Source organism: Phyllostomus discolor, chromosome 8 (assembly GCF_004126475.2).
Source record: "Phyllostomus discolor isolate MPI-MPIP mPhyDis1 chromosome 8, mPhyDis1.pri.v3, whole genome shotgun sequence".
Taxonomy (NCBI): domain Eukaryota; kingdom Metazoa; phylum Chordata; class Mammalia; order Chiroptera; family Phyllostomidae; genus Phyllostomus; species Phyllostomus discolor.
The window spans coordinates 60594410-60666338 of record NC_040910.2 but is presented as its reverse complement, the minus strand read 5'-3'; the positions used below and the strand labels follow the sequence as shown (position 1 = coordinate 60666338).

General features: G+C 45.9%; 1 protein-coding gene across 2 annotated transcripts; it reads right to left on the bottom strand.

Moving 5' to 3' along the window:
* Window positions 1–21250: 21250 nt before the first annotated feature.
* NT5M (5',3'-nucleotidase, mitochondrial) lies at window positions 21251–67218 on the bottom strand. Of its 2 annotated transcripts, none has more exons than XM_036032849.1 (5): window positions 66911–67218; window positions 62527–62627; window positions 52065–52125; window positions 23297–23428; window positions 21251–21981 (listed from the first exon to the last, which is right to left on the bottom strand). In XM_036032849.1, exons 1-5 carry the CDS (start codon window positions 67178–67180, stop codon window positions 21790–21792), a joined length of 756 nt encoding a protein of 251 aa, XP_035888742.1. In that variant the 5' UTR covers window positions 67181–67218; the 3' UTR covers window positions 21251–21789. The 2 variants fall into 2 exon arrangements, with proteins under 2 accessions (XP_035888742.1, XP_028390353.1); XM_028534552.2 differs by having other exon boundaries at window positions 23314–23428.
* Between the last annotated feature and the right edge of the window lie 4711 nt (window positions 67219–71929).

Genomic DNA, 71929 nt, shown 5'->3' with positions numbered 1-71929 from the left:
AAATGGAGACAAAAGCAATCTACTAGCTGCAGAGATGAAAACACTAGTTATAAGGATGCTTGATGAACTTAGTGAGACATCGACAGCATAAAAAAAAGGACCAGTCAGAAATGAAGGATACACTAACTGATGAAGAATAATTTACAGGGAAACAGCAGTAGAGAGGATGAAGCCAAGAATCAAATCAATGATTTGGAACATAAGGAAGTAAAAGACAACCAATGAGAATAATAAGAAGAAAAAAGAATCCAGAAAAACTGAGGATAGTGTAAACAGCCTGTGGGACAACTGCAAGTGTTCCAACATTTGTATCATAGTTGTGCCAGAAGGAAAATTAGAAATCTATTTGACACAATAATGAAAGAAAGCTTCCCTAATTTGGTGAAGGAAATAGACATACATATCCAAGAAACACAGAGAACCCTAAACAAGATGGGCGCAAAGAGAAACACACCAAGACACATCATAATTGCAATGCCAAGAGTATCTTACATTAAAGACAAAGTGAGAATCTTAAAAGCAGCAAAAGAGCCCTGGCTGGAGTGGCTCAGTGGATTGAGTGCCAGCCTGTGAACCAAAGGGTCACCGGTTTGATTCCCAGTCAGGGCACATGCCTGGGTTGCAGGTCAGGTCCCCAGTAGGGGGTGTGCGATAGGCAACTGCACATTGATGTTTCTCTCCCTCACTTTCTCCTTCCCTTCTCCTAAAAAATAAATAAAATCTTTTTTTTTTTTAAAGCAGCAAGAGAAAAGAAATTACTTACTCACAGGGGAATTCCCATAAGACTGTCAGCTGATTTCTCAAATGAAACTTTGCAGACTAGAAGGGATTGTCAAGAAATATTCAAAGTATGAAAAACAGGGACCTACATCCAAGATTGCTCTATCTAACAAAGCTTTCATTTAGAATGGAAGGTCAAATAAAGAGCTTCCCAGACAAGGTAAGGATAAAGGAGTTCATCATCACCAAACTCTTATATGAAATGTTAAAGGAGCTTATTTAAGAAAAATATAAAAACTATTATTAAAATGGCAATAAATACATATCTATTAATGACTGAATCTAAAAAAATAAACTAATCAAGCAAGTAGAACAGAGGCAAAATCATGGATACAGAGAGCATTTTGATGGTTGTCATATGGGAGGGAGTGTGGGGGAATGGGTGAAGAGGTGAGGGGATTGAGAAGTATGAATAGGTAGTTACAGAATAGCCATGGGGATATAAAGTACAGCATAGGAAATGCAGTAGCCAAAGAACTTATACTCGTGACCCAGGGACATGAACAATGGTGGGGGGATTGCCTGAGGGAGTGGGGGATGCTAGGTGCAGGGTGAAAAGGGGGGAGTTGGGACAGATGTAATAGCATAATCAATAAAATATAATTAAATGCAAATGGCTCTCAAAGGAAGTAACTCTTTAAATGAGGGGAAGAAGTGAGGAGAAGGCAGGGCTCCTTCACCTCCTGGGCTGTGGGCTTACTGTTAGCTTCTGGTAGAAGGGTTGACAGTTCACTCTACACTTACTCCTGGTGAAGGAGAAGAGGGATGGAGCTGGAGGTGAAGTGGACTGTGCAGAGGTGTGGGAGACAGTTCAGAGCTCCCAATGTTATCTGTGGTGTTGGCCATGAAACATTGTTACCAGTGAAGTTCTTGAGTTTTGCAAAGAAAGAATTCAGAGCCAAGAACTCAAATTATGAGAGAAAGTTTATTTACAAAATTACAGAGGTACTAAAACTGAGCTGTGGAAGAAATGGGCTCAGGGAATAAGTTACAGAAGGGCCCTCAGAGCTTAGGATAAAGAAAGATGAAGGTAACACACCTTGGGAGAAGGAGAGGGGGAAAGAGAAATGTGCAGGCATGCTCCCAAGAGGAAGAGAGCTCTGGGTCCTTTTTCTTGAGGGTCTTTTTTTAAAAGTATATTTTATTGATTATGCTATTACAGTTGTGCCAATTTTTTCTCCCCTTTCTCCCTCTCTGCCCCGCATGACCCCCGTCTTCCAGCAATTCCCCTGTTAGTTCATGTCCATGGGTTGTACATATAAGTTCTTTGGCTTCTCCATTTCCTATTCTATTCCTAACCTCCCCTAGTCTATTTTGTACCCACCAGTCATGCTTCTTATTCCCTGTACCTTTCTCACCATTCTCTTCCTCTCCCTCTCAGCTAATAACCCTCCATGTGATACTCATTTCTGTGATTCTGTTCCTGTTCTAGTTGTTCACTTTGTTTTTATTTTTTAGGTTCAGTTGTTGATAGTTGTGAGTTTGTTGTTATTTTACTGTTCATAGTTTTGATCATCTTTTTCTTACCTAGTCCCTTTAATATTTCATGTAATAAGGGCTTAGTGATGATGAACTAACTCCTTTAACTTGACCTTTTCTGGGAAGCATTTTATCTGCCCTTCTATTCTAAATGATAGATGATAGCTTTGCTGGATAGAGTCCTCTTGGATGTAGGTCCTTGCCTTTCATGACTTTGAATACTTCTTTCCAGCCCCTTCTTGCCTGCAAGATTTCTTTTGAGAAATCAGCTGACAGCCTTATGGGAACTCCTCTGTAAGTAACTCTCTCCTTTCCTCTTGCTGCTTTTAAGATTCTCCCCTTATCTTTAATGTTGAATAATTTAATTATGATGTGTCTTGGTGTCTTTCTTCTTGGGTCCAATTTCTTTGGGACTCTCTGAGCTTCCTGGACTTGCATGTCTAGTTCCTTTGCAAGATTAGGGAAATATCCCTTTGTTATGTTTTCAAACAGGTTTTCAATTTCTTGGTCTTCTTCTTTTTCTGGCATCCCTATGATTTGGATGTTGGAACATTTAAAGTGTCCCAGAGATTCCTAAGCTTCTCCTCATATTTTTTAATTCTTGTTTCTTCATTCTGTTCTGGTTGAATGTTTATTCCTTCCTTTTGTTCCAAGTCATTGATTTGAGTCCAAGTTTCCTTCCCTTCACTGTTGGTTCTCTGTATATTTTCCCTTATTTCACAATGTATAGCCTTCAATTCTTCCTTTATTTTGCATCTGTACTTAATCACTTCTGTGAGCATCCTGATTACCAGTGTTGCCAGTGTTTTGAACTCTGCATCTAATAGGTTGGCTATCTCCTCATTGCTTAGTTCTTTTTCTGGATTTTTTATCTGTTCTTTCATTTGGGCCATATTTCTTTGCCTGGGTGCACCTGTTACATTATAAGGGTTGGAGCCTTAGGTATTCACCAGGGTGGGGCATCCCACTTCACTGCAGTTGTGGTGCTTTATGTGGGGAGGGGGTCAGAGAGGGAACAACGCCACTTGCTTGCTTACTCAGCTCTTGCCCCACTTTCCATCACTTCCCACAAGCAAATTGGGCCCTTCAGGTGCTGATTCCCAGTAGGCTTGGCTTGTGTATGTTTTAGGACCCTGTGGGTCTCTCCAGTGGATTCTCCTGTGAGACTGGGAGTTTCTCCCACTACTGCAACTCCCACAGGTTTTTACAGCCAGAGCTTTTGAGGTTTTATTTCCCTGCACTGGAACCCTGGGTTGTGCAGTTTGTCTTGATCCCCAGTCGTTCCCCCTGGCTTGTCTGAATGTGGGAAATCCCATCTGCCAGCCGCAGCTTTGCCACATGTTCTCTCTGCCCCAGCTGCCTGTCTCCCCGCCTCCTACCAGTCTGGATGAATGTTTCTTCTTTAAATCCTTGGTTGTCAGACTTCCATGCAGTTCAATTTTCTGGCAGTTCTGGTTGTTTTTGTTTTTATCCTTCTTTCGGTTGTGTGAGGAAGCAAAGTGTTTCTACCTATGCCTCCATCTTGGCCAAAACCTCTGTCTTTAGGGTCTTAAATACTGGGCGTATAGAGGAGGTCTTAGGGGAGGATCAATAGAATATTCATCAGCTTTATGCAGTTGTACCAAAATGAGATTTATTCCCTTAACTTCATCTGTGCTTGGGTGTGGCTAGCAACAAGGGCACAAATGCACTGACCAGATTTCAGTGATCTATCTCCCTGAGTAGGTGATTTAAGCTATTTACTCTCTGGCTGGGGAGAAGTGTAAGCTATTTACTCTTAAGTGTCCTCAGCTTAGAAAAAATAGGATTTTGTGATTTACTAGGTGGCTGTAAACTGTTGGCCATCTAACTATCTGCCTCAGTTTCCCTATTCCACTTGTCCTGGCTGGCTGTCCTGTCTCAATACAAGATGTGCAAAGCAGGCAATTCCATGGGCACAGAGAGCAGATAGGTGGTTTGCAGGGGATGAGGAGGTTAATGGAGAGACTGGGATGTGGGTGAAATACCACCACTCTTATCGATTTTCACCAACCCAGTGAGCAGGGTAGTGAGGGTGAGACCTAAGGGGCTCTCACTTCTTGCACCAGGCACCCAGCCAGCACAAACCAGCTGGGTGCAACCCACTTTGGGGACAGTGCCAGGTGGGGAGTTTGACTGGGGCATTACACCTGTCAAACAGTAAGGCAGGTGTCCTAAGGTGAGCTCAGAGAGGATAGAAACCCCCTGTGGAGCAGAAAGGCAAAACCTTGCTTGACCTTGACTTTCAGTACAAATACAGACTGTGAAAGTGGGGCCTCATGATCCTTCTGACCTTTTGCCAATGTGTATGGGGTTTTCTTTTGAGGCAGCAAAAACATTTTGAAAGTAAATAGAGGTGCTGGTTGCACAACACTGTCAAAGTACTAGATGCCACTGAAATGTTCACTTTTAAATGTTTAAAAGGATACATCTCTGTGTATTTTACCTCAATTAAGAGGCATATCCAGTCAGAAACAGAACAGCGTGGCCCCAAGGAATCCATCTCTGTAGGCTTAGAATAGGGGTGTCAAACTCATTTTCACTGGGGGCCACATCAGCCTTGTGGTTGCCCCATTAGCCTTGTGGGCCAAAATAATTTTGGAACTGTACAAAAGTAACTACTCCTTCACTGTTAAGGAGTTGAAATTACATTCAGCCCTTTGAGGGCAACCAAGAGGCTGATGTGGCCCCTGGTAAAGTGAGCTTGATACCCCTGGTTTAGAAGATGCTTACTGGTCAGAGTCAGTCCTCACAGCTATTTCTCAGCCCTTGTGTAGTAAGCTATGGGTGGCTGTCAGAGCCCTGGTGACCTGGGCATCGTCATCTGTGCCTGAGGCCTAGGAGTCAGCTTCATGATAGAAGACCTCAAGAGGTAAAAATGTTACCTTTATAGTTGATAGGCTTAAGTGACTAATGCACATGGAAAGCGGCTGTTCCAGGAACTGGAATACATGACCACATGACTACAAGAGGTCCACAAGCAATTCGACCTCGTGCTCCAAGGGGTCTGCCAGCTGTGGAGCTAGTATCTGAGCCTTTGTGTTCCAGGGAAGGAGTGTCCGGGATGCAGATAAATAATTGTTGATCAACAGATAAAGAAGTACTGGGAAAATCATTATGGGACTGCAACATTTGCCTGATTAATCTTTTTCCAAATCCCTTACCTACCCTTTTCTTCTCTTTCTAAAAAGTTCATCTTGAAAATGAGATGTTGAGATGCTTTTTAGGGTATATAATCCATCATCTTCTCAGATAGCTAGCATCTGATTAAAGCACAGATAAAAAAATCAATCCCCATCTCTACTTATTGGTTCTGGTAGTGACAGGCAGAATGACACTAAGTTTTCCAGTTTGATTTTCTGGTCACTCTGGTGGGACACCTTTGGGACTCTCTGGTAAGCCTGAGTATTTGCTAGGAAGTCTCTTTGGCTTCCTGGACTGGGGGACCCCAGGATATTAATTTGGAGATGCCCTAGCAGTTTCCAATTATTTCCTCATGGGAACTCTCCTTCTTTAATTCTTGGCACTCCCTGTTGCCTTCACTTTTGATTGAATTACTGCACTTTCTGGTTCAGGGTTATAGTCCTGGGTTATGGCTTATTACAGTCATCAGGAATTAAGATGCCTTCTGGTTTGTGTGATAGAATGGGGTGGAGAGAACCTCCATGCTGGAAAGACAGCCTTTTGGCTAATTGATCAACCTATGCTTATGACCTATGACTAAAAATATGATTTTTTTATTGTAATACTGCTTGGCTTATGTATAATCTGGAGTCAAGAGCATGCTGGCCATTTAAAAGGTCTTTAAATTATTATACTATACTGCAGTTAGAGTTGTTTTGTCAAAGACTGGGAAATGGGATGAAATGCCTTATGTACAGGCCTTTATGACTTTGCATAATAAAGATGCAGGATTAAAAGCAAAAAGATTAATAGTCTAGAGAAAAGAGACTTTGCCTGTGGCAGACAGCAGAAGCTCAGGAGAGGGACCAGGGAGATCAGAACGTTTGGCTGCTGTGAGCATGGTCAGGGGCCCCACTGTCCTTCCAGCGCTGGGGGGGATCATCCTCCTTACTCAGCTGACAGAGCCAGAGGAGGTGAGCTGGAACTGATCTCTCTGTCCCAAACCTGCCAGGGAACCAAATTCAGTGGAGGACAAGCCCCCGTCAGACAGGGTAATCATTTTGGAAGGGAAAAGGGCACTGAAAAAATGAGAGCCCCAATGGGGAAAAGGAGGTCAGAGTCTGAGAACCTGAGAGTTATGATGGGAAGAAGAAATAGCTCTAGTGATGAATGATGGGGCCCAGAAGTTCAATTATTGCAACAACTTATTAAAGTCATCCCATCCCCTCAGGAACCTTGAGTAAAACTACAGTATGGGAACAAATTGTAGGCCTTTTAGATTGATACCAAAGCAACATATTCCACAGTCAACAGACCTCTAGCTGAATGTAACTGGAATTTCTAGAAGCCCCAAAAGCCAGTTTTTCTTAAAGTCATTTGAATGTGCTATGGGAGATATGCATTTTTTCTTCTGGGAAGGGATTTGTTGTCAAAACTCCATGCTCAAATCACTTTCTTTCCAGAAGAACAAGAGCTTGACCTACAGGTCCCTCCAGAGCATGCCCAGCAGTTCCTTATGTAACCACAGGAAGGAGGAGGAAAGCAACTCTGGCTAGAAGAAATTGAGAATCAGGTAAACCCCATTGTGTGGACTGCTGGAAGGCCGGGAAGGGCTAAGCAAGCCTCCCCTGTAAAAGCTGACCTCAAACCAAGGGCAGGGACCTCTGGAAGGAATGTGCCCAATAATTCAGAAATTTTAGGAATACAGACTCTTTTGGCCCTGCCGCTCCCTGTACAATACAAGATTTAAGGGCCATAAATGGCATCATACAGAGCAGTATACCTGGGCATAGCCTCTGGTATTCAGTATTGGACTGGACAGATGCTTTCTTTTGTATTCCGGTTGACCAAGACTCTCAGCTGTTGCTTGCTTTTAAATGGCAGGACCCGGAGTCTCGGGTCAAGACTCAGCACTGCTGGACAGTCTTGCCACAAGGTTTCAAGAACTCCCCAGTGATTTTGGGGAGACCCTGAGCTAGGGCTTAGAAGACTTAAAACTAGAAGGAGGAACTCTGTTACAATATGAACATGCATCATTTAACTAATACAACTACCTTGAACCATTTGGCGTCTTGTGGCTATAAAGTATCCATACAGAAGGCCAAGATTTGCCAACGAGCAGTAAGGTTTCTTGAGTTCCTACTCGAACCTGGTAGAATGACTCTTTGTCAATGAAACTAGACCACACTGTCCAGGGGACCTAACCTGTGTTGCTCAGCACTGTACAGGTACCCTTGACACCTGTATTGTTGCTCAGCCTCAATACAGTACTTGTTGTGTGGTTGCTGGGTGAACAACTGAACCACAGGCTTCTGGCACGAGGCACCTCCCCAGCCTTCTCCCTGCAGCTCTGCTGCTCACAGCTGCCTTCATCTGTGTGCCCAGGCCTGGGAGTGAAAGGGAAAAGGGGGTAGGGTGAGGAACTCTCAGGGGACCCCTGATGTATTGATGTGGAAGTCTGGGGACCCAGAAGTCCCAACACTTTGTCCTATCTGTTTGCACTCAATTAGAAGGGGTGCTGAAACCTTCACCCCACCCCTGTAGGGGACCCTGCAGGGTCAAACGCTATAGGTCAGCCCTGCCAGGAGGAAGATATCCCCTGGGTCTCAAGGGTGGTAGGGGAGGGAGGCTTGGAAAGGGGCTGAATGGCTCCAACAAGACAGCATGGCAAGGGACCAGGCAAGGCAGAGAGATGATTGCAAAAGTTCAGTGATGTTGCTGTGCTATGTTCCCATTTGGCAAGAGGCCCACGGCATTGCAAAACCACCACTTCAACTACAACCCCAAGAGTGTTCATAAACAGCTCAAGTCTGCCTGTTCAAGACATAAAACAGAGTCACCACATGACCCAGAAATTCACTCCCAGCTGTGTACCCCAAAGACTTCAAAACAGGTGTTCAAACAAAAGCTGGTGCACAGGTGTTCATAGAAGCACTAATCCAATGGCCCAAAGTGGAAGCAATCCACATGTCCATCGACAGATGAATGGATAAACAAATATAAACAGAATACAATGGAGTGTATGCAGCCACAGGAAGGAAAGACGTACATACACTTGCTGCAACATGGATGGAGCTTGAAGATACTATGCTGAGTGAAAGGAGCCAGATGCAGAAGGCTACATAGTATGAGCTTTCATTTATATGGAAATATCCAGACTGGACAAATCCACAGAGATCTGCCATGCTGCGTGGGTTCAAATTCTGACTTTACCACTTACTTGCTGTGTGACTTTGGGCAAATCAGTGAATCTCTCTATGCCTATGATGATAAATGAGCTGCTTTACGGCATTAATGGAAGAACTCAATGACTACTATTGCAAAGCACTAAGAGTAAGTACCATGGTTTCTGGTACTCTAGGAGTGTTTGAACTTTTTTCACTCTTATCTAGATTTTTGGAAAATCTCCACTGAGAAGCCACTAGACCTTGAAAGAAAAATAGGGTTCACTAGATGGGGAAGGGGAGGGGCTAATGTTAGCCATCACCCACGAGGGCCAGGTCCTAGGCCGGGGATTTTATAGCCCTTCTCTTAGGGAACATAGGTTCCCCAACATGCCAATGGTGACTGTTAACCAACACTCCCAGGTTATAGAGGAGGAACTAAGGGTCAGAATGGTTAAAACCTTGCCACAAGTTACAAGTGGCAGAGCTAGGATTTGAGCCAGGTCTGTCTAAATACCAAGCCATTCTCCACGGCCTCCAGAGGATTGTCCTGGGGGCAGCTCCTTTGCCAGGGGGATGGTGATTGTGCAAAGTTTCTGCAATAGGATGACTGGTTATGCTTTTCCTTTGGTTTTCTTTCTTTGTTCAAAAATCTGATCATATAAAAGAAGGGAGACCAGCCATTCTACTCTGGGGACGGTAGGGTCTCCTCCACCCCTGGGCCTTGAGTAGCACCAGCTACAAGCTGGAAGCAAACAGCTGGTTTCAGAAAAGCCTGCCTTTCGCATCGCTCCCTGTGCCCCTCCTGCCCCCATCCTCAGGACAGAGGCAGAGACTATGAGGCTGCCCCACCAAGGTCTCTTCTTCCTACCAAACTCCCTGTGCTGCAGATGTGGGAACTGGGGCCCAGGACACCCTGTTTGGACTTTAGTTTTCTTTTCTGATCAATGGATAACAGAAGTGTCTGTGGAAGGCAAAACATTCTTTTGGCTGGTCTAATAATCAAGTGACATGAGACAGGTTAGCAAGAGAAAATACCAAATTAAATACATACATATGTATGGGACCCCACACATGTGAGGGAGGCAGAAAGCCTACAGGCAGAGAGGCTCAGAGACAGAACGGAGCATGGCTGTGTGGCATTCTGAGCCAGGATGAGGGAAGGTGCCTTGGGGGCCTCACAGGGTCAGTGCAGGATGGCAAGAAGAGCAGGTGGTTAGTGAATGGAAGTCTGCTCACCCTACAGATACGTCAGAGGGAGGTTTTCTCTGATCATCATTATATGGGTAAGGCCCGTAATTCAAGTTCACCTAGGTAGTCAAGGGGTTGGGGGCAGAAGTTTTTCCTGAACCTGTGGTGAAAGTTGCCTTTAGTTCAAAACAATCTGCCTACCATAGAGGCACATCTTGGGGTGAGTCATTCAAAGCCCCACAGAATGATGGGAGCCAATAGGCAAACCCTCATCTTCCCAACCCTCTGGGTTTGGGCAACCCGAAGTAGGTTGAACACAGTCACCCAAGAGGTCCCCAAGTCCCCAGCAGGACTGAACCTCAGCTGCCCACAGAAGTAACCTGCTGCAATGACCAGGTGCCTCAGTTAGTTGGAGCAGCATTCTGTACACCAAAAGGTTGTGGGCCCGACTCCTGGTCAGGGCACATGCCTAGGTTGTGGGTTCAGTCCCTGATAGGGGCATGTATAAGAGGCAACCAACATCTCTCTCTCTGTCTGCCCTCCTTCCTTTTCCTCTAGAGTCAATAAATTTGTATTCAGGTGAAGATTAAAAAAAAAGAAGGGACCTACTCACCCCTATACCTGGTGATTGGACCACTACTCCTAAGACACAGGACCTGGCGTTACATTAAGAGCTAGCATTCAATTGTATGCCCACAATGACCCAGGCTCTCAATAATAAAACAAGAAGTCTTTAGTTTTCATGATTTGTTTTCATCATCGAATCAGTCAATATAGTTATTTTTTTTTGCTGTAGTAATGACAACAAAAACAAACAAAAAAACAACTCAAATCACAATGGGTCTTTCTTGGCAGATTTTCAGGGACACAGACTAAGTGATGCTCTACTATCCTATGATACCACCATCTCAAAACGAGACCTTTGGCTTTGCCCAGGCAGAAATGAGGACATGGAGAACCACACACTGGCTCTCCAGGAGGCAGCATCAATCATGTCTGCTCTTATTTCATTGCCTAAGAAGTCTCATGGCCACACCTGCCTTTGGAGAATGGAGGGTGGAGTGTGCTTCCTGTGTGCCCAGGAAGTGAGAACTGGAGCTAGTGAGCACCAGTCAAGCTGGTTACAACATCGTCCTTCTCTCACTGCGTTGAAAGGAGAGGCACTAAGGCCCACAGAGGCAGCTTAGCAAAGGGTCCGTGGCTCTGCCATCACTCCAGCTCTAGGCCATGGTCCTTCTGAAGATTCGTGAAGGTGGCTCTGCTCTCCACCCTGCACTCCCCATCTCTGAGCCAATTACTATTGTTACATAATGGTGCAACCCAAAACTTAAGGGCTAAGACAACACTATTGTTTCTCACAGTATCTGTGGGCCAGGAATTCTGGGAGGGCTCAACTGGGTGGTCTTTCATGCAGTTCATCCTGAGCCACTGGGTGCAGATTCACCTCTCCTTCTCTTGGTGTGACCTCCAAGCTTATCCATGTAGACTAATTGGGCTTCCCCACAGCATGGTGACTTCAGACAACTGTACCACTTCCATGACGTTCTGGCAAAGAAGCAGAAACCACAGTGCCTTTTCTGTCTTGGCCTCAGGTTGCTTTGCACACGTTTGATTGCTCCAAAGTGAGTTATTCATCCACCCAGATTTGAAGTGAGAGGTAAGGTCATGTTTCAAAGAATGCTCCACGAAGGTATTAGTATGGCCACCACAACCTGCATCAGAAGAGGTAATGGGGCGAAGCTTTGCCACGTCCTGGGAGACCCCCTGACACTGAGAACAGAAGGTACCAAAGCGCCCAAGCAGGACTTACTCAGATGCCTCACCCAGGTAGCCGGCCCCACCCCATGAGTCAGCACTGTGTTTTCGGGTTCACGGAGTGCTCAGTTAATACCTGGACTGAGGACATGAAACATGGTGGCACTGAGGGACCCTGAAGGGACTCCAAGTGCTATCAAGACTGTGTGAGGCCAGCAGGGTGGCCATCATTCCCCGATGGATGTGTGTGGCCTGTGTCACACTGCAGGCACATGGGTTGCAGAAGAGTCCAGACTAGGGCTCAGAACTGCTGACTCCTGTCCCCACAGCCTCAAAACCCATGGCATGGGGCCACCGGGACCCTTCCTCAGGAGCAAATGGTAGAGCTTCTTCAGAGAAATCGGTCAAAGTGACAGGAGGAGGGGGTGGTGAAAGGAGGAAGCTGCCTCCCTACTATCTCCTGCAAAGAAAAAGTTCTTAATCACTCACAGTGAAATGAGAATCAACTTGTCCACACTTCTCTTATGTCACATCATGGAAACTAAGGCATAATTGGGGGAGGGGCTTGGCCAAGGTCATCCAGGTGGTTGGCAATGAAGCTGAGCCTGAACCATGTTCCTGAGCCCCTGGCCAAGGTGAGGGGTCAGGAATAGGACTCAGCTCAGCGAAGCAGAAGGCAGATGTAATCCTGCTTTCCAAACACCACAGTGGGTACCCAGCTGTTCAATTTTTAAATTTTTGTCTTTTTGTGTTAACTTTTTATTAGTTGATTTTAGAGAGAGGAAGAGAGGGGTGGGGTGGGGCAGACAGATAGACATTGGATTGATGTTCCACTCATTGACACATTCATTGGTTGATTCCTGTGTGTGTCGACCAGAAATAAAACCCGCAACCTTGGTGTATTGGGACAGTGCTCTGAGCAACTGAGCCACAGGGCTGGGGCTGTCATGTCCTTTTAGATGTTTTCACTGGCCATCCGTCCCAGGGCTGTGAAAACAGATTTGCACAAAGACCCACTAGGCTAGGGAGGGGCTGACCTGAGTATGCAGCAGGAGGAGGCAGAGCTTGGGAGTGTGGCAAAGCCTGATGAGTGTCCCTGAGCAGAGCTGGCCGCCTTGCCTTGTTTCCTGTGTCTTGCTCCTGGGCTTAAGAACCAGGGTGGAGGACCCCTGCTGGAAGAGGCATAGGCTGTGTCTCTGGGTTCCAGGAGGAGTGGATCAGAAGACTCCAGTGGGGCAGGACACATCAGCTACCTTGGGTTTGACTCTTCCAGGAAGCCCCTCAACCTTTCCAGGGGGTACTTTACCTCCCAGGAGGGTGACAGACAACTACTTTGTCTCTCTTCCTGTCTGGTCCCTTTAAATACACTTGGCCTTCTGGAAGCCCCACCCAGGAGGCTGCCCTACTGCCCAGAGGGCTCAGGGCTAAAGGAGGGACACAGGGCTCTGGATATCACTTCACCTGTTTCTGTCACTGTGATTTGCACATGATTTATATATTGCAGATGCTCACCGGTCCCTGTGCCAGGTGCAGATGGAGCTCAGAAAGGCAGGCTGTGACCTTGGAGACACTCAGTCACCCGGGGAACAGCATGCACATGGGTCATGGTGAGAGCAGGCTGACAGCAGAAGGCGTCATACCAAGCGGAGGCCGTTTTGCCTGTCTCCTCCCCCATGCCCCGACAAGAACAGAGCTTCAGGCACTCCTACTCTCCTCTGCCCCACAAGCCCCTTGACTCCTTGGTAGATTATATCTGAGATTTTGATTCCAGATGGTTACTGAGTTTTAAGCAATCAACATTTATTTAGATTTGATGTTTCACTAGTTCTTTGCTCACCACTGTTTCTTGTATTCCATTTATTGGATTGAATTTTCTTGCTAGGGCACATCAATTAATATTTTCACAATGAAATTTTCTTTTCAATGCTGAACATTTGAGACATCACATGTCTTCAAGGTGTGTTTTATTCTTACATTTGGCTGGGTATAGGATTCTGAGTTTGAAATTATTTTCCCTGAGAATTTGAAGATAATTGCTTCATTTTCTTTCTGCTTCTGGTATTACATTCTTTTGCAGGAAGTAGGATTTGTGTCTAGAACTACTTTGAACTTTCCATCCCAGTGCTCTAGAATTTCAACACTCTGTTCAGCAGGGACCCCTCTCTGCCCATCCTGCCTGGCACCATGGATCTTCGATTAATCAGAGTCCTGGGACAATTTCAGTCTTAGCTCTGGGAAATCCCTGCTCTGAGTTCCTGTCTCCTTTTGCACTAGGAAACAAAATTTTGTCTTCCACGTCTCTTTTTATTTTGTACTTTCTATCTTTTTGTTCTTTTGTGTTATATTTGATGAATCATCAGCTTGATCCATCAATTCATTTATTGAATGTTTCTGCTCTTCGGCCCATTTAGTGTTTATTCCCCAATGACCAGACTTTAATTTGCTAAATTCTGTACTCATTCTTTCTGAGTATCCAATATTCTAGCACATCCTTCTGAGGATATTGACCACATTTTTTCTGAATTCTCATCCTGATCACATTGACTCCCTTTCCTTGGGTGTCAATCCTCTCATTTGGGAGTTTGATGCCCCCTGTTCATGGGGCTCATCGTGTTATCTGAGGTCATTGAGCTGCAAGCATCCCAATGGTTGCCCCCAGCCTCCTCCGCTCATTGTGGGGGAGCAGCCTACACTACCCGACGAGCCCTAATGTTCTGTGCTAGGGGCTCCCATCCTCCCTGGGTGTCACCAGTCTGCCAGGACACTCTCTCCTCCATCCTAGCACTCACACTCACCCCTCCCTATTCCCCTAAAACACAGATGCTGGTGTTCTCTGTGTGGCCCAAGCATGTGCGCATGTGCATGCATATGTACATGCATGTGAGGGCCTGTATGCGTTCTTTACGCACATGTGCTATGGAGAAGGGTTCACTCACCTGGTGGCTCCTACTGAGGCACCACAAACAATCATTCTTCCAGGGACTCAGGGCGCTCTCAAGAGCCCAGGGCCTCTGTCCCCTTGTGCCCTTTGCAGGAGCTACCCTTCCCACTACTCTCTCCCTCCATTGGGCCCAGTTGCCTTCCATGCTGAAGGTACCTATCACTGTTCCTGCCCATTTGGTTGGGACTGGGGAATATGGGGAAGGCTGCAGTGACAGCCAGCCCCCCACTCGACTCCCACTTCTGCAGCCTTAGGCAGCTCTGAATGGCAAAAAGGCCTGTGGAGTCAAACAGAACCTGGGCTCCACTTTCTCAGCACTATTTCCATAATATTAAAATGAGCTGTTATTTTTACCACACTTTATAGTAACGTAGGAAGATTGGTGGTGTGATCAAGTATCTGGCACATGCTCAGTAAATGCGAGTCCTCCCCCCGCCCCCATTCTCCCACCGTCTCCCCATTCACTGACACAGGAAACACCTGTCCTGAGTCTGAGTCTGGAGTCAGTGGTTTGGGCAGGCAGTGCTGAGGGGTGGGGAGAGGCAGGCGTCCCCATGTTGGGGACTGGATGTCTGTGAGGTCTCTCTGGGGGAAGACAGAGGCAAGCAGGAGTGAGAGCTGTGTGGAGAGGGAAGGGAAACTGTTGGCTAGGAGTGAGGTAGGTGGGAGAACAGGGCAAGGTTGAGTGTGAGGGATGGTGGAGCCAATGATATTGATAGTAAGATAGTATGCCTTGTTCAGGGTCAGAGGTCAGGGACTAAAATGCCACGAGGGGTCAGGAGATAATATGAGTGCTAGGGTGAGGACAAGTCTTCCAGCATGCTTGCAGGAGGGACAGGACATTTATTTAAACGCTCTGCTCAGCACTGCTCAACCACAACAGCCACTAGGTGTCCCCAGGCCAGACTGACTCCTGGGCTGCTCCAGGCAGGGGGCATAAGAGTTCCCTGAAAAAATGCTGTCGTTTGCCCCTCTGGTTGGTATGGAGTGCCTTGTGAAGGAGAGGAGGTAGGAAGTGTGCCTGGGGCCCCACAGTCCTGCCTTCTCCTCGACGGCCAGTGCAGGACCACCTCTGCTTCTGTTCCTGTGGCCTCAAGTGTCCCCACACGTTGTCCTTTTAGGTGGGAGTCAGGGATGATGGGGTTCATCCATTAACGCAGCCATCATTAGCTGAGATGCCTTCTGCACACAACCCGAGCCTCACCCCCAGGAGTTTCCAGAATGTACAGGAGGTCCAAAAGAGATGCTAGCGGTTGGGAATTCCAGGATGAGACCTGAACACCAGGCAGGTGGGGCCCAAGGGGGCTATCATCCAGAACTGGTCGTCTGTCGCCACTCTGTGGCCGTATCTGGGAACTGCAGCTACCGCAGAGGGCCTGCATCACCTGCTGTCTTTTCATGTCAGAACGAGGCTGGGAGGGAGCCGCAGAATGTGGGTAGAAACACTCTGCATCCCAGGCTGCATCCCTGAAGCCCCACTTCTGTCACGGCTTCTAAATTTTAAATGCCCTGCTCATTTCTGGCCTCCTCCAGGCTCCAGCCTGTGGGTCCCAGCCAGTTTTTGCTGAATCCAATCAAGGATTAAAAAAATAAATAATTTATCCCAATTGCCAACCAACCAAAGTGTTCGCTGGGCAGGTGATTTGGTTTCTGTTATATGCATTTCTGTCCTTCAGAGTCACTTCATAACAGCCCCAGCTGAGCCTTTTGAGGACTGCAGCCTTGTGACAAAGGCCGGCCTCTCCCTCTGTGAGGCCCAGCGCCTGGACTGGGCAGCTGTGGACAAAAACCTGCAAATGCAGCTGCTGACACACACCGAAACAGGGCTTGGGGGGATGGCAGCCTGAGTCCCCACCAGAAGGCCAGAGGCTGGGTTTTTTACAGAAAGCCTTCCAGAACTGGAAGCAAATGGCATGTGCCAAGGCACAGGCAAGGTACCTCCAAAGGACTGCAAGGACTTTAGGGTGCCTGAGGGAGGAGCACAGCGGCAGTGCAGGGGGTCTTCCTTGAGTGCTAAGGAGCCTCCGCTCCAGCAGGGAGAGCTGGTGGTTTAGGTATAGGCCTAGGCCAGCTGGGACCTGCACAAACTCCCAGCTCAGAGGCAGGATGACTTTTGTCCTTGGGCAGTCTGAAAGTCTGAGGGCGGTGGGTGTTTGAGGTTTATGGCTGGAGTCAAGGTTTTCTGCTGGCAAGGTAGGCTGGGTACTGGCCCTCAGCCTGGCTGACACCCACAGCCAGGGCTGACCTGGCCCATTAGCTTAGGGGGCCTGAGGGGAGCTCAGGTCATTTAGCTTTCATTCCCTTCCTGCCATGGCCTGTGCCCTCCTGGACCCCCACCACCACCCTCCACCCCACCCCTGGCTGCCATGCAGTATTTCAGGTGAGCCTGGCTACTCACTGGCGGCCAGATCTGAACAGATGTCCCTGGTTCTCCTTTGGTGACCGCTGAGCTTCCACCTTGTTTCATGGAGTAGGTCGGTTGCCCCTTACCCCTAGGAGCAAGGTTCTGGAATAAATAACTAAATGACTGTCCCTATTTCCTGCAGCCCTTTCTCGAGGAAGCTGACCAACTCTGGAAACCAGGGAAGTGGCCTTGCTAAGGTCATGCCCCGAGGGGTTGACACAACCCACCCCTCTCCAGCTACTCGTCAGGGCCCCTCCCACTGTCCAGCTGCCTTCTGGGTCTATAGGCTCTGCTCACTGGATGGCCTGGGGCTTGTCAGTGAACCTCTCTGAGCCCTGGCTTTCTGGGCAGGTTATAGGAAGGGCCAAACTCACATGCTGAAACTCCAATGTGCACGTGTGAGTTTGTCATTAACTATGACTGGTCACTAATAATGTATCACTGCAGGGTTCTTCTTCACTGCCAACTAACACTTAGTCTCTTTCCACCTAAAACGGTCTTCTTTGGTCTCTAAGTCAGAGTCTTTACAGGAGCACTTAGTTCTGCTAAGGGGACACCTGGATCTAAGAGTGGCCATCTGCTGGATGTGCTGGTCACACTGCCCTTCCTGCTTTCAGGACTGAGCCCCAGCTGCCAAGGTCACACACAGGCCACGAGTGAGGTCTGCTCTCACAGCCCAGGCAGCGCCAGGGTCACCTCACCCATCTTTGGTGGCCACCCTCTGAACTGCTGACCAGCATCCTCATCCATCTCCGCAGGCTGAGGGCACTCTGAATCCTTTCCTTGCGGTGCCAAGGGGGAGGTGGGGTCCTGGGGCATGCTTCAGACCATCTGCTCACGGTGCCACAGCTGCATGGGGTGGCTGCCTCACCCAGCGAGGGTTTCTGCTCGAATTTCAATCCCTTCTCATGCCCAGGCACAGGGGCTTCAGTGCGGGCTGGGTCGGGGGAGGGTCTCCCAGGGACCTCGCTCCAGCTGAGGCATCCCAAACTGGAAGGCCACTTTCTCTCCAGAGAGGCTTACCCAGGCCATTCCCTCCTCCTCCCTCAGCCCATAGGCTTTCTGTTCCAGACCAGACCTTTCTGCGCTACCTGTCCAGAGCCAGTGGGCAACAGAGCTTTGCTTGAATGGCAGGAATACAGGGGAGGACATGGGCAAATCCGGACAACAGGGGTTGTTTACAAAGTGTCCTTGTCTCTGTGACATACACCCTCCCTTCTGCCTGCCCTGTGGAAGCAGTGAGCTTCCCTCCTTCCTCTCTCCTGCCCTCGGCTTGTCACCAAGGGCCAGGTCAGCCAGACCTCTGGTCCTAGGAACCACCTGCTCTGGCCTGACCGGCTCCCACCTACCTGCCAGTTTCTGCTGCAGGCTGGGCCCTGGATGCCCACCTTTAGATGGAGGCCCAGCTCAAGAGAGACTGGGCTTTACCCATGGACCCTGGATCCTTCTGGGAATCTAGGTCGGCCGTCAGGACTGGACGTCACAGCACAAGCCAGAGTGAGGTGCCTGGCTGGATGTCTGGCACCAGAGGCCTGGCCCACCCTCCGTCAGGAGTCCTGACCCTGCCAGGCCCACAGTCCCATTGGTTACTGGGAGTGACCACAATAGGGTGGTCATGAGGTCACATAAAGAGCTTGGCTGTGTCCAGAGCACAGTAAGCGCTAGAAAACGGCTCTCATTGCTGCTGCAATACCAGAAAGGGTCCCACATGGGATCCAGGAAAGTGAAGAAGTTACACTGAGCCTTTCTGCCCAAAACCCCTGGCTGACCCAGAGTTCCCTCACTCCTTCCAAGGCTTCCAGCCCTGCAGCTTGGGGTCTTCCCAACCTTTCCACCTGGGGTGGGGGCCGAGGTGTTTCAAGGCCAGCAGTGGAGAAGGCAAGAGACCATACTGGCACAGCACCGAGTCTTGGGGTTGGCAAACATGTACTTCCTTTTCTGCAGTGCATTTCATGGTTCTGAAGCAAAACAGGCTTCTCACGCTGTGAAGAAAGTCACTTTTATTTCCACCAGGTGTATCCTGTGTGACAAAAAGAAAATCAAAGAGTTTTGTGGACCTGGCCCCTGCCATCGGCTGTTTCCCAGGCTCTGCCTTCCCAGCACCATCACTGCCAGCGCCCTTGCAGGCCAGGCCCCAACCCTTTCCTCTTTGCTCTGGGCTCCAGTCCTGCTGCCTCCTTCCTGCAGGCTCTGCTACACACCCTGCAGCAAACATTGCCCCAGGGTCTCTGCATGCTCCTCCGCCAGCCGGACGTGCTCTTTGCTCTCCCACCCAGGTCTCACCAATGCGATCTGCTGGGAGCACCCTCCGACCTTGGGCTGGCCAGGGTCCTACTCCACCTGCTTCCCCAGCACCTGAACTTGTGGTCCTCATCATAATCGCAGTGATTTGTTTATTACTGCTTGTCTGGGATGATTTGCCCCTGAAATTATCTTTCTCCTTTAACCTGAAGGCTGCTAAAGTGGCTGCTACCTCTAGCTTAGCAGAGAACAAAGGTGGCGACCCACAGCTTCAGAGTTTCTAGCCCTGCCATTAACGTTCATGGCAGAGATCCATTTAAAAGAAAAGATTTTGGAAGGGTCAACCTCTGGAGGATCTGAAGCAGAGTACCCTAGTTACAGCTCGGTCAGGAGCAGGCCCAGAGTCAGGGCTGGGCATGAGCAGCAGAGTCGGCAGAGGCCAGCGCAGGGAGGAAAGGGCTGTGGGTGGTAAGTAGGCAGGGGTGTCTTACTGCCTCAGAAGGAGCAACTGTCTCTCATGGGTGAGGGGCATCCAGCAGAAGTGGAGTCTCACAACTGAGCTCAGGAGAACTGGCCATCCCATCAGTGCCAGGACCCACTGGCCTGGTGACGCCAGCATGAGGGGACCGTGGAGTCCAGATACCCTCACCACTGCCATCCCTGCACGGAGCAATTCTGGCCCCCAGTGCAAACCACTCCCTGGGCAGGAGGAGGAGAAAGAGACTAAGACAGGACCTGGTGGGATTAAATTTGTCATCAGCAGAGTGAGGACCCAGCACAGAAACGAATGAAGTAGCTTCTCTGCTCCCCGGTATTAAAGTCTGAAGGTCAATGATGTTAGACGGAGGGCGGAGCCAGGTGCACCTGGTTTGCTGCTGTGCCCTGGGGCCGGCACACACCCTGCACAGAGGGGCACTGGCAGATCTCCTTCTCCTCTGGAAGGCCAAGTGCAAGGGAAGATGCTGCTCCTGTTGGGCCAGGGTCTGCAATTCTCCAGACAGTCAGCACTGGGGGTCTCAGAGGGCCCCAGTAAGTCTAGACCTGACAACGCTAAGCAAGAAGGAAAGAGGGCATGGAAGGCCGGAGGGGCATGAACTGCTATTGACGGGGAGGAGGGCAGAGCGAGCCAGCTGGGAGAGGGTGGCACTGTGCTGCTTACCGGACACTGTCTCCCAGCCCTCGGATGGGGCGGCGTCCTCCTGTGCACAGGGCGAGGATCTCGGAGCAGCCGAGGAGCCAGTACCGCCAGGTCCTGCTTCCTTCCAGGGCCTCATGCCAGGGCTCTGGACACAGCCCTGTTTGGGCCAGGTGGCCTCGGGGCCACCTGGTGCCATAGCACATACTCTTCATCTAGACTCACCTGCAAAGCCCCCTACTCTGTCCCCCAAGAGATGAAGCTAGACAAGGAGGGGCCCTGCTTTTGGCCTAGCCAAGAGTCCTCCCTCTCTAATTTGGGGTGACAAGCTCAGGCTCCTGATGGCCTGAGAGCAGAAAGGCAAGGCGCTCTGCCAACCCTGAGCCTCAAGGCCCCTCATCTCTCGTCTCACCTGCCCTGCCCCTGGGGAACTCAAGAGTGCCTGTCACTGAGGGCCGAAGGCCTGCCAGGATCCCAGAGATGGGACAACTAGGGGTTCCCTGCAGAGGGAGTGAAGGAGGGGGCAGTGGCGGGGCAGGAAGTGGACGAGTGAAGGCCCCCGAGACCACATGAGAAAGTGTGGAGAGCTGGTTGACCAGCCTTCCGCTTTCCAGTAGGTCAAAGGAACAAGAACTGAGACTCTAACATCAGCCTGCTCCCCCCTCACACAGCCCGTGGGACCCCACAGGAACATGGCTGTGGGAGCACAGCAGAGGTGCGGGGCGCTGCTCTGGACCGGGGTAGGGGGTAGGGTGGGCATTGGAAGGGGTGGCACTTGCTAAATTTGACCATTAGTGTGGGGTGTGGAGTTGGGGTGGCCAAGCCCCACTATTACCAAGGTCCTACCCCCTCAGCCCCCATACAGAACCCAGTGCTCAGGGTAGGGAAAGCTGCATCCTCTTCAGCTTCGCATCGGTGTGGTGGGATGGCTCAGGTACTCACAGGGTGTGTGGCTAGTGCCCGGGGCCTGGTGCTGAAGGATCTTGGGGGTGGCGGCTAAAGGAGGCCACAACTTCAGGTGACACACGAAAAGCATTTATTTTTCAACAAATGTTCAAGCCTGATGACTCTGCTGGGTCCTGAGTGGGACCAGGGATGAGGAATGAGGACCCTCTGGCTGGTCAAAGGTACAGCCACATGCATGGCCCTGGAGCTCAGTGAGGGCGCTGGAGGCCCCAGACTGGGCAGGCAAGGGGTCAGGGGCCATGGCTCAGGGTGTGAGGGGTCATACCACCTGACGCTGCTCATCACCCTCATCGATGAAGAGGTGGCTGGCATCCTCACTGCCAGGCTGGGCCACCAGTCTGGGGAAGCAGGGACACCCTGAGAGAGGGAAGGAGGACTGCTGGTCCTCTGAGCGATGCCCTTGTCCCCCCTTATCTGGAGCAGCCTGGCCACGGCCTGAGGGCCACCTGCATCTCCGGGCCGCATGAGTCTTATCCAGTGCCCATGGGCCAGTCCTGCCCCGAGATCAATTTAAGGCCTGGTGGGGCTAGGATGAGGGAGGAGATATGCAGTGGGCCTGGGGTGTCTGAGAAGGAGCCCCTGGACCAGAGCACTAGCCCCTAGACCCTGAGCGCCATGGGGGAGCCCAGAGCACAGTCCCCTCAGCAGGGCCGCTTGCTGTCCAGAAGGGCCTTCCAGTCGTCCGCCCAGGAGAGCAGCCTGCGGCTGGGGGGCTGCAGCGGCAGGTGCCGATTGTGGCAGGCTGTGAAGAGTATGTGCTCCCAGCTGGGGTTGGGCTCGGCCCCTGCGAGTGGGAAAGCAGCACTTAGTCTAACACAGGAGCCTGGAGAGGCTGCCTGGGGCCCATCACGCAGTTCATCTCTGACCCCCTGGGGTCGTCCCCCCCCCCCCACCATCAGGTCCATGGTGACTGCACTGGCACCCATCTCATGGGGCTCGAGGGGTTAAATGAGGTGTCCCCAACAAGCAGCGGCACAGTGCACAGTGGGGCTGGGCAGTGACTGTGCTTCTGTCACCACAGTCACTGTCCAAGGCCAAGCCTTGCTGACGCCTGGCCTTCCTCTCTCCACGCCCAGTCACCTCGACACTGGCCAGCGCTAGCTGTTGGCCATGGGCCCCGTGGGGCCCCTCCCCCAAGCTTTAGTCCGCATGTGCACACTGGCACTGCCCCTTGGGTTACGGCCTGGCCCCCCGCTCCTTCTGCACAGGCCTCTTCCCTGCTTCCCATGGCTGGAGATGGAAGTCACAGGGGTCTCTGGGACCCTTGGAGTCACAGTCCCAGCTGGCACTGCACCCTGACTCTCCCGGAGAAACTGTGTGGTTTGGGAGGTCAGGTGTAGGTGCACTGTGATTCTGTCCTCTGGAAACAGGGACTAGTATAGAGGTGGGCATGCTTCCCAAACCAGCTCAAAAAGCCATTAGGGGAGAAATATGCTGTTATTTCCCCACTGAGGGGTCCTTATTCTCTTATAAGATTTAACTCTGACACTGTGAATGACTACCAGCAGGAAAGATCCTGCCTGCGTGTGTGGCACACCAGACCAGAGATAGGAGATAAAGATGCTGAATGTGACTGAGGTTGTCTGGATGCCTAGATTCAGCCATGCCTGAAGGCCTCCTGCCCCACCTTCTCAGGAAAATAAATTTCCCTCTCCTTTTAAAGACAGTTTAAGGTTGGTTTGTTGTTTTTTTGGGAGGGGACATCCATAAACAAAAGGGACAAATAAAGCTCCCAAACCACCTTCACTTTTCTGTATTATATATTAGGTTCCATTCAAACTGCTTTTAGGAAAAAAAGGAGGTTCTTCTGATGAAAATAAACATTTGGAAGCCAGAGTTGCATCTTCATTTAACATGAGAAGGCAAAACTCCCTGGTGTAAGAGGCTCAAGGCAACCCAGTGAGTTATGCTCAGAGCTGGAACCTGGCTTCCAGACCACACGCTGGGAAGAACCTTGTCTTCCCAACAAGAGGCTCAGTGCCAGGCTCAAGGCTGGGCACCTGACACAGCTGGCGACTAAGTGGGGGCCGCTTGGGACAGGCCCAGCCCCATGCACTGTTTGTCTGAGTGGCTCCCAGCCATCTACACTGGCTCCTTACCTGCCCAGGCCACTTGCCTGTGATGTCCGGCCGGTCGTCTATGAGAAGGTCAGCAGAGACCACGGTCTTGTCTCTGGTCAGCACCACCTGCTCCAGAAAGTCAGGGCCAAGGTGCTTCTCAACCCAGGCATACTGCAAAGTGAACAGGCAGAGGGGAGAAGAGAGTGCCGTCAGGACTGCGCACAGGTTGAGAGCTGTGGCAATGGCCAGGCTTTCTCCAGGACCAAGGGCCAAGCAAGGGAGACACGCTTATCCCATTGGCAGCAGAGGAAATGGACAGTCAGTATGCAGGAGGGTGCAGCCAGAGGGTCCCCAAAAGAAGGATTTGTAATGGGGTCCAGAACTCAAGGTGTCCAGGAAATATTAGAAAGATATATAGGATGTCCTCACCCTCTACCACAGGTGTGAGTTGGGGGAAGGGACACATGGAGCAGGACCATTGAGAGCTGTTTTGCATAGCAACTAACCTTTGCAGCTAACCTCTGGAGTGGTCATTTAACACATCTATAACCTTTAACTGGTTGTGTAGATATGTTAAATAGCTGTGGCCATGCTCTGAGCCAGGGAGATGGAAGGAACTTCCCCCCAAGATGTAACTGGGAGGCAACTCCCCCTAGTTACAGCACCTGCATGAGAGCTTGGAGATGATTGGCTCCACGACATGGGGCCACCCCTACTCAGACTCATGATGGAGCCCAGTAAAGCTGGAAGGATATTTAAACCCAGACTCAGCAGCCATTGAAGAGAAGCATGCGCTGAAGCCATGTAGGGAGGATCATGCACTTTTGGCACAGGGGGACCCTCCTCCCCAACCCTGCAGCCATGAGAAGAATTACCACGCAGCTTTAGCAGAGAACCACTATGTAGCTTTAGCTGGAGATCCCGGCAACACAGCTGATGGTGCTGGAAACTGAGGGAGGCCTCCCAGCTGACATGGATTACTGGGAAGAACTAGGGACTGCCTGAGCCATGGAGTTCTATTTCTTTCCCTGAGATACAGTATCACAGACTGGGCAAAGGGGGGGGGGGGGGAAGGAAGGACTGTGTGTGTTTGTGGGTGTTTTAAGGAACTTTGGGATTTTGACGAAGACATTAAGTCATTACTTTTAGTCTGTATAACTTGAACAAATAACTCCTTTCTTTTTCACCAATCTCTAGCATGGAGAGCTGTAATTCTCTGGCTTAGCAAAAGGTGAACCTAGTACAGGGGGACCCCAGGAGAAACGGGGATCAATTCAGTAGCACTGTGGGACCCTCCTCCCTGGTGGCCAACCAGGGAAAATCATGGGAGACCACATGCACAATAGCTTTAAAGTAATACAATTACTTGTACATGCTCAGTAAAAGTCCACCAAAACTAGCCAGGAAGGATCCACCTTATAAGAATAAAGTCCCTCCAGCCCATGAGGTCAATCTCTGCTTGGAGTTGGCCTGCTCCCATGTTCTCTGCTATAAACTCTGGGTGTTGGGTTCAATTCTTTGTCCCAATCACTAAGAACCTGGTTACCTGTGCCCACCTGTGACAAGTACAAAGGTGTGATTTGTCCATATCACAGTCCCAGATCCAACCCAGACTGCCCCCCCACCCCAGCTCTAATGCTACTCATGCCTGGTGGCTGCCTCCTTCCCACCGGCTCAACCTGAAAATGCCTCACACCTGTGCACACACAGGCTCCAGGAACACAGGAAACGGGGATGGAGATCAAAGATGCATTGAAACAAGCTGTTACTTGATACTTGGGAAAGTGCTACTGATAGGGGACTCAAGACTTGGAAAATTTTAGCTTAAGGTAAAAAGCTGTAAGTCTAGCAAGTAATGTGTATGTTAAGCTTTTGTTTCAGAAACTACAGATAAGGCCCATCCTGGCTTCTGGGAAAAGCAGCCAACCTCCTGGGGCACTGGCTAGAGATTACCTTCTGGGGACATGTTGGAGGCATCCGCCCCTTGGGAACAGCTAACTGCGGAGAACAGGAAGGCTGCAGCTTCACTCACCTAATCCTCCTTGAATTTCAAAGCCCTCACTGCACCTTGTTTGTCCTCCCCCACCCCCTTATAAAAGATCTGGCCAGGAAAAGAAGGCAAGATGGTTTGTTAGGGTATGAACCCCCCATCTTCTCGGATCACCGGCCATCTGAATAAAGTGCCCATAAAAGATTCAATCGCTGTCGTTGCTGATTGGATTTGGTAGTGACAGGCAGCCCGAACGCTGGTGTCTTTTCTGGTTACATTGCAAGATGCTGTCCTGCTACGCCTGGATTTTACCTGGGCACTCGGGACTTGTGCCTTTTCTGGACTATTATATGGAGGTAGATGACCACATACCCCAGATACTGAAGAAGAGCTGCTGTGTGAGGATGGTGACTTCAGTACCTTCCAGAGGGACTGGAAAACTCTGCACAGCAGGATTAAGACCAGATAAGAACATGGGACTTTTGGAGCTTTTGGCTTAGAGCCTGGTGGGGAGCAGGGAAGTGCTGGGTCTCCTAGGAAAGGAGAGCTTTGAGCTGAGGTGCTCTAAGCTCTCCCAAGGTTGGAATGTTGTAAATAAAGACCTGCTTCTTCCAGCTTTAATTGTTGGGTCTTACAACAAGGCACCACGGGAATGAGTCTGGTCTGCTTGGTAACAAGAAAGCTTGGGCTGTTGCCCTCTGGCTGTCCTGCATCCTCCCCCTTTCCCTGTAGTGTGTGGTCTTGGTGAGGGGTGCACTCCCACCACAGGCTAAAATGGGTCCTGCCTGCTCCCTCCAGAGCCTCCTCCCTACCACCACCTCACTGCAGGATGCCTGGGCCACCTACTGGACTCTGTGGGGCAGCCAGCATCATGAGGGAGCCTCAAGAGCAAAGACAGGAGCCCCTCCCTGCCAGAGTGCCATGGTCCCAGCATTCCCCTGTCCTTCCAAGGTCTTTCTTAATTTCTGCCTTCAGCCATTTGCCAACAAGCACCTTCAGCAACAGACCCTGTTAGGTGTATGAATTTTAACCAGCGTCAGGTTTGAAGTAGTTGAGGGACCAGATGTACTTTTTTTGAAAGCACACCCTTGTTCTGGCGCAGAGAACTCCAGAAGCCACAGCACAGGTGGGCGTGGCCCAGGCCTCAGGGAGCTAAGGGGCCCCACACAAGGCTTCCCGGGGAGCCCATCTCCCCGTGTGTGAAAGGGGTACAAGACCACAGCTGCTAGGGATTGCCTGTTTCAGGTTGAATGGGCACCATGCAAAGTGCCACAACAGCTGTAGAAAGTCTCCTTAATCTGAAGAGTGGGAGGGTTGAGCTGGTGAAGGCAAAGTGCAGACACCAGGAGGCAGGCAGAGCCCCTGCCATGACCTGCCAGTGCAGCGGAGCTCAGGGTGGCCCTGCCTGCTGGCCCAGCTCCAACCCGCCCTGTCATCCCCTCCCTTTCTGTGTCCCCTTCTTTTGATTTCTTGTCTGTGTTATGCTCTTCCCCACTTCATTAGCTTCACACAGAACATTCCCTCTGCCTGGAACACTTCCTGCCACTGTTTTTTCCCCATGCGCACACACACCCACATGCACCCCCTCTCTCCCAGCCCAGCAAGCTCCTGATCTTTCTAAAGCTGCATGTCCTCAGCCTTCCCTAATTCACCACACTCTGTCCTTCCTAGCAGTGGCTACAGGTGTAGTCATGTGCCTGGGTACTTATTTGTTTCACATCTTTCTGCCCCACTTGACTGTAAATTCCCTGAGGTCAGGGACCATGTCTCAATGAATAGTTGTTGAGTGACCACACAAACCAAAAACAAACATATGATAGTAAGAAATGTGTCAGTGTGGGCCAGCCCTGCCCAAGGGAGAAGACGCTGATTCTGAAGCCTCATGGCCTGGATCACAGGGTGGTCCCACAACGATCTGGAGGCCATTGGGCGCTCTCCTGCCTCTCAACGGCCCAGTTCTGGCTTCCCCTAATATCACTGTAAGTCCACGAGTCTGGCAGAGCCAGGTTTCACAAACTACTTGTGGAGAAGGACCAGTCGTTTTCTGTTTTCAATTTCCAATTGACCCTGGACCAGTAATTCTGCAAGATCTGAAATGCAGTCACATGTTTGGATGCTGCATCCATGTCAAACAGCCAGCACAGTTCTGAGCTGCACACACCAGTCCCTGCCTTTCTTTCCTCTGGGCCAGTGCGGTCTGTAGACCACAAGTGGGGTAGCTCTAAACAATGGGTTTTACTTAGGAAAGTGACACTAGGTTCACACCTTCCAAGGCTCATGGTGGTGAACAGATTCTCTACAGATAAAGAAGCTCAGAGGCTCAGCCTCCAGGCCCTCGCCCCATACCCTGCCTCACAGCTCCTGAACCCCAGAGCTCCCAACCCATGCCCAGGCCTCATGTCCTGCCCCCTGCCACCACCACTCCCCAGGTGCAGGCAGAAACCTAGTGTGGACACTTGGCCTAAACAGGCAGCACGGGCTTTTCATCACTGAGTCTCCCCAGCAAGTGGCCCAGACCTCGATACAATAAAATGGTTTATACCAGTGCCCCTTCAAGGAACTGCTTTGGGGGTTAAATGTGAAGATGTACATGCAAGTCTTGGCATGGCACCTGGTGCCTAGGAAGTACTCAGTCAAGGTGGCAGGACAAAGAAATCTGGCTTTGGTCTCCCCGTTGCCTATGGTTCGGGTGCATCTGCCCTGCAGAGCCTTGGGCAAATCTTCAAGACTCCAAGACTCAGGATTCTCACAATGTTGTTGGGGGGTTAAGTTACATAAAATCTATGTAGGATGCGCAGAGTAACACCTGGCATATAGTAAGTACTTAGTAAGTGTTTTTGTTACAACTAAATTTTAATAACCCCAAATAGTACATAAAAGCTACTCATACTAGTCAACTTGGCAAAGTCACAGGATATAAGGTCAAAATACAAAAATTGCTTGTATTTCTACACAGCTGGATATTGAAATGACACAATACCATTTACAATAGTGCCAAAAATACAAAACAGGCTGGCCATACACTTAGAAATGGTTAAGATGGTAAATATTATGTTATATGTATTTTGCCACAACCTTTAAATGTTAAAAAAATAAAGAATTAAAAAAATGCCCTGGCTGGTGTAGCTCAGTGGATTGAATGTGGGCCAGTGAACCAGAGGGTCACCGGTTCAAGTCCTGGTTGGGGCACATGCCTGGGTTGCTGGCCAGGTCCCCAGTGTGGGGCACGTGAGACACACCCACACACTGATGTTTCTCTCCCTCTCTTCCTCCTTCTCCCCCCCACTCTAAAAATAAACTAATAAAATCTTTAAAAAATTAACTGTGCAAAAAATATGAAATGAGGATTAAATTGAACAAAATATGTGAAAGACTGTATAAAAACTACATATCACTGCTGAGAGAAATTTTATAAGATGTAAATAAGTGAAAATGTATAAGTGTTCATGGGTCAGAAGATTCAGCATTGTCAGCTCCACAGTTATGACGCAATCCTAACTAAATTCCAGCCAGGCTTTTTGCAGAGACTGACAGGTTGATTCTACAATTTATATAGAAATACCAAAGACCTAGAATAGCCAAAACAATTTTTAAGTGAAGAATAAAGCTGGGAGAACTCAAAGTAATTACTATAAAAACAGCCCTGGCTGTTGCAGGCCTGGTCCCCAGTAGGGGGCGCGCGAGAGGCAACCACACATTGATGTTTCTCTCTTTTAAAAAAAAAATAGAAAAAAAGAAAAAAAGGGGGGAAAATACCAGCCATGGCTAGTGTGGCTCAGTGGATTGAGTGCTGACCTACAGACCAAAGCATTGCCGGTTTGATTCCCAGTCAGGGCACATGTCTGGGTTGGGGGCCAGGCCCCCAGTAGGAGGTATGTGAAAGGCAACCACACGTTGATGTTTCTCTGCTCTTTCTCCCTCCCTTCCCCTCTCTATAAATAAAAACATTAATATAAAAAAGAATTCCTATAAACTATTTTTTTAAAAACTTACTATAAAATTACAGTAACCAAGAGAGTGTGGTATTCACACAAGGATGGCTGTTAAGAAACAGACACACAGCTGCCAAGGTAATTCAACAGCAGAAGGTAACTTCCAACAAAGGAACAACTGGACATCCATAACACTCCATAAAAACATCTGCCACATATGAAGATTGACTCAAAAAGGGTAATTACCTAAATATAAAACCTAAAACTATAAATTCTGCTCTTCAAAAAATACTGGTAAGAAAATGAAAAGACAAGCCACAGACTAGGATAAAGTATTTGCAAAAAACATTATCTGATAAAGACCTTCTATCTAGAATATATAAAGACCTCTCTCACTATTAAGAAAATAAACAAGCCAATGAAGAATTAGTCCAAAAACGTGAACATTTCATCAAAGGAGGTATACAGAGGGCAAATAAGCAAACACATGATGTTCATTCAACATCATCAGCCAGCAGGGAAATGCAAATGAAAACCATGATCCCATACGCTTGGCCCCTAGTGGAACAGCAGACATGGAAATGACTGACAACACCGAGCGACAACAGGAACGTGGAGCCACGAGAGTTTGCACCTTGCTGGTGGAAAGGCAAGATGGGATCGCCATTCATAAAACCAGTTTGATAGTTGCTCCTCGCCATGTAAGTTAAATACACATCTGCCACACAGCCCAGCCACTCCACTCTGAAATTTACCCTGTTAGATAAACGCCCATGTCTACCCAAAGATGTGGACATAGTCTTTCTGAGAACTTCATTCACAAACTCCCCAAGCCGGCAACATCCCAAATGCCCATAAACTGGCCAATGGATAAACTGTGGTAGAGACATAAAGGAGAATGCTGATCAGCAATTAAAAGGAATAGACTACCGATCATGCAGCGAGCGGGATGAACCTTGAAAGGATCGTGCTCTGTGAATGTCAAAGGCGAGGCTGTGTACTGTGTGGCTCCACCTACCTGGCATTCTGGGAGCGGGAGTCACCCAAATCAACACCACCCAGCAAGGGGGTGGGGGAGGGGAGGTGCTGGCCGCAAAGGGAGTACTTTTTCTAAAGATAGACTTTATCTTAATTGTATTAACATGTACTGGGGTGACATTAGTTATAACATTATGTAAGGTGCAAGGGTCGTAGGTGAAGAGTATGTTCATTTTTAGGAGGAACTGCTAAACTGTCTTCCAAAGTGTCTGTACCACCTGCAACGCCACCAGCAACGGCGAGAGGTCCTGCTGCTCCACCTCCTTGCCAGCACTGGGTGTCTGCAGTGTCCTGGGCTCGGGCCATTCCAGTCACTGCGAGTGGCATCTGGTTGTTGTTTTAGTCTGCATTTCCCTGATGACACATGCTGTTGAACATCCTTTCACTTGCCATCTGTACATCTTCTAGGGTCAGGTGTCTGTTCATGTCTTCAGTCCATTTTTTAAAATCAGGCTGTCCATTTTCTTACTGTTGTGTTTCAAGAACTCTTTCTATATCTTGGATAATAGTACTCTTATCAGCTACATCTTTTGCAAATATGTTCTCCTGATCCATGGCTTGTCTTCTCATTCTCCTGAGAATGAGGTTGTCTTCTGACAATGTCGTTTGCAGAACAAAACTTTTTAATTTTAAAGAAGTACATCTTATAAATTATTTTTTATTTTTCAAATACAGTTGATATTTTATTTTACAGTTGAATGTTATTTTATACTAGTTTTAGATGTACAACATAGAGGTAAGACATAATTTACAAAGTGACCTCCCAATAAGTCTAGTACCCACCTGGCACCATATATAGTTATTACAATATTATTGATTATATTCCCTATGCTGTACTTTATGCCCCTATGATACATTATTTCTTTCTTGAATTGTGCCTTTGGTATTATATCTAAGAAGTTATTCCCATACCCAAGGTCATCTAAGTTTTCTCCTATGTTATCTTCTAGGAGTTTTAGAATTTTTTTTTAAGATTTTACTTACTTATTTTTAGAGAGAGAGGAAGGGAGGGAGAAAGAGAGGGAGAGAAACATCAGTGTGTGGTTGCCTCTTGCACACCCCCTACTGGGGACCTGGCCTGCAACCCAAACATGTGCCCTGACTGGGAATTGAACTTGAGACCCTTTGGTCTGCAGGTCAGCATGCAATCCACTGAGCCACACCACACAGGGCAAGTTTTATAGTTTGATTTTTGCATTTAGGTCTATGATCAATTTTGAGTTGATTTTTGTGAAAGGTGTAAGATGTATACGGTTTTTGTATAGATTTTTTTTATGTGGATATATAGTTGTCCCAGCAGCATTTGTTAAAAAGACTATGTTTGCTTCATTGTATTACCTTTGATCCTTGTCACTGATCAGCTGACTATATTTATGTGCGTCTTCATGTGGGCTCTCTGTTCTGTTCCACTGACCTATTTGTTCTGTCACCAATGCCACATAGTCTTAATTTATTAAGACTACTATGTTTCATAGTAGGTCTTGAAGTCAGTTTGCATTAGTCTTCCAACTTTTTTCTCATTCAACATTGTATTGACTATTTGGGGTTTTCTGCCTTTTCACATAAACTTTAAAATACCAATTTGTTGATATCTGCAAAATAACTCACTGGGTTTCTGACTGCATTGAATTGAATCTATAGATCAGGTTGGGAAGAACTGACATCTTCACAATATTGGCTTCCTATCCATGAACATGAAATGTCTCTCCATTTATTTATTATTTGAATTCCTTCATCAGGGTCTTGTAGTTTTCCTCATATAGATCTTGTATGTATTTTGTTAGATTTACATATGAGTATTATGTTTTGGAGGTGCTAATATAAATAGTATTGTTTTTAATCTCAAATCCACTTGTTCATTGCTGGTATATAGGAAAGCAATTGATGTTTATACATTAACCTTGTATCTTGAAGCCTTGCTATAATCACCTATTAATTCCAACATATTTTTCTTACAATTCTCTCAGATTTCTACATAGATGGTCATGTCATGTGCAAATAAAGGTAGTTTTATTTCTTCTTTCACAATCTGTATATTTCTTATTTACTTTTCTTGTCTTATTTTGTTAGCCAGGACTCCCAGTACAGTGTTGAAAAGGAGTGGGGAGAGGGGACATCCTTGCCTTGTTGCTGATCTCAGCAGGAAAACTTCTAGTTTCTCACCATTAAGTATGAAGTTAGCTGTACGTTGTTCGTAGATATTCTTTATTAGACTGAAAGTTTTTTTTATCATCATGGGCATTGGATTTTATCAAATGCCTTTCTGCATATATTGATATGACCACGTGATTTTCTACCTTTGACCTGTTGATGTAGTAGATTACATTAATTGGTTTTCAAATGTTTGATTTGCTAATATTTTGTTGAGGATTTCTACGTCTATGTTCATGACAGATAAGTTGAGAAGTATTCCTTCTATGTCTGTCTTCTGGAAGATATTGTAAAGAATTGTTATCATTTCATTCTTAAATATTTGGTAGAATTCACAAGTAAATCCATCTGTTGCTTTCTGTTTTGGAAAGTTATTTATTATTGGTTTAATTTCTTTAATAGATACAAATGCTCTTTGAGTTACCAAGGGGTTATATCCAGATAAACTAATTATAAGTTGAAAATATTGTAAGTCAAAAATGCATTTTAGCCCTGGCCAGTGTAGCTCAGCTGGTTGGAGCAATGTCCCATAGACCAAAAAGTCATGGGTTCGATTCCCAGTCACAGTATAAGTTGTGGGTTCAGCCCCCAGTCAGGGTGCATATGAAAAGCAACCAACCAATGTTTCTCCCACATAGATGTTTCTTTCCCTCTCTCTTTCCCTCCCTACCCTCTCTCTCTCTAAAAAAAAAAAAAAAAAGCACTTTAATATTACACCGTAGAATAGTGGATCTATCACTCTTGTGATTGTGTGGCTAACTGGGAGCTGTGGCTCACTGCCACAACCCAGCATTACTAGAGAGCATCATGCCACATATTGACCAAAATTTGAAGTATAGTACTCACTAAACATGCATTGCTTTTCTATAGTACAGTAAAAAAATAGGTAAGTCAAACCATTGTAAGTCAGGGACCCTATGTATAGGCCTATTCATATTGTCTATTTATTCTCGTGTGAGTTTAGCTGATTGTGTCTTTCAAGGAATTGGTTCATTTTTATCCAGGATATCAAATCTGTGGGCATAGAGTTGTTCATAGTATTCCTTTATTATTATTGATATTTTAATCTCCACAGGATACAGTGATGTTCCTTCTTTTTTCTCTATTGATTTCTTGTTCCAATTCCATTGATTTTTGCTCTAATTTGTATTATTCTTTTCTTCTACTTACATTGGGTTTAATTTGTTCTTTTTCTAGTTTCCTGAGGTGGACACTTAGATCATTGATTTTAGATCTTTCTCCTTTTTTAACATACACATTCAATGCTACAAACTGCCCTCTAAACACTACTTTTGCTGCATCCCATACATGTTGATAAATTGCATTTTCATTTTTCTTTACTTCTATTTTAAATTTCAGTTACAATCCGTCTTTGACCTGTGTGTTATTTAGAAGTGTGGTGTTTAATCACCAAGTGTTTTTGGATTTTCCTTAATTTGTTAAGGTGTGTATTATGGCCCAGGATGTGATCAGTCTTGGTGAATGTCCCATGCGAGCTTGTGAGGAATGTGTATTCCACTGTTTTCAAACACAGCAGTCTTCATATGCTGGCTATGTCCAGGCGGTGTCATAGAGCTCTGCTATGTCCTTATTTTTCAAGTCTGGCCATTTCTGACAGAGGGGCACTGAAGTCTCCAACTGTAATAGTGGGTTCATCTATTTCTCCTTGCAGTTCTAAAAGTTTCTGCCTCACATATTTTTATGTTCTGTTGTTAGGCACATACATATTAAAGATTGTGCCCTGGTTGATGTGGCTCACTGGACTGAGTGCCTACCTGAAAACCTCAGAGTTACTGGTTCTGTTCCCAGTCAAGGCACATGCCTGGGTTGCAGGCCAGGTCCCCATTTGGGGGGTACATGAGAGGCAACCACACACTGATGTTTCTCTCTCTCTCTTTCTCCCTCCCTTCCCCTCTCTCTAAAAGTAAATATATAAAATCATTTTAAAACTTAAAGATTAAAAAAATATGTTGTTGACTTCTTGGATAATTGACCCATCTATCACTATATAACGTCCTTTCTTATCTCTGGTCATTTTTCTTGGTCTGAAGTCTGTCTTGTCTGAAATTAATGTGGCCACTCTCACTTTCTTTTGACTAGTGTTACCATGGAATACCTTTCTACATCCCGTTCTTCACTTTCAATATGCATGTGTCTCTACATTTAATATGTGTTTATTGTAGACAACATGTATTTGGACCTTGTTATTTTTTTATCCACACCAACAATCTTTACCTTTTAGTTGGTATGTCTAGACCGTTGACATGTAAAGTGGTTATTGACAGAGTTGGGTTACTATCTACTATCTTTGTTACATATCTATTTCTATACGTTGTCCTTGTTATCTGTTCCTATTTCTATCTTCCATTCTTTTTCTACCTTTTGTGGTTTTCACTGAGCATTTTATACAATTCTACTTTCTAGCCTTTCTCAGTTATCAAGAAGCATCTTTCTGGTGGTTGCCCTAGAGTTTGCAATATACATTTACGATTAATTCAAGTCCACTTTCAAATAACAGAATACTGCTTTGCAAGTAATACAAATACCTTACAATAACAAAGTACCCCTGGTTCCTCCCTCCCATCCCTTGTATCATTGAGATTACTAATTTCACTTATACAGAAGTCATAGTTGTTACTAATATTATCTTGACAATATTAAAAATAAAAAAGGTTTTATTTTACTTTCATTTATTTCTTCTATAATGTGCTTCCATTCTTAAGGTAGATTTGATTTTCTAGCCTGTATCATTTTCCTTCTCTCTGAAGAACTTCTTTTAACATTTCTTTCAAGATAGGTCTACTGGCAATAAATTCCCTCAATTTCTGTTTGTCTGGGAAAGTCTTTCTCTCCCCTTCTCTTTTAAACATAATTTCACGGGGTACAGAATTGTAGGTAGTGGGTTTTTACTCTCAACATTTTAAATATTTTACTCTACTTTCTTTTTTTAAGATTTTATTTATTTTTAGAGAGATGGGAAGGGAAGGAGAAAGAGAGGAAGAGAAACATCAATATGTGGTTGTCTCTCACGTGCCCCCATTTGGGGACCTGGACCACAACCCAGGCATGTGCCCTGACTGGGAATTGAACCGGTGGCCCTTTGTTTGCAGGCCCTTGCTGAATCCAGTGAGCTACACCAGCCAGGGCTATTCTACTTTCTTCTTGCTTGCACGGTTTCTCAGAAGTCATATGTAATTCTTATGTTTGTTATAGGTAAGGTGGTTTCCCCCCCCTCTGGCTCGTTTCAAGATTTTTTTCTTTACCTTTGATATTCTACAGTTTGAATATGATATGCTGAGGTGGAGGGTTTTGGTGAGGGCGGGGGTTGCATTCATCCTACTGGTGTTCTCTGCACTTCCTCGATCTGTGGTTTGGTGTCTCACAAAAATTTGGGGGAAATCCTCAGTCATTACTGTGTCAGGAATTTTCTCTGTTTCTTTTTCCCCTTTCTCCTTCTGGTATTCATATTACATACATGTGATACCTTTTTGTAGCTGTCCCGTATTCTTTGATATTTGGTCCCATTTTTTTGTTTTGCAGTGATCTTTCCTTTTGGCTTTTCAGTTTTGGAAGTTTTTACTGAGATATCCTCAAGTTCAGAGATTCTTTCCTCAGCTGTATCAATCAACTTATAAGCTCATCAAAGGCATTTTTCATTTCTGTTAATAGTGTTTTGGGGCTCTAGCATTTCTTTTTTATTCTTTCTCAGAATTTCTATCTCTCTGCCTGCATTATTCATCTGTTCTTATAAGTTGTCTATTTTTTCCATTAGAGTTCTTAACATGTTAAACATAGTTGTTTTAAACTCCTGGTCTGATCATTATAACTTTGCCACGTCTGTTTCTGATGCTTGATTTATCTCCTTAAACTGTGTTTTTTGCCATTTGGTTTGCCTTGTGTGTGTGTGTGTGTGTGTGTGTGTGTGTGTGTGTTTTTGAAGCCTGTACATGCTGCCCCAGGTGAAAGCAACTGCTGTAAACAGGCCTTTAGAAATGTGGTGGGGAGGGGCAGGCGGGGGCGGGGGGCAGTGCTCTGTAGACCTGTGATTAGGTTTCAGTGTTGTCTTTTCTTCTTTGGCCTGATATTAAAGTGTTGTAATGGAGTGCAGCCAGCCGCCACCCCCCCAAAAATAAGAGGAATTTGAAACAGGGTCCAGAATTCAGGGTGTCCAAGAATTATAAAGTATAGGATACACCCACCCCCACAAGTCTGGGAGATGGGACATATGGAGCAGGGCCACTAAGAGTTATTTTGCACATCAACAGTAGGCTAGCTTCATACCTAATATGCAAAAATGGTTATTTAACCTATCTATTAACAGCTGGCTAGCTTTGTGGATATGGTAAGTAGCCATGGCCATGCTTTGAGCCAGGGAGGTGGGAGTGACTTTGTCCCATGATTTAACTGGGGGGCAACTCCCCCTGGTTACAGAGCCTGCATGAAAGCTTGAAGATGGTTCTCTCCATGTCATGAAGCCATGCCTGCCCAGACTTATTACGGCAGCCCAGAAAAGCTGGGAAAATACAGAATGCTGGCAGGTGTAGCCAATTGTGGGAGAAGTTGGAAATAGGGATTTAAAAACCCAGGCGCAGCAGCCATGCGGGTTGGAACCATGCAGTTTTGTAGGCAGAGAGGGGCCTGCCTTAACCATGTGGCTTAGGAAGCAGGAAAATGAGATGCAGGAGTCATGAAGAGCTCTTTTAACAGTTTGGAAGAATGCAAGAAAGACGTTGCAGGAAGGAAAGGGGTGAAAGGACTCTTGTTGATGGGTCATGAGAAGGTGCCATGTAGTTTTGGAGTAAGAACTGGAGACCCCAGTGACACAGCTGATGGTGCTAGGGACCTTGGGAGGCCTACTAGCCAAGCACAGATTACTGGGAAGAACCGGGAGCTGTCTGAGTCACAGACTTCTATTTTTTTCTGAGATACGGTACCCCAGACTGGTCTGATTGTGCAAAGGGGGGAAAGGAGGACTGTGTGTATTTGTGGCTGTTTTAAGGGACTTTGAGACTTTAACAAAGACGTTAAGTTACTACTCTAAATCTATATAACTTTTGAATAAATAGTTGCTTTTCTTTTCATGAAACTCTGGCATTGAGAGCTATAATTCCAATTCTTAAGGGTGGTGAGCAAGGTGAACCTAGTATGGAGGGACCCTGGAGAAGGGGGCAGTCTATTCAGTAACAGTATCTTGTCCCCCCATGTTCTGTTTTGTAACAGTGTCTCTATATTTCTCACAACAAATGTTTTACTGGATGAAAGCTTGGATAAAATAAATGAAATAAACTTATTCTTTAAAATTAAACTTTAGATATTCAAATTTTAATAGTTATTATGTGAATAGTGACCATGTTTTTATTTCAAAATCAGATAATTTAAAAATATTTTTGCATGAAACTGGACAAGAGAATATTCAAGCTATGGATTGGGAGAGCTTTTGGTTTTTGAAAAAGGGAAAAAGAGAAAGCAGTCTAATAAACTATAATGTATCTGGAAAAATTTACATTTCACCAGTCAAAAGGACAGAGGCTTTATGAAAGGAAGCCATCTCCGAAACCTTACTTACCTAAAATGGATGGCTATCCTGACTATAAAAATGTGGGGCTGAGCCTGCTCCCTCTCCAACCAATGAGCTGTTTCTAAAGGCAGTAATGTGAGATGACATGGGTTCAAATCCCAAATCAACTACATACTGCTTGTCAGGCCTTTTGTCAAGTTTCCTTAACCTCCTTTATAAAATGCAGGTATTTACCCTTTTGGGTTTCCATGAAGATTAAATGAATTAATTCATATGACATGTTTAAAACAGTACCTGACTCACATTAATCACTTTTTAAGTGTTAATGCCTATATTATTTTTATTGCTAGGGAACATGTTCCGGCAAATATTTTTCTATTGCATAAACAAGATGACATTTTACAGCGTACCTCATAGATATTGCAGGTTCAGTTCCAGACCACCACAATAAAGCAAGTATCTCAATAAAACAAGTTGTAATCATTTTGCTGGTGAAGGGACATGTCAGTTTGTAAAATATGTAACATCTGTGATGCACAGTAAAATAAACTATGGCTGTAGTCACAAAAAATCAAAGCCCTGATGGATGGGCCTGTCTCAAGTCATAATTTCTTTAAAGTTATTTTTATAGAGAGAGGGGAAGGGAGGGAGAGACAGAGAGAAACATCAACGTGTGGCTGCATCTCATGTGCCCCCTACTGGGAACCTGGCCCACAACCCAGGCATGTGCCCTGACTGGGTATCGGATCAGCAACCCTTTGGTTCACAGGCTGGCAACTCAATCCACTGAGCCACACCAGCCAGGGTTCAAGTCATATCCTGACTTATATCAAAAACAACAAAGACTTTAGAGGTGTAAAGATAAATATGACATTGCTCACTTTCACTGTTTATTAATTATATTACTTTGGACAATCTATTTATTGCCTAAAATGCTTTTTTAAACCATCTATCTACAATGTACTATTTTTTAAAATTTAGGTATAATTGACATACAACATTATATTAATTTCAGGAGTACAACAAAATGATTTGATATTGTATATATTGAGAAATGATCATCACCATAACCTAATTAACATCCATCACAATACAGTTACAATTTTTTCTTGTGAATAAAAACTTTTAAGATCTACTCTCTCAGCAACTTTCAAATATAAAGTACAGCATTATTAACTATAGTCACCATGTTATACATTACATCCATGGGAGTTATTTATTTTATAACTGGAAGTTAGTACTTTTTGAATCCCTTCATCTGTTCCACCCCACCCCCTACCCACCATCTCTGTTAACCACTAGTCACTTCTCTATATCCATGAGCTCGGGTTTTCCTTTTTGACAGTCTTACTGTTTGCACATGTAAGTGAGACCACATGGTGTGTCTTTCTCTATCTGACTTACTTCACTACAAATAATTCACTCACAGTCCATCCCTGTTGTTGCAAATGGCAGGATTTCCTTCATTCTTTTTGTGGGTTTCTATGAATAAATATCCACAACTGGAACTGCTGGGTCCTTTTTTGTTTCTTCTTATAGCCTTTGTTTTAAAGCAGGGGTGTGCAACCTTTTGGAATCTCTGTGCCACATTGCAAGAATAAGAGGTGTCTTGGACCACACACATTAAATACATTGTGACATGTAATCACACACAGGCACACACACACAAAATCTCATAATGTTTAAAGTAAATTTATGATTTTGTGTTGGACCTCATTCATAGCCATCCTGGGCTACATGTGGCCCATGGGGAGCAGGCTGGACACCCCTGTTTTAAAGTCTATTTTGTCTGATATAATACTGCTGCCTCAGCTTATTTTGTCATTTCCATTTGCACAAAATATCTTTCTCCATGTCTTTACTTTTAGTTTCTGTGTGTCTTTTGAACTTTATGTATGGGTCTTATTTTATAATCCATTCAGCCACTGTATGTCTTTTGATTGGAGCATTTAATCAATTTACATTTAAAGTAATTACTGATTGATACGTAGTTGTTGCCATTTTATTATTCATATTTTAAAAATATATTTTATTGATTATGCTATTACAGTTGTCCCATTTTTCCCCTTGACTCCCCTCCACCCTGCACACCTTCTCCCACCCACATTCCCCCCTTTAGTTCATGTCCATGAGTCATACTTATAAGTTCTTTAGCTTCTACATTTCCCAAACTATTGTTACCCTCCCCCTGTCTATTTTCTACCTACCATCTATGCTACTTATTCTCTGTACCTTTCCCCCCTCTTTCCTCCTCCCACTCCCCTGTTGCTAACCCTCCATGTGATCTCCATTTCTGTGGTTCTGTTCCTGTTCCAGTTGTTTGCTTAGTTTGTTTTTGTTTTTGTTTTAGGTGTGGTTGTTAATAATTGTGAGTTTGCTGTCATTTTACTATACATGTTTTTATCTTCTTTTTCTTAGATAAGTCCCTTTAACATTTCATAAAATAAGGGCTTGGTGATGATGAAATCCTTTAACTTGACCTTATCTGAGAAGCACTTTATCTGCCCTTCCATTCTCAATGAAAGCTTTGCTGGATAGAGCAATCTTGGATGTAGGTCCTTGCCTTTCATGACTTGGAATACTTCTTTCCAGCCCCTTCTTGCCTGAAAAGTCTCTTTTGAGAAATCAGCTGACAGTCTGATGGGAACTCCTTTGTAGGTAACTGTCCCCTTTTCTCTTGCTGCTTTTAAGATTCTCTCTTTATCTGGACTTCCAGCCAAGATGGAGGCATAGGTAGTCCCACTGTGCCTCCTCGTGCAACCAAAACTAAGGACGACAAAAATTTAGAAACAAAAAACAACCAGAACAGAGAGAAATGAACCGAACGGAAGTCTGACAACCATTCATCCAGGCCGGTAAGGAGGGGCGGAGTTGGAGGCCTACAGAGAGGGGTCGAGGGGCCCCGGCAGGAAAAAGCGGTGGATGGCAGATGCGGGTGTGCAGGGTGCAGGCAGCAGTTGGCTGACCCCAGAAGCGCATGAGCAGCTGACGGACCGGTGGCAGACCCTGGGCGTAAAAAGCAATGAGCAGACCCAGTGAGGCGCGCAAGGCAGCTGGCTATCCACAGCCACACATTCAAGCGCAGACAAACTAAGTGAAAATGGGCAGCGACACAGACTGCACAACCCAGAGACCCAGCGCCGGGAAACAAGGACAAGCCTAAAGGCACTGACTGAAAACACCTGTGAGAGTTGAGGTCAGGAGATTCTTTCAGCCTCACAGGAGGCTCCTTGGGGAGACTCACAGAGTCCGAGAGAGTGCACAAGCCCACCCGCCCGGGAGCCAGCACTAGAAGGGCCCAATTTGCTTGTGGGAAGCAGCAAAGGGGACTGAAGTCCTAGAGAGAGCAGAGCAGGCACCATTGTTCCCTCTCGGACCCCGTCCCCACATACAACGTCACAACCCAGTGACTGAGGTGCCCCACCCTGGTGAACACCTAAGGCTCCGCCCCTCATACATAACAGGCATGACCAGACCAAAGGAAAAGAAAATAAAATAAAAAAGATGGTTCAAACAGAATTAAAAGCCCCAGAGCCATTTGTTTTAAGTGACCGAGAGATAGCCAACCTATCAGATGCACAGTTCAAAGCAATGGTGATCAGGATGCTCACAGAATTGGTTGAATTTGGTCATAAATTAGATGAACAAATGCAGGCTATGATAAGAGAAATGAAGGAAAATGCACAGGGAACCAACAGTGATGGAAAGGAAACTGGGTTTCAAATCAATGGAGGGGACCAGAAGGAAGAAAGGAACAACCAAACAGAAAAGAATGAACAAATAAGAATTTTTAAAAAAATGAGGAGAGGCTTAGGAACCTCCAGGACATCTTTAAACGTTCCAACATCTGAATTATAGGGGTACCAGAAGGGGAAGAGGAAAAACAAGTGGAAAAGTTATTTGAACAAATAATAAAGGAGAACTTCCCCAATCTGGCAAGGGAATAGACTTCCAGGAAGTCCAGGAAGCCCAGAGAGTCACAAAGAGGTTGGACCCAAGGAGGAACATGGCAAGGCACATCATAATTACATTACCCAAGGTAAAAGTGAACGAGAGAATTCTAGAAGCAGCAAGAGATAAGGGGACAGTCACCTACAAAGGAGTTCCCATCAGACTGTCAGCTGATTTCTCAAAAGAGACCTTACAGGCAAGAAGGGGCTGGAAAGAAGTATTCCAAGTCATGAAAGGCAAGGACCTACATCCCAGATTGCTCTATCCAGCAAAGCTTTCATTGAGAATGGAAGGGCAGATAAAATGCTTCTCAGATAAGACCAAATTAAAGGATTTCATCATCACCAAACCCTTATTATATGAAATTTTAAAGGGACTTATCTAAGAAAAAGAAGATAAAAAATATTAACAGTAAAAAAAGACATCAAACTCGAAGTTAGTAACAACCATACTAAAACAAAAGCAAACTAAGCAAACAATAAGAACAGGAACAGAACCACAGAAATGGAGATCACATGGAGGGTTAGCAACAGGGAAGTGGGAGGAGGAGAGAGGGGGAAAAGATATAGAGAATAAGTAGCATAGACAATAGGTAGAAAATAGATGGGGGAGGGTAAGAATAGTATGGGAAATGTAGAAGCTAAAGAACTTATGACACATGGACATGAACTAAAGGGGGGGAATGTGGGTGGGGGGCTGGGCAGGGGGTGAAGGGGAGTAAAGGGGGATAATGAGACAACTGTAATAGCATAATCAATAAAATATATTTAAAAAGATTCTTTATCTTTAATCTTGGCTAAGGTAATTATGATGTGCCTTGGTGTGTTCCTCCTTGGGTCCAGCTTCTTTGGGACTGTCTGAGCTTCCTGGACTTCCTGGAAGTCTATTTCCTTTGCCAGATTGGGGAAGTTCTCCTTTATTATTTGTTCAAATAACTTTCCCTCTTGTTGCTCTTCCTCTTCTTCTTCTGGTACCCCTATAATTCGGATGTTTGAACATTTAAAGATGTCCTGGAGGTTCCTAAGCCTCTCCTCATTTTAAAAAAAATTCTTATTTGTTCATTCTTTTCTGTTTGGTTGTTTCTGTCTTCCTTCTGGTCCACTTCATTGATCTGAGACCCAGTTTCCTTTCCATCACTTGGTTCCCTGTGCATTTTCCTTCATTTCACTTAGCGTAGCCGTCATTTTTATCTAATTTGCGACCAAATTCAACCAATTCTGTGAGCATCCTGATCACCATTGCTTTGAACTGTGCATCTGATGGGTTGACTATCTCTCAGTCACTTAGCTGTATTTTTTCTGGAGCTTTGATTTGGTCATTTGGGCCTTTTTTTTTTTTTTTTTTTTGTCTTGATGCACCTGTTACATAGTAAGGGGTGGAGCCTTAGGTGTTCACCTGGGTGGGGCAACCCAGTTGCTGTGTTATGATGCTGTACGTGGGGCCAGGGTCTGAGAGGGAACAATGGTGCTTTCTGTGCTCTCTGCCGGATTTCAGTCGCTTCCCCCACTTCTCTCAAGCAAATTGGGCCCTTCTGGTGCTGATTTCCTGGTGGGTGGGTTTGTGTATGTTCTAAGACCCTATGGGTCTATCCAACAAACTCTCCTGTGAGGCTGTGAGTTTCTCCTAGCACATCGACCCCCACAGGTGTTTTCAATTGGTGGTTTGAGGCTTTATTTCTCTGCACTGGGACCCTGGCTTGCGAGGTCTATCTCGCTCCCCAGTTTGGCCTGGTTTATCTGTGCACAAATGTGGGATCACTTGGTCTGCCAGCCGCCTTGTGTGCCACGCTGTGCTCCACAATGCACAGTCTTGCTTGGTCCGCCTGCTAACATCTTGCACGCCCAGAGTCCACCAGTCACCACTTTGCCACAACCCCTCTCCACTCAGCTGCCTGATTCCACCTTCCTACTGGTCTAGATGAATATGTCTACTTTAACTCCTTGGTTGTCAGACTTCCATACAGTTCAATTTTCTGTCAGTTCTGGTTGTTATTTTGTTTCTAAATTGTTTTTATTTTGGTTGTGTAAGGATTCACAGTGTGTCTACCTATGCTTCCATCTTGGCCAGAAGTATTATTCATCTTTTTTATTGTTTTTTTCTTATTCTTAAAGAAGAACCTTTAACATTTCTTATAATCCTGGTTTTGGGGGTGTGAATTCATTTAGCTTTTCCTTGTCTGGGAAGCTCTTTATCTGTCCTTTGTTTTTAAACGATAGCTTTGCTGGGTAGAGTATTCTTAGTTGTAAGTCCTTGGTTTTCATCAATTTGAATATTTCTTGCCAATTTCTTCTGGCCTACAAACTTACTGTTGAGAAATCAGCTGACAATTTTATGGGAGCTCCCTTGCAGATAATTAACTGCTTTTCTCTTGCTGCTTTTAAGATTTTCTCTTCATCTTTAACCTTTTGCATTTTAATTATGAAGTGTCTTGGTGTGGTCCTCTTTGGGTTCATCTTCTTTGGGACTCTGTGCTTCCTGGACTTATATGATATTTCCTTTGCCAAATTAGGAAAGTTTTCAGTTATTAATTTTTTCAATAGGTTCTCAATCCCCTGCACTTTCTCTTCTCCTTTTGGTACCCCTGTGATGAAATGTTGGCATGCATAGTGTTGTCCCAGAGGCACCTCAAACTATCTTCATTTTTGGATTCTCTTTTCTGTTGTTCTGATTGGATGTTTTCTGCTACTTTATTTTCCAGATTCCTGATTTAATCCTCTGCTTCATCTAATCTACTATTGATTCCCTTGAGTGCATTCTTCATTTCAGTTACTGTATTCTTCATTTCTGAGTGGTTCTTTTTGTTTCCTATCTCCATTTTTATGTTTCCTATGTCTTTGTGGAAGTTCTCAATGAGATCATCTCTTCTTCCTCTAAGTTCTTTGAGTATCCTTTTAACCAGTGTTTTGAACTCTGCTTCTGGTAGATTGTTGTCTCCATTTTGTTTTTTTTCTGAAGTTTTGATCTGTTTTCATTTGAAACATGTTTCTTTGTCTGCTCATTTTGGCTGCATCCCTGTGTTTGTTTCTATGCATTAGGTAGAGCTGCTATGTCTCCCAGTATTGGCAGAGTGGCCTTATGTAGTTGGTGTCCTGTTGTGCCCTGTGACACAGTCTCTTAATCTTAAGACAGTGCTCTAGGGCTGTCCCTTGTGTGGGTTGTGTGTGCCCTCCTGTTATAGTGGAACCTTGACTGCTGTTGTCACATCAGTGGGCAAGACCCACCCTCAGGCTGATTGGCTGTGAGGACTGGCAGTGACTACAGTGGAGGAGCTGTTGTGCAGGGGCTGATCCTGTGAGGCAGAATTTGCTTTGGTGGGGCTCTGGTGCCTCCAAGTCCTCCCTTAGGATGTGTCATTTATGAAGGTGGTTGGGTGTTGCTCAGAAGTGGCTACAGTCTCTTGCATACCTTCCTGGAGTGGACTGAAGCTGGCCATCAGATGTGCTGATTGTGGGGTCTCTTGGGAGAAGCCCTGATGCAGGCCAAGGTTAGTCGTTGCTTGTGTTCTGCCCGGGGCCCCTTGGTATGAGCTACAAATGATCTAAAGATAACTGTCACTTGCGCTAGGCTTGGAGGTGCCTGGGAGAGGCCAGCTGCCACTAGTGCTGGCCTTGGAGCTACTTAGTAAGAGGAACACGGCAAGCTGAGGCCAGATACTGCTTGTTTGGGATTTGTGAACCTTTGAGAGATTTTAGGAGAGTGCACAGCACAAACCAAGACAGGTCATTTGTATGGAAAAGCCACTGGAAGTGGCTGGAGTGAGTCTCCAAGTCTGGTGGAACGGGGGTCTCAGGGAATCACCAGGGTCTGGCAAACAGTGATAGCCAGATGGATGGAGTTTCAGATACGGCACCTGAGCCTGCAGGCTGAGTAGGGAAAAGGCTCAACAAAGAAACAATAGCCTCTGCCAGCACTTTGTTTGGGAGAAAGCTGCTCCTCTAGCCCTTACTCTAAAGCCAGACAATTCAGTTCCTCCCCTTATGTTCTTTGCATACTGCTCCTCCAGCCCTGGAACTCAAAGACAGTGAGGCTAACAGTGATTGAGTCCATGCATGGGGCCTTTAAGAGGAATGCTTGAGACTCTAGAAGCCCTCTGTCTCACCTGAATGGAATACCCTCGGGCCACAATCTCCACTGGTTTTTATAGCCAGAAGTCACAGAACTTCTCTTCAATGCACTGGAACCCTGGGATGGTGAGCCTATTGTGGAGGTGAGACCCATCACTCCTATGAGTGGACCTCCACAACCAAGAAACCCCTCCCAGTTGTCAACTGCCACATGGGTGTGGGAACTTCCAGTTCTGCATCTCTGCCCCTCCTACCAGTCTTGATGTGGCTTTTTCTGTACATCCTTAGTTAAAGGATTTCTGCTCAGCTAGATTTCAGGTGGTTCTCAATGATGACTGTTCTGTAGTTTAGTTTTAATTTTAATGTGGTTGTGGGAGGAGGTGAGCATAGTGTCTACCTCCTCTGTCATCTTGACTGAAAGTCATATATATATATATGATATATATATATATATCATATATATATAAAAGATATATATATATCTTTTCAAGTCAATGCTTTTGTTTTCTCTGGTTAAAAACACAGAAGTGGAATTGCTGGATCACAGGTAGTACTATTTTTAATTTTTTTGAGGAAACTCCATACTACTTTCCACAGTGGCTGTACCAGTCTGCATTCCCATCAACAGTGCACAGGGGTTCCCTTTTCTCCACACCCTCACCAGCACTTGTTTGTTGATTTACTGATGATTGATTAGTGATGTTGAGCATCTTTTCATAGGTCTTTTGGCCATCTATACATCCTCTTTGGAGAAATGTCTATTTAGAACTTCTGAGCCTATGCTTCTTGTCTGTGAACTCCAGGAGTGCCTCTCAGGGGGCAGCAGGGTGGGGAGGGGCTCCTTCCTTCAGTGGATGGGTGACTAGGGGGCTGAAGTGGAGTGTTTCCCTTCCCCCAGGTCATTCAGGCTATGTTAAGACAGTTCCCCTTTGAGGGAAGGCCTTGTTAAGAATAGAACATTGCCCTGGCTGGTGTAGCACAGTGGTTTGGGCTCAGGTTCTGAACCAAAGGGTTGCCAGTTCAATTCCCAGTCAGAGCACATGCCTGGGTTATGGGCCAGATCCCCAGTAGGGGGCGCATGAGAGGCAACCACGCATTGATCTTTCTCCCCCTCTCTTTCTACTTCTCTTCCCCTCTCTCTAAAAATGAATAAATAAAAGAACAGAACACTCGAGCATGTCTCAAAATAGTTACTTTTTTCCTGCCCCTACAAGAACTTAGGTTCAAAACTTAGCTCCTTTTTTTTTTCTGAGCTTCTGGGAGTCGTGTAAAGCTCTTGAAGGTAAAATTCACAAAAGTGTGGGGGCTCTGGTGACTGGGCCTGCAAGGGATGCTTTGGCCTGACTGTGATGGTGATTATTTGTTAAGGACCTCAACTATATTGAGTTTACATTACATCTTAATAAATTAGAAGCAAAAAAAATTATAAGAAGGGCAATTTTTAAAGACCTTTGAGTATTCTGCCAAATTATCAACCAGAAGGATTTTATTAGTTTCTTTCTACCAGCCATATCTGAAAATGCTGGTTTTTATAAACCTTTACCAACACTAGTTATTATAATTTCAAATTATTATGATTCTAATAATTATCATTCTAATAGAAAAAATCATTTCAACTTTCACTTCTTTACTAACAAAGTTAAGTAATCTATGCTTACGTTGACTGTGTTTTTTGCTTTTGGAAAACTTTATACTAGCATCCATAGTGCCTATTTCTATTGTGCGTTCACTACTTCTCAAGGGTTTAACAAGTCACTGCCATGGTGACTGTCCTGTGGGCTTTTGTCACTGTCTTGGTTTAGGTCCTCATTATAGTCTATCTGCATCACTGCAGCCGTCTCTGTGTGGTCTCCAGGCTGGGAGTGAAGTCCACCAAGTGACTGGCCATGCTGCTGCAGGGAGCTTCCAGAAACACCAACACGATTTTTGACCACTTTGCTTAAACACCCCTCAGAGGCCTCGCAGTGCCTGTGGCAGTGAAGTGCAAACTCCTGATTACTAAAGGCCCTGCCTGCTTATTCAGCTTATCTCCAGCCTACCCGTCTTATACCACCCCACCCTCCAAGCTCCCCCTTATGCCCCTTTGTGTTTGCACTGCTGTTTGCAATACTCAGAACTCACTCCCTGCACTCCTTCGCCTGCTCATTCCCATGGGTGACTCATTGCTACTTTCCCCAAGAATGAGCCATGGCTTCCTCCTCCTGTGTGACCACAGAGGTTGTGACGTGGAGTGACAACCCACTGTCTGCCTGCCAAGCTGTCATCAGCTCCGAAAACAGAGATGGGCATCTTTTTAAGTGTTATAGCAGGTGCTTGGGAACTGTTTGCTGAATGAATGAATTCATTACTTCCTTAAATTCAAACACAGCACAGCCTACATTTTATATTTGAGGTTAAATGAAAAGGTTCAATTCTGGGGTAGAAAGAAACATAGCAGAAGGTTAACAGCATTGCTGTATCTCGGTACGAGGATCAAAGAGCTGGGGTTTTGGTTTTTTCCTTCATTTTAATCAAGGCATCCACTGTCACTGCACCCCTTCCTCTGGGAACAGCACCTGAATTGTCTTCTGTGAAGCCACCTCATCCTTAACAGGGCCCTCAGGAGGCCCACCCACCCATTGCCACAGGCCAGGTGTGGTCCCTGAGCTTGGCTGGTAAGCTCTTTCTCCTAGAACGTGGCTTGGGCATGGAAACGCATGGGTGGAGACTGGCTGGAGCTGCAGCCCTGCGGCCCAGGTGCTGAGGAGGCCATCTGTGGCTCTGGCTCCCACACAGCTGGTCCAAGGCCTGCTTCCTTCAACTTTCCTTTGATTCTCTGGGCAATCCAGCATCCTTCTAATAAAGGAAGGATGCTGGTTTTGTTTTAAGTTGGCTCGGTGCTGTTGATATTGCTTGTGACAAAAGAGTCCTAACTGGTACCCTCTTCTCACACAGCCACTGTGCTCTGAATCTTCAACAGTGAGCACCCTGTGGGCAGGAGAGGCTAAGGGTGGGGCTACGAGACACAAAGACCTGGGCCCAGCACCACTGACTCAGTAGGAAAGCCGCTGCCCCTCATTCTGCCTCTGTCTCCATCTGGCAGATCAGAAGAATGCCGTTGACCCTTGAACTGTGTGGGTTTGCACAGGTCCACTTACATGCGGATTCTCTGCACTGAACACCTGCCCTGGTTTTGATCTGCAGCTGTGAGTGTGTGGGTAAAAAGGGCCAACTGTATGCTCTATGCCATTTTATATGGGGACTTGAGCATCTGTGGATTTTGATATCCACAGTGGGGCAGGAGGCATCCTGGAACCCATCCACTTCAGGTGCGAAGGGACAGCTTAAGTTTAGGGAGTCAAAAGTTATATGCAAATTTTTGGCTGTGGGGGTAGGGACTTGGTGCTCCTTATCCCCATGTTTGCCAAGGGTCAACTGCATTTCTGTTTCACAGGGAGATGCTGTAAGCCCTAAAGAGATTACTGCCAGTACAGCACCTGCCACAGTAAAAATGCTGAGCAACTCTGAATGCTGTGGCTCAGTTGGTTGGGTGATGTCTTGCATAGTGAAAGGTCCCAGGTTTGGTCCCCTGTCAGGGCAGGTGCCAGAGGCAATTGATCCATGTTTCTCTCTCACATGGATGTTTCTCACCCTCTCTCTCTTCTTCCTTCCCCTCTCTCTAAAAGTACATAAATAAAATCTTTTTAAAAAATAAAATAAAAGCACTAACTAAATGGTAAACATTATTACTGAAAGATGTTTGATAACTCTGTTGAACAAATAACTCTATTGATCCAACAACAAATACTGAGTGCTTACCACATGGCAGGACCTGTGCTAGGCACTGGGATCAGTAGTAAGCAAGAGTCATAGTCCCTGCCCTCATGGATTTTGCAGTTTAGTGGATGAGACAAACAGATGACAAGACATAGATGAAGAAATAAATCCATTTCAAACATGGAAAGTGTTATACAGGAAACAAAGGTCTGAGAGGTGGAACAACAAGGTGGAGGAAGAATGTATTTTAAATATGGTCAGATGCTGTGGGGAAGCTGCTGGGCTGAGGCCCAGTGAATGAAGAGGAAGAAACCAAGCAGGCAGAGGCCAGCATGTGCAAGGGCAGGAAGCAAGAACGCACTGCATGCTTAGAAGTGGAGGAGCACAAAGCATCATGAAGGGAGAGGACAGGACTCTGGGATGGGTGGGAGGGGTGGTGAGGCAGGGCCTTATAGGTCATGGAGAGTGTGTGTGTGTGTGTGTGTGTGTGTATCGTATGTATACACTTCCTTTAATCCTATTTTAAGTGCAGTGGGAAACCATTAAAATGTTTTAAAGTAGGAGGCTGACATGATCTGCTTGTGAAGACCTCCTGTGGCTCTACGTGGGACTGAAACGAAGGCAGTTCAGGAGGCTCTCTCAGTTCTGGAAAGAAATGCTGAGGTGGTGGCAATAAGGAGAGGGAGAAGCAGACAGATGCCAAATATCAGAAACGGGCAACAGGAACTATGACTTGTCAACGTGCTAGAGGTGAGGGGTCAGAGGGTGTCACCCGGACAGCCCCCACTTCTAGCCTGGGAGGAGCGGGATGGGAAGGACAGCACCAGGGATGGATATGGCAGGGCTGAGCTGCCTGGAATTCAGAGGACAGTCCTGGGCTGAGGCTACACAGGGTAGATGGCAGGCATACAGATGATACTTAAATCCATGGGAATGGGTGACTGACAGCCATCTTGTCAATCTTACACCAATAAGCACTAGATAAGTATCCCGACCTCCAGTACAAGCCCTACTGAAACAGTTACTCTAGCCCAGCAGTTCTCAAAATTAAGAATGTACCTGGTAGGCTTGCTTAAATACACTCAGCTGCTCCCAGAGATTCTAATTCAGAAGGTTGCAGGGGTGTCCAACCTTTTGGTGTCTCTGGGCCACACTGGAAGAACTGTCTTGGGCCACACATTAAATACATTCTGACACGTAACCACAAAAAAAAATCTCATAATGTTTTAAGTAAATTTAGTTTTGTGTTGGGTGACACTCACAGTCACCCTGAACCACATGTGGCCCGAGGGCTGCAGGTTGGACACCCCTGGTCTAGGGAGAGACCAGAAAACACCCACTTCTATTAAAGTGTCCTGGGTGTGCAGACCCTGCTGGCCTGGCGGCCTGACTTTGGGTCACTGCTCTACTGCAAATAGTGGACCTGGCCCTCAGTCCTAACTCCACACTTAGTGACTCTGGGGAAGTTATTAACTCCCCTGAGTTTAACTGAATTCATGTTTCTCACATGTTCTAAGGGTATAAGGATAACCATGGAGTGGGGTGCTGTGAGTATGCAATGAAATGGCGGGGGCCGAGCACTGTACATGACACCACAATAATTGCTCGGTAAGTGTGAGTTCCCAGTCCACTGAAAGCACAGAGAAGTCACCCAGTGCTGGCTGACTATATACATTTTGCTTCTAATACTGAATTGGAGAGAAGAGAGGCAATGTGAAGACACTCAGGAGAACTCCTGCTGAAGGGCTGAGCCAAGCCATTGACCAGGGAGGCCCTGGGCTTGGCAAGGGCTGCTTGAACTTCCTCAGGAGGGGCCAGGCCCTGGACCCAGCTCTGGTGTGAGCACCCACCTCCTGGACAACAGACCTTCCCTCTGGTCTGGTCAACCACAGGTTCTCAATTTCCAGAAAAGTTTCACTTTCATGCAATTCTAATATTTTCAAAAAGAAGACAATGAGTATGTAGCAAAATTCAACTATTTCACCTTTGTAAGACTTTTTGTGTAAATAAATTCGTACGTTCTAACGTGAATTTGGGTTGCCTCCAGTCCTTCCACAGACATTTTCTCCCCTTGTCCCATCCTTCACAAATGACACTGCACTGAAATGGGGACAGTCACCCTCTCCAGAGAGCCTGTCACATTCACTGGACTCCATCCAGACAAGGTAGCAGAATTTTGGACTGGCACTAGGGAAGGTTGTCAGGGAAGGAGACCCTGGCACAGAAACAGGAGGAATCGATGGGAGAGGAGGCAGAAACAAATTCACCACAGCCGGCGGCAGCTGTGTGGGGGTTCAGTGCCCTTCTTGCTAGGCATGTGGAGAGCCAGCACCCCTTACCTATGACCCATGGGGTAAAGTGAGAAGAGCAAAGCACCAAACCCTCTGCAAGCAAGCGCACAGCTCACCTTCTCATAGGGACAGTACTTGTACCTCTTGATGGGGCTCGTGCAGATGAAGACATCAGTGCTGTGGGAGAGGAAGGACAGTAAGCCTGGGAGCCACATCCGGGCCCTCACCCTGCCCTCTGATTTGCTACACCATGCCCACCCACCACCTGGAAGGCATCAACCCACTACTTAGGGCAGCCATATGGGACCCCACTCCCAGCCCAGGCTACCAGCTCAGGGGTGGGCATTTGACTTATAGCAATTCTGAACGGCCAGACACAAAAATTAGTGGGGCTAATTGGATGCCCAGCCTGGGATCTAAACAGAAAAGTACTGAGACAGAAGCATTTATAAGAGAGGGATTCAAATAATGCAGAGCAGGTTATTGAGGGAGAAAGAAACCCTGAGGATGGTCTGTGTCCAACCAAGCCTGCTGGCAGGGGAAGCAGTGGGGAAGAGCCCTGACCCACCTGGCTAATACCCCGACACTGGAAGTCCCGTTAAGACAGATGTGGCTCTGCTGAGGCACCTCTTCCCTGATCTGTGTTTCCATATTCAATGTGGGAGCTAACCTTGAAGGGCCGCCCAGGAGCCCGCTTCTCCCCACAGCCCCAAGGGCCCCAGTCACTCAACAACACAGGCCTGTGGGCCCAACGGTCTCATAAAGCCAGCGCGGCCTCTGGGACAACTGGCTCATCAACACAAGCCTGTGAAGATTCTCCTCATTCCTTTTCTCATTGGTAAATTAGTCCTATGAGAATCATCAGAAAGCATGTGCCTGTGACAACCTTGCTGCCCAGCCCCACACCGCTGCATCAGTCCCCTGGACCTGTGGCCTCTCCTTGACATGCTCCCACCTCCTGCCTGCACTGAAGCCTGGCCTCCCGGGAATGCTGGCTGCCCACATGAGCTCGGAGGGGAGAATCCCAAGCCTCTAACCAGGGCTTGGTCTCTCTAGTGACCAACCCCACCCAGGAGCCACCCATAGTCACCCCATTAAAATAAGAGATGCTCCTTATGCTCTTGTCACTCAGGAAGTCACAAGGTTTTTAGAAGTCTGTGCCAGACACCAGGAACAGAGACCAATATATACTGTCTAATACCTTACATCTTCCCTGAACTCCAGGCTTACATCCTCTGTGGCCTGTTAAATATCCCCACTTGGACATCACACTGGAATCTCAGATTCAGCCTTTCCAAAACAGAACATGTGATTCTCCTGACCCCCAAAAACCTGTCCACCTCAGCTAATGGCACTATTACATATATCTGACTTCTCTAGTGAATTAAAAAAAAAAGGAACTAAAAATCACCCTTTTTCCTAACTTCCCTCCACTCCCAACGTGTGAATTGTCTTTCCAAAGCATGTTTCAACCCGTCACCTGCTGCCCACGGCTGTCATCTAACCCAGAACACAGCGCCTCTCCCTGCAAACACCTCAGACTTGCTCCCCAGCCTCCAGCTCCACCCCCACCTCCACTCAGCACCTAGACTGATTGTTTTCAGCTCTCCTGAGGTACTGTAATGGGGGGGAGGGAAGAACACACACACACCCAGAAATGGGGGAGGGGTTTGAGTTGCACACGAGTGACATCAGACTTGGCCCCCTAAATATAGCGGTGGAAGAGGGGCAAAGGCCACCATGGCCAACACTGGCCCTCCTTGGTTGGAAGGCTGGACACTCCCACTAGCTTTTGGTGCACATGGGACTCTGGAAGAGGACTTTTGAAAGAGTGAGACAGAAAGCAAAAGGGCAGTTGGTTCTTTCCCCTCTTCTGGTGGGGGACTTGTCAATGGTCGCCAGAAAACCTGTCAACAATGCCCAGTGCAGGCCTGTGCACCGAGGCCTGGGGGCACAGACTCTGGAAGATTTCTGAAGCTGGGCAGAGAGTGGAGACCAGCTAAGTCACCTGCGTCCCTAAAACTTTTGGGTGGGAGAGGAGGTTCCTGGTGAAACCTTGAACTGAGCTGGCAGATGGTGACAGAGTGACTTTTCTTTGAAGCTTGCCGTTATTGCCAAAGACCTTGGTGATAACAGCACTGTCAACAGATTTTTGTTCTTGTGTTATTTTCAGTTCTTGGACCTGTGTAGTGGTTGTAATGAGACTATTTTTGATGTCATACTCTGACTTCTTCTTTCCCCTCCCTTACTGTTGTTACCCAGATATTTTAGGCAGAAAGTTGCCATTAAATCAGATTCCTTTCTTTTCCAGTGAACTCCATCTTTGGAGATTTTCATGATAGGCGGAAAGCAGTAGGAGCCCCCTACTGGCTGGGTTCGGTAACTGTAACTCACATGCAATAAACCATACACATTAAAAAGGCACAATACTGTGCCGACATTTATGAAACACAGACCACCACAATCAAGATAATAAATATATCTGTCAATCCCCAAAGTTTCCCAGCACTCCTTTGTCATCTCTCCCTGGCCCACCCCACCCCTCCTGGGTCCCGGAACCATTGACCTGCTTTCTACCACCGTAAATTGGAATGCATTTTCTAAAATTTTATGTAAACGAAACCATAGAGCATATATTCTTTTTTGATTGGATTCTTTCATCCAGTAACATTATTTTGGGGCTGCATTCATGTTCTTAAGTGTATGAATAGTTTGTTCCTTTTGTTAAATTGAGTAGACTGACTTTTTGAGACAGTTCCATTAAGATATAATTCCCATACTATAACAGCAACCCATTTTAAGTGTATAATTCAATGACTTTACAAAGTTTTACAACAATCACCAATTTCAGAACACTTTCACCTCCCCACAAATCAACCCTGTCTCCATAGCAGTTACTCCCCATTCTGCCCTTAGGCTTAGGAAACCACCAATCTGTCTCTGTGGATTTGCCTATTGTGGGTATTTCATACAAATGAAATCACACAACATGTGGAGTTTTGTGACCAGCTTCTTTCAAGAGCCATCCATGTTGTAGCATGTCAGTGCTTCGTGCCTTTTTGCTGCTCAGTAATGTCACATTGTATGCACATGTCACATTTTTAATGCATTTATATCATCGGTAGACATCTAGGTTGTTTCTCCCTATGAACAGCACTGGACACATATGTGTTAATTCTCTTGAGTACGTTCCCAGGAGTGTGGTCACTGGGTCCTATGATAACTCTATGTTTAACATTTCCAGGGGATATTTTCCAAAATGTTTTCCATAGCCACAGCTCCATTTTACAACCCCACCAGCAATGATGAGCATTCCAGAATCCTCTCCTCTCCAACACTTGCCATCACCTGTCCTTTCTTTATCATATCTAGTGGGTGTGAACTAGTTTCTCATTGCGGCTTTGATTTGCATTTTCTTAATGATTAATGATATCAAGGCAAATTTTCATGCACTTATATATCTTATTGTACATCTTTTTTGTATCTTTTTAAAGAAATATGCATCCAGATGCATTGCCTTGAGCCCATGTTTTTAAAACCTAAGTTCAGTCACATCTCTCTATCTTCAGCCCACCCCCACTGCGCCCCATCACAACTGCCCTCCCTTGGTTCAGGCTGCACGAGTCTACTTTGTGTTCCACAGACAAGCTGAGTCCTTAGCCAGCCTGGAGCCCTCACACAAGCTCTTCTCTCGGGCTGGAGTGCCCGGCACTTCACAGCTTAGTTCATTCTTATCCTTCAGGCCTAAGGTCAAGTGCCGCCCCTTCACGGCCACCTTTCCCATCCAAAGAAGCCCCTTCTTCATGTCCTCCCTAACATGTCACTTTGTTTATTTCCTTCACAAAGCTTATTACAAGCTGGTGTCTGATTTTCAAATACATCCCCAGTGTTAGTACGGGGCCAGGCAAATGGTAAATGACAAATATGTATATATATGCATACACATATATATCTGATTAGTGAACGAATGAGTAAGTTTCCTCATTCCAGGCTCTACAACAGAGTAATGACAGCCATGTTTAAACACAGGTTTAAGCATGTCTAGACTAATCCTTTTAAATAAGTGATGTTTCCTTCAAAAGTAGTCCCCGAGGAGGTGCAAGTTTTGTTCTGACACTGCTATAGCTTGATACATGTTTGAAGTTATATACAATATGATAACAACTATGGACAAAATATATAGGAAAGAAAACTTAAGCATAAACACCAAAATATAAGAAAGTGGTGATTTCAAAGTCATCGAGATTATAAAGGATTTTTTATTCTGTATTTTATTTTTCCAAAATCAACCATAAGCTATATATTTTTCAACCTTTTCTCTTAGGGACTAACCCGGGTAGCCACTTGCAGTCACATCAGAAAGTACTCATTGCTTTAGATATCATGTGTTTCTTTTATACGACACACATGGAAATCCATTACATTCTAAACACTGGGGAGATTCAGATAAGACTCACTTATTTTCTGGCAGTGAACTCCAAGTAAGTGTTGGTTATTTTTACCCATCAAATGCCCCTTTCAAGGACCATTCATATTGACTGAGGATATTTTATGTGGACCATATACTATGCTAACTGCTATGGTAGGATACCTGCTGAAAGAACAAAATGTCCCACTGGGCACCTATCAGAATTTTCAATGCACATGGCTTTGATCCAGCTTTCCCACTACTGTACAGAAATACTTGCACGTGTGCACCAAGACTCTCATGTAGCCCTGACACACAAGAAAAAATGAGAAATGACTTAAATGTCTACATGAAAAATCATTAAATAAATTATGGTATATATGCATGATAAAATACTACACAGTAGTTTAAAAGAATAAGAGTTCTATAGTATTGATATGGAAAGATATCTAACAGATACTGTTAAGTAAAAAAGAGAAAGCTACAGAATAATATAAAACAAGACTGCATTCCTGTTTTTTGTTTGTTTAAAAAACCCAACTATTATGTGAATATTCATTCAGCAAAAATCTGAGTGTGCACCGTGTGCCAGCTATCACTCTCAGGCCATGAACAGAGCCATAGCCAAGACAGTCCCTGACCTCAGGGATGGCATTTGAAAGGGAAAGGGACAGACATAGATACACAGTTTCAGTAGAGAATGTAACAGGGCAGCGGGGCAGGCTAGGCAGGGATGGCGGCCACTTCAGCTGCTGTGGTCACTTCTTTGAGGAGGTGACATTTAAGGTGTGCGGAACTGAAGGATAAAAATGACGTGGTCATGCAAAGGGGAGAAACATTCTGAGATGATGTAATCTGAGTGAAGGCTGTGGGACCAGAAACACTCCCTGTGCATCCACTGGGCAGGAAGCAAGCCATTGTGCCTGGAGCAGGAAAAGGTGGTGGGAGGGTGACAGGGCGGGGCTGTGAGAACTCTTCCCAAGCCTGGCAGAGTTAGGGTTTCATTTCAGTGCAACAGGAAACCAAGATAGAGTTTTAAGAGGGAACCAACATCACTAGAATTTGGCTTAAAAGTATCACTCTGGGTGTTAGATGGAACACAGAAATTTCCAAACCCACACACAAATACATACACGAGTGCACTGTAAAAGGTCTGAGAGCAAAACACCAAATTGTGAGCCAGGGTGGAAAGAGTGGGGTTGAAGGGGGTGGGGGTGAACAGGCAACTACACTGTTCACAGATTCCTCATCGTGTGAGGTTTTCATAGAATATACTCATAAATTACTGAATAATTTTTTTAAATTAGTCACCACTTTAGATATTCCAAACAAGCTCTCCAGGGTGTGAGGTGGTGTGTAGGGGGCGCAGTCTCCTGCTCAGCGAGGACACGGCAGGGCAAAGAGCCAGTCCCTTCGGTGGGCAGTTAGGGTCTTTGCTCACACTGTTCCCCTCCAACCTAAACCCCCCTTGCCTTCCCCACCCAGCAGATTCCTTTTTATTTTTTAAGATGACAGCTTGTGGACGGAGGGGGGGAAATTGAAAAAAGAATTGGGACAACTGTAATAGAATAAATAATGATAATGATGATAATAATAATAATAACAGTAATAATAATAATGACAGCCTGCCTGTCTGAATTCCCGCCCTCCACTCACTCGTGCTGACATACTCCAGCCCTTTCAGAGCCACATTCTAGTGTCTTGTATACTTATGAACTCCAGGAAGGCAAAAACTCTCTTGTCTACGTCTCTATCTGCAGCACCTGGAACTGGGCCTACTACGTAGCAGGGGCTCGACAGATTTTCATTAAGCTATGTGTTAAACCCTGGTCTTTGTCTGCTATGGTACTAGGCACACGGCTATCTGCTTAGTTACTGACTAGACCTCTCTCTTGGTCCAGACTTTGGGCAACAATGACTATAGGAATCTTCTCCCCAGTGAAGAGCCAAAAGGCAGGTGAAGTACCACCATCAGGGTCCAGACTTACACTTCCCGGACTGGAACTTCTGCAGAAGTGTAAACAAGGAGGCTCAGACAGAAAGTGTTCAGGACAGAACACATCTGAAGAAAGCTGCATCCTCTGCTACCCCAGTGGAGAGTCACAATGCACATGAGCAAATGGAAAGCTCTGAAAATTCCTACAGAAAAAAGCCTTAATTCAGTGTTTTCCCAATGGTTTTAGTTAAAGAATTCTCTTTTTTTGCATACTATTAAATCTTTTTAAAAAATTTTAAAAAGATTTTATTTATTTAATTTTTTTAGAGAGGGGAATATAGGAGACCGTTCTGTGTGGTGTGGGCCCAGACAGGACCCACAATCACAGATAGGTTCTCCCATGGGGAATCAGGCCTGCATTGTACCTAGGCCGCTTTGAGACTTGCTTTTGCTAAAACTCCCTCACCCTAAATTGAGGCAGCAAGTGCTTACTGTAACTTCCTAAAGACTGTGCTAAACCTCCCCAGTATGGAGTGTAAGGGGTTCAACCACTTTTCCCTTTGCATTTGCAAATATCTTTCTTCTGTGATGTAATTAGTGGCATTGGCTCCTTTGTTTTCTGTAAAAGGTAACCACCTAAAACGAACCTGTGCATAGTAAATGAAGACCACCAGGTAATGTGCCTGGAGAAAAGCAATAAAGGCTTGTCAAGGCAAGGATGGAGGCTTTTTCTCCTCTTGAGAGAGAAGCCATGCTTTTCCTCCACAGGACTCGGTAGTCCGTGTGAATTTCTTGTGCCTCATCCACAATGTGGCGGACCCCACAAGCTGGGGTCTGCATCAGGGGAAGAGGGAAAGAGAAGGAAAGAAACATCAATGTGTGGTTACCTCTCACATGCCCCACACAGTGGGGGCTGGCCTGCAACCCAGGTGTGTGCCCTGACTGGAAATCGAACTGGCGATGCTTTGCTTTGCAGGCTGGTGCTTAATCCACTGAGTCACACCAGCCAAGGTGCATACTTATTAAATCTTACAGAATAATAACAAGAGCATTTACAGAGCATCTACTATGTGCCAGGCACTATACCAAGGACTTTTTCATCCTCATTTTGCAGATGAAGAAACTGAGACCAAGAAAGTTTAATAGCTTACCCAACATCTGACAGATTCCAGACAAGCCCAGGTCTGAGCCTGGGCAGTCTAACTCCAGTTAGGACTGAACCTTAATCACTCCTCTATCCAGCGCCTCAGAACCCAGTCAGGTGAATATGATCCAAGAAATGTGGGTCCAGATAAGAAGAGAATTTTGAAAAGATTTAGTGCAAACACACATATTCTTTGCCTTTCCAAGCTCTTGTGACAGACAGATAGAACTTACACAACACTACTTCACTATAAATCAAGTGCAAATGATAAACCAACATAAAATATACTACTCTGCAGGACCTAGGCTAGAGGTGCTGGTAAATTACTGATCAAACAAATCCACAGTCAACTCAAACTCTAAGCATTTTGTGTTTCTCTGATGCCTATTTATCATATCAGAACTGTAAAAGCTGACAATTTGGGGAGATACTTGTATGGTACAATGAAGGACAAGTCACAAATTATGTTTGATTTGTCATTCAGGTTGCTAAATTCAAGCAAATTTGCGACCAATTAAAGTTATGCAAGTCGAGAAATAAACCCTAACACTTATCATCAACTGATGTTTGACCATAATGCCAAGACAGTTCAATAGGGGAAGAAAAATCTTTCCAACAAAGAGTTCTGAGACAACTGAATTTCCACATGCAAAAGAATGAAGTTGGACCTCTTTCTTCCAACACATGCATAAATTAAGTCAAAATGGGTCACAGACCTTAATATAAAAGCTAAAACTATAAAACTCTTAACAGAAAACATAGGAGCAAATTTTGGTGACCAAGATTAGGTCAAGGATCCTTAGATGAGATACACAAGTGACAAAAAAAAATAAATGAAACTAAACCAAAATTAAAATGTGTGTGCCTCAAAGGACACCATCAAGAAAATAAAACAATGCCCTGGCTGGGTAGCTCAGTTGGTTAGAGCATTGTCCTGGTACTCCAAGGCTGTGGTATGCATTCAATCCCAGGTCAGGGCACACGCAAGAATCAACCAATGAATGCATAAATAAGGGGAACAAGTGGATGTCTCTCTCTCTTCCTTCTTTCCTCTTTCTGAAATCAATGAATTTAAAAAAAGAAAAAACAACAATCCACAGAATGAGAGAATATATTTGCAAATCATATATCTGATAAGGGAGTTATTATTTAGGATATATATGAAATTCTTACAAGTCAAAATAAAAAAAGGACAAACTAGTTGAAAAATTTAGCAAAGGATTTGAATAAACATTTCTCCAGAGTATATATACAAATGGCGAATAAGCACACAAAAAGATGTTCAACATCCTTAGCCATCAGAGAAATGCAAATCAAAACCATAGTGAGATACCTCTTCACACCCACTAGGATGGCTAAAATATAAAAGATAATGACAAGTGTGTATGAGGATGTGGAAAAATTGGAGCCTCCATACACTACTAGTGCTAGTGTAAGATGGTGTGGTCACTTTGGAAAAGCTTGATGGTTCTCAGAATGCTAAACATGGATTTCCATGTGACCCAGCAATCCTAAAATGAAAATATATAACTGCAGCCCTGGTTGGTATGACTCAACAGGTTGAGCACAGGCCTGCGAACCCAAAGGTCACTGGTTTGATTCCCAGTCAGGGCACATGCCTGGGTTGTGGGACAGGGCCCCAGTTGGGGGCATGCGAGAGGCAGCCAATTGATGTTTCTCTTGCATATTGATGTTTCTTTCTCCCTCCCTTTCCCTCTCTCTAAAAAATAAAATCTTTTAAAAACAGTTTTAAAAAAGAAAATAAACAACAACAAAAAACATTTACATAACAAGTACAAAAGTTCAAAACTACATTATTCTTAATATCTAAACAGTAGAAACAACCCAAATGTCTACCAACTGATGAATAAAGAAAATATGACATAGCTATACAATGGAATATTATCCAGTAGTGAAAAGTAATGACCACAATATACACAAATATCAAATTATTATGTTAGACATCTGAAATGAACATAATATGTCAATCATATCTCAATTTTAAAAAGTGATATAGGGTATGCAAATCAGAAAAGTGTGTCTCAGTAGAGGCAAACTTCTGTTTGAAAATGCCGTGGCCTAATTAAATACAAATTCCATTAAAACAAAAGAAAGAATAAAATGCTCATTTGTACTACAACATGGATGAACCTGGAAACACTATGCTCAGTGAAAGAAACCAGTCACAAAAGACCACATTTTATCTTAAATGTATATGAAATGTCCAGAATAGGCAAATCTACAGAGACACAAAGTAGATTGTAGTTGCCAGAGCTACAGAAGGAGGGGCAGGGATGGGGAGTGACTCCTAATGGGTATAGGGTTTCTTTTGGGGGTGATGAAAATGTTCTAAAATTGACCGTGGTGACAGTTGTACAACCCTGTGAATATTCTAAAAACCATCAAGTTGCAACTCTAAATGGGTGTATGGTCTGTGAATTATATCTCAATAAGTCTATTTAAACCAAGTTCTCGGGGAAGCACATCATCTGTAACCTCTAACAGGCTTCACTGGATGGTACGGGATGGGGGTGGAGTACAGACTTCAGTCCACAGAACCAATCATTGTACCAGAACAAAACAGAGCTATCTCACATGATACCCGTCCTGCTTCATTGCCGCCCTTTCTCATTACATCTGCTATTACACCTCCTCATACACTGTACTCTTTTCTTTTCAGAACTTATCACAATCTATGATTATCTTCATTTGCATGATTCTTTGTTTAACATCTGCTCTCTGGCTGAACTGTAAACTTCTTGAAGGCAAGAACCATGTTTTTTTTCGTTTCTGCATCATTGGTATCTAAGTCATTCTCAGATATTTGTTGAGTAAATGAACTTACAACACCTAGTGAACCATGTCAAATTGGACTCAATATTTTCTCAAGTTGCTGAATCAAAGTATGTTAATATCCTACCAGTGGAATCTGTTTTATTCAGTTAGGTTTTGCATCAGGTCAAGTGATGATGGAAAGGCATGGCCCTGTGCAGGGCGTGAAGAGAGAGAAAGGAGAAGGAGAGGGAATGGGTAGAAGCAAAAGAGGGATTGCAGGAAGGTGCAGATGCTGGAGTGGGAAGACAAACTTACTTTTCTAAGTTGGCCATCTGCTTCACAGCTTCCACAGCCCCTGGCAGAGGCTCAAGGTCAAAAAAGAAATTCTCTGACTCCCATATGCTGATGGCCTTCTCCTGAAGAGAGAAGCAGGTGAGTCCAGGGCCATCCACACCTTGCCTCCTGGCAACGAGGATGTCATAGCTGAAAAAGGCTGCTAATAAGAAGAGGGTGGGCCTTCCACATTCCTTTTGCCCCCCCCCCCCACACACACCCAAGGACATATTTCCAGGCAGGAGGGGAATCCAATGGAGTATGTCTGAGTTCCAGTGCTCCCAAAGCAGGGCCTGACTTCTGCAAGGGTCCAGCAAAGGCCAGCTAAGGTGTCAGGGATTGTGGCTTCCAAAGCCTGCTCTGCTGGAAGCACAGATAAAGCTTCGAGGGACCAAACATCAAGAACAACATGTTTGCTTGATTCTAATGGCCGGAGGCATGCTGGAAGCTCTGAGGATGGACCAGGTCTTGCCATGGCACTTGTGGACCCTAAGAAAGAAGACACCTACTAAGAAGGGCTCTCACTAGCTTAACTGGACTCACATTTTAAAAAACAGCCTAGCAGTCATATCTACATAGGGGTCTCTCACACAAACCACACTTAAGGGAGAATCCTGCACTAAACTGCCTACCCGAACTATGTTCCTCCCATGTGAGCCAGCCGTTATAAACGAGTTCCTGGTATTTCAACCAATAAGACCAAGGCTTTCCTCATCTAATTAGAGCTGTATACCTATATTCCCATCAGCATTTTCACCAACCAATCAAAGCAGCTCCATTCTGATCAACCAGGACAGTGATTTTTTGTAACAATCAAACTGTAAAGATTTGGAGTCCTTATTTGCATGAGGACAGACCAATCAGGGACCCAGCACAGACTTTGGTCTATATCAGTCAGCTCACCTCTGGCACAGAGGTCGATTTCCCTTTTCACTGAAGGCTGGAGGCTGGGCTTCCCCAGCTGGAGGTGAGCTGCTGAAGACATCCCCACACCAGGGAAGACAAGACCAGGCAGAAATGGAGTGGAGTTGTCTAGCTGGAGAGGGGTGCCCCAGTTTCACTGCCCTGCAGCTTCATAATGGAGTTGTAACACTAGTGAGCTATTTTTGAAGCCCTGCTCTATCACAATTGAGCTGTTTGCACTGAATAAAGTTGCCTTCTTCACTGCCCCGCAAATTGAGGATTCCTGTTGGTGTTGAATTGATGCCAATGACCACTGGTTAACACCCCAGAGTCCTTAAATTCAAGAGCCACACAAACTCATGGAGATCCTTTAGAGCACTGCTATGCCATGGTTGGGGGGGCAGGGGTGGGTGCATATTTTGGGGGTGGATAGTCAAATGGTCAGAGTTCCAGGCTCATCAATCAGAACAGCTCTATCCCCTGTGTTATGGGTTGGGCTTCGAAGAAACATTGTTTAAAAGAAAGAATTCTGCAGCCTTTAAAGTTCGAAAGCCAAGAATCCAAGTCCCTCATTTGCATGAGAAAACCAAGCAGGTAAATCGCTTCAGAAGCAGAAGCGATTTACCTAATGTCACACTGGAACACAGTGGCCAAGCAGGAGAACCTCCGTCTCTCAACCCTGGACTAGGAGTTTCAACCTCCTGCTGCTGAGCCAAAACCGAGTTTGCAGAATGCCACACCTGTCCAGGGGTGGGGCCAGGGTAAAGTGACAATGAAAGGACAGACAAACTTCCACCTCCGAGAAGCAAGAACCCAAGTCCTGCGTGCTGTGCAGAAAGTGCCTCAGGCAGGTCAGAAGGTCCACATCCCAGAACAGGTGCCGCCACCATGTGAGGTGAGCGGGTATAGTGTAACTGAGGTCACACTGGCGACTATGCGGAGTTAAGCAAATGTGTGTTTATTGCTAACATGTTTTTCCTTTGACCCTCACATCCCACAAAAGGTAAGAATTGCTATCCCCAACTTACAAACAAGGAAACTGAGGCTAACAGATTTTTTTCGAGGCCACTTAGGGTGTCACTATCAGAACTTTGAGTTGGGGCTCCTAACTCCCCTGGAGGCTGTGTAGCATGGTGGAAGACGAGCTCCATGGAGCAGTCAGAAGTCCTGGTTATCGCTGTGTGGCCCTGGGCTAACTGCCTCGCCTCACCATCAGCGTCCCAGCATTTCTTCCCTCCTCCCTTCACTCACTTGCTCTGAACCCTGGTCAAGGCACTTGCTCTCTCTGGGCTCAGCTCCTCAACAGTCCTAACAGTGCGAGATTCTAAATGAATTCAGGTGAGCTATGCCTCCCACCTCTGCCATGCTCACCTCTCAGGGTGCTGTGAAGATCAAATGGAATATGCATAGAGGGTATTTTCTAACATAGAAATGCCTACATATGTAAGCTGGGTTGGTAAATCGGTCGTTTGTTTTCAACCAGAGATGCAGGGCCAGCTGGGCCAAGGAGAGACACAAGGATACCCTGCTGAGCTGTGCTGGTGATAAAAGGCATGTGTCCATCTCTTAAAATCCGATTTTCTGCAATGCTCTCAGAAGCAGAAGAAACCAGATCAGTCTCAGAACACCCCCACCTTAGTGCTGCATGAGCTCTGTTCTTTTCTTTGTACTTGGAAAATGGCAATTCATCTCCTTAGACCTGGAGGCTACACCTCTGTACAAAAGACTAAAAAAGCCACTGTCCTTTTCAGAGTTGGGGATAGGCTTAGTTTCACCACCCTACTATATGAGGGGGGATGCAAAAAACCCAGTTTATTCATAAAAAACTGTGAATTTATTTTCACATGTTTAAACTTCAGTCACCCTCAAAGTACTCTCCATTTGATGCAATACATCTATTGAGACGTTTTTCTACTGCTCAAAACAGTTTTGAGCTCATCAGTTTTGATGAACACTTAGTGGGTGTGGGTAGGTGTGCTGTGAATCACCCATTAAGAGATGGGCAAACACACTGAAAGAATCTTCAAAAAAATTCACTGAGGTCAAACACAGCCTCTCACAACAACGCCAGCTGGTGCACTGATACAGATGGGTTCCTAGAACACTCACCTTGCAGGGGAAGCATGTGCTACAAGGGGCCCACCCTCCTGAAGATAATTCTGGGATTTTTGAGGGGTTCCCCCTCATACTCCTGGGAGGAAATAAGGTGCCTGTATTGCCAATGCTGAGCATTGTCTATAAATGAGCACAAAGAGCAGCAGAGCATGCTACTGAGGCTGCAAAAATTACTGGAGTATCTCTGTTTAAAGTTTTTAATCAGGTAGCAGGACTGGGAGAAGTCAGCCCTGGGCTCTGGGAAAGTTGCCCGGCAAAATACCTGGTGTTAACAACCGGAAACAGCACTTAATTTCCTTTTTAACACCTGCCCACTCAACAAACCAAAATTATTGTCAAGTTGCCTTTTATAAGTCAGAAGGCTGCTGGGGAGGCAGATGTACGTAGGTTTGAATCCTGCCTGAGCCCCTTACCAGAGATAATAATGTCTACCTCACAGAAAAGAGGTAATGCAACCAACAGGTGGTACAAAATAGGTTCTAATATCATCATCATCATCATCAAATCCTCTGACAGTCACCTGAAGTGGTGCCTCAAGGAAAGCCAAAAAACACCCAGACGCTTTAAGTTTGTGCATGGCAAAACAAACAAACAACCCCCCCCCCAAAAAAAAACAACCTGTTCCTTTCACGAAATACCTTAAATTTACAAACCGAGCTATCTGTCTGCACGACTGCCAGGACGTCTCCCGCGGTCCCCATCACGGTCTCGGAGAACAGAGCACACTGGGAATCGGGGGTCGGGGAGGCGGTGTGCAGAGCTCAGGTTTGGCAGGGCGAGCGCTGCACCGGGAGAAGCCGAGGAGTTGATCCCACGTCAACTTGACCACGGACTCACTGTGTGAGGCCCACAAAGTCACTCAACCCCCCCTGGGCTTCAAATTCCACAGGGAGCTATGCTTTTATGGAAAGGGGGAAAAGAATGGTAAAAACACAAATCCATGATAATGAAGAAATGGAAATATGCCTACGTCAGGGGTTAAAGAGGACTTTTGTAATGTTTACTTCATTAAAAAATAGAAGACTTGAAGGTAAATACGCCACAAATTTCAAAGTCAGCTGATGATATAGAGGTAGGTATATTACGCTTCAGAGTCCCCTGAATTTTGAGAAGGTCCTGGTTGACAGCCAATAGTAACTGAGCACAGGGCTGCCCGGCCGCTGCCCCCTCCCCCCCACCGGCTCCTTTCCAGGACTTCGATTCACTCCGAGGCTCCGCGGGGGTGGGAGGTGACCCACGCAAGGTCACGCAGGCTGCCCCGCCCGGGGTTGGGAATGCCGGCCTGGGTCTCCCTGCCCCCGGGGACCCGGGGCCGAGGTGGAACCGCGGGGACTCGCAGGATGCTCACGCTCAGCCCGGGATGCAGGCGGTCGTACTGCTCCGACACCCAGAAGCCGCGCCGGTCCTCCAGCGCGATGAAGGGCTGGTCGGGGAAGCGAGCGCGGAACTTCCTGAGGAAACCGCCCTCAAAGTCGGCTAGTACGCCGTCCAGGTCCACCAGCACCCGCAGGGCGCGGGCGCCCGGCTGGCCCGCCTGCCCACCCGCCGCCCAGCGCCGCCCGGCCGGGACCGCCGCTCCACGGGGCCACCGCGCGCACCAGCCACCCAGGCAGATCATGGCCTCTCAAGTCCTCTAGCCGCGGCCGGCGGGGCTGGGGCCGGCGGAGAGACTCGATGCGGGGAGGAGAAAGCTCTGGAGCCGGAGCGCGCGGGCAGTGGGGGTTAGGGGTGGGGGGTCGCGGGGAACGAGCGCGCAGGCTCCAGCCCCAGAGCGAGGCTGCGGCGTGCACCTCACCCAGGCGCGTGGCCGCGCTGCCCTTCAAGGGACAGGCGCCGGCGCGGAGACGGGGGCCGGAGGAGCGTGGCTTCGAAGACAGGCCTGCGTGCTGGACTGTCTCCGGAGCATCCACTCTCCAGCTCTCCACATATTCTCCCAGGCCTCTGGCCCTGGGCCCCCTCCTTCCACTGTAGCAGCGAGGATGGAGCAGGCCGTCGGAGCAAGCCTGTGTCCCTGAAACATTTATTGAACACTTTTCCGCGAACGAAACAGGGTTCCTGACATCCTGAAACTTAGGTGTTGGAAGGAAAGACAGACAAAAAGCAAATATGCCTACAAAACAGCCAAAATACTTCCAGGAAGTGTGATTAGTGTGAAGGAACCAAACAGTGAATATCTGGGGAGAGGCTGATATTAGAACAAATACATACCTTGTAAACATCACAAAGCCTTAATAAAACTGGTGGTTTTAAAATAAATCTATAAATAAGCATGTTGTGATATACCCTGGAATGGGATGATGGTGAGGTGGAGGGACTGGTGGGGTGGTTAGGAAAGGCCGGTTGTGGAAGGCGATGCTGAAGGAGACACACATGATGAGAAAGAACACGCAGAAACCCTGCAGGCGAGTGGCCCAGACAGCAGCAATGCTTGCTGAGTATCTCCGGTGTGCTTGATGGTGGATATCAAGCAGTGAACAAAGTCCTCACGCTCATGGAACTGACATTTTTGGATCTTTCTGGAAGTACGGTAAAGTGATCCAAACTGAGGTCAGAGAGACAGCCAGTAAGAAAGCAGTGTGGCAGTTGGGAAAGTACATGGGCTGTGGGATCCCATGACCCATGCCACATAGTAAGTCTTCAGCACCCTAGCACAACTGGTCACTCTAATGGCATCTCCTGAACTCAAGGGTGGAAATGGAGACCAGGTTTGATTCATGCCTGCGTTCTGAGTGAATGAGTGCACAAGTGAAGGTGAAACCTGCAATAGCTCTTCCCTCTCCTTCTCTGACTTCCGACTAAAATTTCTTGCCATGCTTCTCCACTTTGATAGTCATTCTGTTCTATGACATCACTATAGAATAGAAAAAAAAAGACATCACCTTATCTTTTTTCATAATTCTACTATAAAAATTTTGATACAAAAAAGTTTAAAGAACTGTACAATGCAGAGGAAAATGCTCACCACCTGGATTTTGTAGTTAACAGTTCACTATATTTCCTTTACCGTAGTCCGTGCACCCTCCATCCACCCACCCATCATCAGTCCACTTTATTCTTCAGTGCACTTCAAAGCCAGCTGCAGACAGCAGTGCCCATTGCCACCGAACACATCAGCCTACGTAACCTTAGTGAGGGCAATGTATTTAAAGGTAAATTTTACAAGTGAAATACACAAGTTTAACTTTATCATCCTATGGGTTTTGACAAATGCATCCCGAGCGAGATGCAGACCAGGGCTGTCGATGGAAGAATCTGCAGTGATGGGAAAGGTATGTGCTGTTCAGATGCAGTGGCCACTAGCCATTGTGCCTATCAAATAATTGAAATGTGGTTCCTGTGACTGAGGAGCTAAATTCCCGATTGTATTTCACTTCAATAATTTACATTTAAATAGCACTAGTGACCAGTGCCAACTTAGAACATCTCCACCTTCTTGGAAAGTTCCCTCCTACTCCTTCGTCAGCCCTGTCTGCCACCGTTCTAATTTTTTTCAGCACAGATGAGTTTCGCATCTTCCAGGACTATAGAGGAATCATACGCTATGTGCTTCCATGACTGACTTCCCTCACTCAACATGTTGTTGTATGTATTGGAAGTTTGTATCTTTTATTGCTGAATTCATTTTCATTGTGTGAATATACCTCAGTTTACCCATTCTCTCACTGATGGACATTTAGCTGTTTCTGGTTTGGGGCAATTATGAATAGAGCTGCTATGAACATTCATACAAGTCTTTTTGTGGATGCATTTTTTCCTCTGGGTAAACACCTAAGACTGGATTGCTGAGTAACAGAACAGGTATAAGTTTAGTGTTACAAGAAACTGCAAGTCATTCTTCAAAATGATTATACCATTTAACAGTCTCACAAGCAATGTTTGAGAGTTCTGTTAGCTCCCCATCCTCACCAGCATTTGATGTTGTCAATCTTTTTAATGTTAGCTGTTCTGGTGGCTGTGTAGTGGCACCTCACTGGGTTCTATTTGCATACAGCACCATTATTTTCTTTATTGTTTACACGCAGGTTGTTGTTTCTGGCCTTCTCCCTTTGGAATGTATGTTCCATTAGGGTAAAAACTCTGTGTGGGTTTTTTTGCTAATATGTTCCTACTGACTGGAAAGGGCTTAGGATATAGTATGTGTTCAATAAATTCATCCATATGTATATCCAACAAATAGTTTTTGAGTACCTTGAGCAGGGCAGATGTTATTATTCCCATTTGACAGGTGAGAAAATTGAGACTAAGAGATAAGAGACTTCACCATGTTCAATATAACTGACAATAAATGCTAATTATAGCTAACATGTGGGTGCTTACTGTGTGTCAGGTACCATCTAGGCTCTTTTTGTAAATTATCTTACCTAACCCCCACAAAATTTCTCTGAAGAACACTTATATTAACCCATTTTAAAAGATAAAGACACTGAGGCACAGAGAGGTTGGTTAATGTCCCTTGGTGTGGCAATGAAAAAGCAATTTTGATATTCCTCCCTTCAAGTGGTGGAGTTGAATTTCTGTTACCTTTGAAGTGGGCTGGATTTAGTTATTTAATTTTAATGAATAATGTAATGGAAGTGATAGCTTATGATTTTTCAAGAATAGTTCATAAAAGACTGTGGCTTCCTCCTTGTGCTCCTGCACTCACTCTCACTCTCTCTCTCTCTTTCTCTCTCTCTCTCTCTCCCTCTGTTTACTGATGTACCATGTCAGAGGATGCTGCAGTGGCTGTATGGAGACTACCTCATGAAGAGGAACTCAGCGTCCCAAACACAACTGAAGAACAGAGACCTTCCAAGCACAGACAGCACTTGGGTGCGCCATCTGGAGGCAGGGCCTCTGTCCCCAGTCAAGCTCTCAGATGGTGCGGCCCTGATGGACACCTTGACTGCAACCTCGTGAGAGACCCTGGCTCAGAGTCAACTCATCTGCCTTCAGATCTGTAACCGTAAACTGTAGGAGATAGTAAGTATTTGTTGCTTCAAGTCTCTGAGTTTTGGGGTAATTCTTACACATCAATAGGTCCCTAATACACTAGGTCACTAGTGTTAGAACTGGGATCGAAATCCAGATGGTCTGGCTTCAATGGCCACAACGTTCACAGTGATATCTGTCCATCAGTGAGCGTCTGCCATGTGCCAAGCCTTGGGAAATGCTCTTCTGGCATTAGTGACTTTGGTTGGAACCTGGCACCTCGATCTCTGTACTGTACACAGTGACTGGGATTCAGGCTCTGGAGCCCAGCAGCCTGGATTTCAACCCTGACTCTGTCACTTATCAGTCTGACACTCTGACATATCTTTAAACATCACTTGGATTAAATTTCCTCATTTGTAAAATGGAAATAATAGTAGTCTATACCTCATAGGGTCTTAATGAAATTACATGGGTTTTTACATTTAAAACATTTAGAACTGGATCATACACAGAAAAGACAATACATATCAGTTGAATTACCTCGAATGTCATTTTCTATCAATTGTGGTGCAGCATGCAAAGCACTTTATCTTGTATCTTCACAATGACCTTATGACATCGACACCATCATTTCACAGGGTAGGAATAGCCTCACCTAGGGGAAGTGACTTTTCCCACGTCACAAAGCTGATAACTACAGTGAGTCTGTGAATCAAACCCATATGCCTTCCAACCAATCCTTCCCATCATGTTATCTCCCACTGTGTGCATTTACCTAGACTTTCTGCTAAATGGGTTGGCAGAGAATTCACACACTGTGCTGGGGGCTTTCCATATTCTCTTCATTCACCCACACACCCAAGCAGTGAGTCTTTCACTAAAATGTTCCCCTAGGTTCCCTCCCATATTTAGCACACAAAAGGTGTAAAAATGTTCTTATTGAATTGCAAATGGCCCGACGTGTACACAAGCTGATTTTTTATAATAAAAGGGTTATTTTTGTCTTAATGGTAACAAACACAGCTTACCAAAAATAGTATCTTGGATAAAATAGATAGCTCCTTATCTATTTTAGGAGCTGAGCTCCTAAAGCTCATCTATTCCAGGAGCTGAGCAGGAACCCAGCACCTGGGCCTGTGCCCCCTTCCATCATCCAGGCCAGTGTTCACTGGTGGCCTCTCCCAGCCGACATGGCATCTGAGAGGGGAACAGAGCTTGGCTTGGCAATGTCAGATCCACTCAGGGTCCTTGTTTTCTCCATAGGGTGTAGCTGCTTATACCTGTCCCTACCCTTGTGCTAGTCTATTCTGAGGTGCATGTGACCTTGTTAGCCTTCTGGGGTAGCCTGCTTGCCCTGCTATTAAAACCTGTGTCCTGGTTTTTCACCTCTTTGCAAAGTCCTCTTACTGAAGCTTCCATGTTCTGACCACTGTACTTGCAGCACTGGATACAT

What these genes read in the sequence shown, in the direction of transcription:
- NT5M (XM_036032849.1), bottom strand. Translation starts at nt 67,180, where the DNA reads ATGATCTGCCTGGGTGGCTGGTGCGCGCGGTGGCCCCGTGGAGCGGCG. An exon ending in GCCTGCATCCCGGGCTGAGC is followed by an intron (nt 62,628 to 66,910) that starts GTGAGCATCCTG and finishes TTCTCTCTTCAG; the next exon opens with GAGAAGGCCATCAGCATATG. An exon ending in CAGGCAAGTGGCCTGGGCAG is followed by an intron (nt 21,982 to 23,296) that starts GTAAGGAGCCAG and finishes TCCCACTCGCAG; the next exon opens with GGGCCGAGCCCAACCCCAGC.